At 45.4% G+C, this 72,089-nt stretch overlaps 1 protein-coding gene across 4 annotated transcripts; it reads left to right on the top strand.

Annotated features, from left to right (window-relative positions):
- Window positions 1-16,953: 16,953 nt before the first annotated feature.
- Cdc7 (cell division cycle 7) lies at window positions 16,954-41,240 on the top strand. 4 transcript variants are annotated; one of them, XM_075943286.1, is made up of 12 exons: window positions 16,954-17,033; window positions 17,545-17,726; window positions 23,198-23,281; window positions 23,514-23,649; window positions 29,654-29,747; window positions 29,832-29,974; window positions 31,679-31,928; window positions 32,453-32,548; window positions 33,316-33,491; window positions 34,326-34,408; window positions 36,207-36,356; window positions 39,886-41,240. In XM_075943286.1, the coding sequence occupies exons 2-12, from the start codon at window positions 17,630-17,632 to the stop codon at window positions 40,251-40,253; spliced, it is 1,677 nt and encodes a 558-aa protein (XP_075799401.1). In that variant the 5' UTR covers window positions 16,954-17,033; window positions 17,545-17,629; the 3' UTR covers window positions 40,254-41,240. The 4 variants fall into 4 exon arrangements, with proteins under 4 accessions (XP_075799401.1, XP_075799403.1, XP_075799402.1 ...); XM_075943288.1 differs by having other exon boundaries at window positions 16,975-17,033; window positions 23,514-23,608; XM_075943287.1 differs by lacking the exon at window positions 16,954-17,033 and adding an exon at window positions 17,187-17,452.
- Window positions 41,241-72,089: the final 30,849 nt, after the last annotated feature.

Below are 72,089 nucleotides of genomic sequence, written 5' to 3'. Positions count from 1 at the left end.
ATGAAGCTCCTGCTTCTCTGACCTTGTTCTTGAGTCCTGAGCAAGCTGAGTTTTTATAAGCAAAAGAGAGTAGACTGGTGTTTAAGATGACTAGGCCAATATGCCTCTGTTGTAGATGCCGTTGAGAAAATAAGTAAAACCTCCGCATGTCTATCACCCAGTGAGTTAGAGTCTTGGCTACGTGCTTATGTTTCTGTCCCCACAGAGTAACCAGTGTTTAACACTTATTTTGATCAATTAATAAATCTTGGTTAGTTGGAATTATATCTTTCAGTTGAAATGTTTAAGTCAAAAATTTAAATCTGTTACACTAAAACTTAACCATTATCAAGCAACTTGCATGCTTTAAAATTTAGTTTGGCCAAAGAAACTCTAATGTAGTGTACTATATAAAACTGCTCTGTGTGTGTGTGTGTGTGTGTGTGTGTGTGTGTGTGTGTGTGTGCTAACCAAGCACTCACTGTTGAGCAATAGCCCAGACACTTACTTTTACTGGGTGTGTGACAGGGTCTTCCTGAGTTAGACTTAGGCTAGAGTAGAAATTACTCTCAGTCACTTTTTGTTATCTCTATCTTTAAAAATATTTATTATTTTTATACATGAATGAAATGTGAATTTGTGTCTTTGTGAGTGGAGTTGTGCATATGAGTGAAGATGTCTATGGAGATCAGAAAAAGGCATCGGATCCCCTACAGATGGTGTTAAAGGAGGCTGTGAGCCACTGGATTTGGAAGATACAGACTGCTTTGGGTCCTCTGAAAGAGCAGTATGTGGTCTTAACCACTGAGATATCTCTCTAGACCCGAGACATTTTTATCTGTATTCTAACCTTAATTCCATACCTCCTTGTCCCAACCCATGGATGGCATAGCATAGTAGTTTGGATGTAACTGCCCTCCGTAAACTCAGGGAATGGCATTACTGGGTACTGTGGCTTTGCTGGAGTATGCACTATGGGGGGGGGGCAGGTTATGAGGTCTCCTATGCTCAAGATACCACCTAGCATCTCAGACCACTTCCGGTTGCCTACAAGTCAAGATGTAAGGTACTTGGCTCCTTCTCCAGCACCATGTCTGCCTGCACATGTCCATGTTGCACCGTAATGACAATGGACTAACCCTCTGAAACTGTAAGCCAGTCCAATTAAATGTTTTCCTTTATAAGAGTTGCTGTAGTCATGGTATCTCCTCACAGCAACATAAGCCCTAACTTAGATGAATAGTATCCCTGATTTTGCTTCCTTCCCTAGCACCCATCTTAGCATCCTTCAAGACACAGTTCCTAAGACTTCAGCAAAAATAAGACATATCTAAACCATCTACTTTTCTCCCAAAGCTTCCCTGTTTCCTATCTACATAGGCAATACAGCCTCTAAATTAGTACCGCCTCCATTTACAGGGAGATTTCAAACATATTAGATATCTCAATTCAAATTCCAAATTTTCAAACATGTAACTGGCTCAGTGTAGACCAGAAATTTCTACCTGATCCAGCTGACTATGTACAAGGCAGATTCAAGAGACAAACACAGTGACCTAGGAGATATGGTCAGGGGCCCTGAATGGTGCTTCCCACACAATATCTGGTCATTCTTCATTTCCTTTCCATGTTACCACCGCGTGGCCTGCTAGGTGGATAGACCCTTTCCGTTTTCACTTCCAATCCCACCTCAGACTTCTGTCGTTCAGTGTCACTTCCTGGAGGATTCATTCTTGCTTCTATGTGTGCCCTGGCTGCTTCCTAATTTATCACTTTTGACCACTTCCCCCACACATTGAACTCAACTCGCCAATGCTCTGCACAGGAATGCATCGTGGGCCCACCTACCCCATCTACAGTCCCCAGGGTTCTGCATAGAATTGCACTGTGGGCCCACCTACCCCATCCACAGTCCCCAGGGTTCTGCACAGAATTGCATTGTGGGCCCATCTACCCCATCCACAGTCCCCAGGGTTCTGCACAGAAATGCATTGTGGGCCCACCTACCCCATCCACAGTCCCCAGGGTTCTGCACAGAATTGCATTGTGGGCCCATCTACCCCATCCACAGTCCCCAGGGTTCTGCACAGAAATGCATTGTGGGCCCACCTACCCCATCCACAGTCCCCAGGGTTCTGCACAGAATTGCATTGTGGGCCCATCTACCCCATCCACAGTCCCCAGGGTTCTGCACAGAAATGCATTGTGGGCCCACCTACCCCATCCACAGTCCCCAGGGTTCTGCACAGAATTGCATTGTGGGCCCATCTACCCCATCCACAGTCCCCAGGGTTCTGCACAGAAATGCATTGTGGGCCCACCTACCCCATCCACAGTCCCCAGGATTCTGCACAGAATTGCATTGTGGGCCCATCTACCCCATCCACAGTGCCCAATGCTCTTCACAGAATTGCATTGTGGGCCTATAACAATGGCTCAACATGCACATGTTGTTGGTAATACTAAATGCATGATGAAGCTTGGTTTGGTTAACTTGATTGATGTAGCCCTGTACAGTTTCCACTGTGTGTTATATGGAATACGTGAGAAATCACACCAAACTGGTTCTGACCCCATTCATACCCTGGTTTTAATTTTAAAGCAAAATACGAGCAACAGTGAATTTTTTATTTGTTTCCTTTCCTAATAGTAGAGTCCAGACGAGGAAGGAAAACATCCTACCTATTTTGCATGAGCTGACTGTTTGAATTCCAATAAAAACAAAATTTACTGTATCCCCAAATCCAGCCTTTCTTAGGTGCCAATAACTTGAGCTGAACTGTGAAGCCAACTGTAATGTTTTGACTCTAGGATCTTTTGTCCTCTGGACAGAGCTGTTGCTAAGATAGAACATGTTTTATATGCCGTAGGCACTCATATCACTTTCTGTCAGAGATACAAAGTATTTGGACCTTTATTCTTCGATATCTGCCTTTTGGAAGTCATAATGAATTATAAACATTAAAAAAAACCCTAAGCATAAAGATTTTGTCAGTGTGTGAAGTACGCTATTGCCAAATAAATATGATTTTGGTGTTTATATGTACACATTTGTATGTGTACGTCTTCTTCAATTGCACTCACCTGCTTGTTGAGGGTCTCTCACTGAACTGGAGCTCTTTGTTCTGCAGGACGGACTGGCCAGGGAGCCTTTAGGATCCTCCTGTCAGTACTTCCCTAGGGCTGGGTCACAGCCTCATGTGGGAATCAGAACTTGGGTTCTCATGCTGTGCAACATGCAAGTAACTGAATGAGCCACCTTCCTGCCCCAAGAAATGCTGCTACTTTTTAAAGACTTATTTTTATCTGTAGTGTGTGTGTGTGTGTGTGTGTGTGTGTGTGTGTGTGTGTGCGCGCGCGCGCGCGCACCTGAGCGCCAGGGCCTGCAAAAGCCAGATGAGAGCATCAGGTCCCCAGGAGCTAGAGCTGTAGGTGGCTATGAGCCCCAACATGGGTATCTTGAAGAGCAACCAACGTTCTTCACCACTGAGCTGTCTCCCTACCCATAATAAATGTTAATCAAACTTTAGTGTTATTAATAAATACTCATTAAATGAGTATATTATAAAGTAGAAGCTAAGAAGATTACATATTTCTGGTCAGTGCCACCTATTTTAGTGCATTTAGAGTCTGATAAATTAATTTTTAAATAATTAATAAAAATAAAATATTTGGTAGAGTTAATTAAATTTATTCTGTTATTCATTCTATTACTGTTCTTCTCTTCATTGAAGATCAAAATTACATTCCAAAAATTTTGATTTTAATAATTTTCACTATATTATCATATAATTTTTAAAGCTTATTTACTCCTAGATCCTAAAATCTCTGATCATAGATTATTGATCACTATTATATACAACTCTATAATCGTCATGCTCACAAAGTAGGGCTGAGTAGCATGCAAATCTTTAAAACTGATATTGCATCAATTGTCGGTAGCGCTCACTCAGGTCTTGCAGTGGTGGAAGCTGTCTTCTCAACCTTCTAAACCTCAATTCTTATCTTCTCAGACACCAGGACCAAACTCTATAAAGATCCTTCAGATTTTATAGTTGAGGTTTATTGATGCTGCCTATGATCCCACTAAAACAGCCACGAATGAGACAAAGCAAAAGGAAAGCGTATTAGCAAGACTGGGCACATTCGCGGTGGTGTGGCCACAGGCCAAGGCAGTGGATCACAGACAGCCCTGACAGACAGGCTGGCGAGCTGGCGCAGCAGGTGTGGGAGCTTGCCACCAGCCCGGTAACTCGGTTTCTTTTTTATTAATCTATTTTATTTTTATTTGTGTATGTACTATGTCCAAGGGTGCACATGCCGCGTGTGTGTGGGTGCCTGCGGTGGGTACACAGAGGGCACTGGATTCTCTGGAGCTGTGGTTACAGGCAGCTGTGAGATGCTGGGCGACGGGTGCTGGGACCTGAGGTCAGGTCCTCTGGAAGAGCAGCGGGTGTTTAGCTGAGGAGTCATCTCTCCAGGCCCAAGACAACTTAATTTTTACCCTCAGACCCACATGGTGGAAGAAGAACACCAGCTCCCACAGCTTGTCCCCTGACCTCATACGCCAGGTACACACCTGTAAAGCCAGCACCAAGGAGGCAAAGACAGGAAGGGTTGTAAGTTCAGGGGCCGCCTGGTCTACATAGCGAGCTCTGGCTACCCTAGACTACTGCCAAGACCCTCCCATGCTAATTTCCACCTCTCAGAAAGGTATTTTGTAGTACTCTTAGCTCCCCACGACACTCTTCAGTAACACATATTTGGCGCTCCGTCTCTCTGAAGCGCACGCATACACACCCACTTCTTTGCTCGACACAAGCCTGGGCTTCTCAGCTTCCTCGGTCTCACCCTCATCCACCCGTCACTACTGCTGATACTACTTGCAGGTCCCCAGCAGCAGGCTTCTCTTTCTGCTTCTGCTCTTCTGTTGCTAATCCTGCTAAATTCCTCATCTGTACATAGAGGGTAGATGCACTGTGGTGCAGAGGACTTTCCCAAGTCTCCTAGAAGTCCTTAAGAGGAGGCTTGTGAGTTCGGGGGCAACACTGTCTGGTCTGTAGCAGTGTCCGGTATGCTAAATCCGAGACACTTTATTCCTGGCAGCATTGGGTGTTGATTTGTACTCAGAACTTACATCCACTCAAAACGCCCACACGCTTTGTGTAAATAGTCTCAGACCTTGGTTTCCATGGAAGCGGATTTGTTGGCTACTCTTCCCAGTCTTTTACATCTGCTTCTCATTTTCCTCCCAACAGTTAAGCTTTGGTGAGCTAGAATCCCGCCCTGGGCCTTCTACTCCTTGTTCTCTGTGCAGTCCCCTGAGAAAAACATCAGGGGCTCCTATGTCAACTCCTATGACTTCAGTTGTATATCTGCTGGCAAACCCCAAATCTTTGTCTCTGGCACAGCTCCCAACTCTGAGTAACAGGTCTGCACAGAGAATGGCCTCCACCAGAGTTCAATCCGGAAATATCAAAGGCATCCCTGTATCACTCTGCATCCAAACCTGAACGCACCATCTTCTCTACATAAATAAAACGGCTCTATCGTGCATCCACGTATTTGAGTCATCAAGCAACTGGGAGCGGGGTCTCTAATTCCTAATTCTACCTCAATCCCCAGACCCAATCACTGAGCCAACTTCTTAGCTATGACTTATTACTGTCATCATTCAAGAGAGAGAGTACCCTTGGACACAAATGCAAGAGCCTTGTCCCTGGAATGGATAAATCTCTATTATAGATGATCCATTGCCAAATACCGAACTGAAGCAAGACCATCACTTCTTCAAGGAACCCAGCAGAGAGGGTAGTTTGCTGCCAGCTTCCCTGGCAATGCTATCAGCTGAAGGCTGTGTGCAGTTCCTCCCTCCATGGATGTTATAACACAGACCCTCCTTACTCCGATCTTGGCTGAATGTGATGTTCCGTCAAGCATTCCAGTCTATGAGACAACTACTAATATATAGATATATTGGCTTTTTCTATCTGTCTTTGTGAGCTGATTAATGTGTACCAGTGATGACAAATAGATCTGTTATGTTGATAAAATCCAGTTTCTAAAGTCTAAATCTATAGGCTGAGAACCAGGATATGGGCTGCGATAAATCCACCAAGATAATTCATCTTGTGGAGTCTCTTGGAAAGCAGCCAAGCAGTCTTGCCCGGTCACTCATGTGCTTTCCATTTGAAATATTTCTGAGGGATTAAAAAAAAACTTCTTGACTTAAATAAAAACCATGCACAGGCTTACTGCAGTTGATAGAGATTATTAACAAAGATATGTGGAACTCTGGAGTATCAGAGGGAACCTGGCTTTGGTGCTCCTCATGTACTGGTAGATGTAGTGTCTGCATGAGGAATCAATGGTGTTGTATTTGCCATGCTAGCCAAAGGCAAATAAGCCATTCTCCTAATGCTTCAGCCTTTCCTAAAAGAAGACTAGCCACAGTGGGGTCAGGTGAATGACAAACTCTCTGAGGTGGCTGAACCAATGGCATCTGGTCCAGCCAACTGTGACTGTGGCACTGAGATGCACTCACGGAATTCCTCCTACGATGACCGTAGGGTGCACAGAAAGAAAAAGAAGTTGGCAAGCATTTTAATGCTTCAGATGTTCCTCTTGCAGCTCACTCAGCAGAGGCCACCAACCGCCTTAGAGGCCATGAACCGCCTTAGGAAGCAACAGGAGCAATAAGAAAACAAGAAGAGAAGGAAGAAGGGACAAACTTTGATTAGAAGGGGAGAATAGACCAAAAAGGTAGGCCATGAAGACAAAGGCAGGCTTTGATGAGATTAGCTGACAGAGGTCATTTGGTACAGAACAGGTCAGTTAGGAAACAGTTTAAAGGAAGACTTAGAAAACCAATTCATAAAAGGATCAGTGCTGGACTTATGGAGGATCTTGCTAACCAGAAAGAGGAGTTTAACTTTGCTATGGTCACAAAGAAGATTTATATAGAAGATCAGTTAAAGAATGGAGACCAGGAATCAGGAAGACTTAATGAGGCAGCCATTGTCATAACCCGTGCCTGAGAATGGGAACTAAATTGGTTGTGTATGAAAGAGACATTCTGGCTGCAGGAAACCATATGGGATAAATAAACATGAAAATCAGAAGATCACCTGAAAGAGAATTTGGAATACACTTGGTTTCAGGAGTGTAGCGAGGTGAGTCTCAAGGTCCAGAGCAGGAGACTCAGCTACTCCGTGCCACAGAACCAGACCTGCTTCCGGGAGCTTTCACAAGCAATGAAGCCTTTCTTACCCTTCCTTCGCCTTCAAGGAATGTTTCTCTTAAAACCTAAAGCAAAAGACCAGGCTTCTTCTCCCATCTGATGGACTGTCGTGACTACGGGCTGGGCCCCTTCAGGTCCACTGTGGCTGAAGTCTTGGTTCTTGGGGTGGCATTACTGAAAAGCGGTAGCACCTTGAAGAGGTCGACCATGGAATGGGAGAGTCGGGTCGTCTCATGTGGCTCCTTTGGTCCCTCTCGGAAAGGCTTGTGGTAAGAGGAGCAAGCGTGGCCTCGTCTCCTCTCTAGCCTTATTGCTATTCAGAGTATAATGACTCAGTTCTATAAAAGAACATTTCAAAGAGAAAGGGAATCCAACAATACAGCTGGAAATAGCATTCTCTATACAAAACTAAGATTTTTAACAAGGTCAGCGGAGTCTTCCAAACTCATGCTGAAACTTAATCTCAAATGTAACAGCACTAAGAGCTGGTTTCTTCAGACGATTAAAACAAGGGGGATCCTTCCTCAGGGACGAGACTAAGATCCTCATCTTGTCTTTGTCTTCACCATGTGCCCATGTGTCACCCTGTGAGGGCACAGCATTTGTCTCCCCCAAAAATACGGCAGTGGGGTACACTTCGGAGTCAGGGAGCTGGACCGTCAGAGCCTGCAGCGTACATGCGTGCACGTGAACAAACCCAAGAATGCAGACATAAATCTGATCACTTCGCTAGTGCAAGATCAGTTTCCTTCACACAGCAAGTTCTAGGTCAGTCAGGGCTACATCGTGAGACCCTGTCTCAAATAAAGAAAAAAAAAGATAACGATGTAAAAGAGAAAGGGCTAAATATACTTCTGTTTATATGGAAAATCTTATTTTATCATTGATTTATAGAAATATCTTCTTTAACTCAGGTCTCTCATTTATCTCACTACATGTGGGGAAAAATATTAGTAATCAAGACTCTCCAACAAAGGTGTTTTCCTCATTTCCTCTCCACCTTATTTCCTGAGATACTGCCCCACTCTGAATCTGGCGCTGGCTGGGCTGGCTGGGCAGTGCGCTCCCGGGATCCGCCTGCCTCTGACTCACAGGGATGGGTAACCCCCAGAACTGGGGTACCTCCCAGGGCTGGGGTACAGACACACCAGCTTGCACCGCACTTCACAAGGGTGCTGGAGATCTGACTTCATCTGCTGTCTGCTCTCTGGTCCCATCCCCTAGGCAGACTTCCCTGACAGTTACTCCCTCCTGTATATGAGAGGATATAATGGACATACCTGCCCCCCCACCCCGATCTCTCTCCATCTCTTTTCCCAATTACTATTCCTCCTTTTTAAGAACTATCTTGTCCTAAAATATGTGACATTAAATTCTAGATAAAAATAATCTGATCAGTGTTTTTTTAAAGCCGTTTTCTCTATGCTGTGGAGCATCCTAACATTGTGCTTTTTGAAACAGAACATCCTCCAAATACCAAGTCTGTCTGTCAGCATAGACTTTCAAACTCAGCTCACCCAGCCATATTGTAAGACAGGAGGCCCATTCCAGTTCAAAGACAAGGAAGGAAAACTTCAACTGAAGTACCACAAATAGAATGAAACCACGTGGCAACACGATGTTTGAGAATGAACAATGCCAGCGTGGTGGCACAGGCAGAGGCAGCAGAATCACGATGTGTTCATAGTGAGAATCTACCTAAAATAAATAAACAAACAAAAACCAATCAACAACTAACAAAAAGGCAAGACAAGCCAGTCCCAAGCCTCTCGTACTGAACATGGTAAGCCAGTATTTGGTGATCCTTACAGGCTAGCGGTACGCGCTGGAGGTTACTGGTGTCTCCTACCAAACGTCTCTGCCGGCCCAGACACATGCAGCTGCTCTGAACCGGACATGAATGGATTCTCTTCTTTCCCTCAGCCACAGCTCCTTCCTTCCATGTTCACGCTAACCCTTGGAGTAGCCCCTTAGTTCCCATGAGGACCCCACTTTTCACTGTTGTGAGAAGAGGCAGAGCTTCCCTCTGGGGACTTGCTGACCCTATCTTAGAGAATACACATTCTTACACTTTCCTGGCATTTGAGAGGAATTTCCTCCCTGGCCTCCGGATCTCCATGCCCGCTTTTGTCATTTGGGAGTTGATGGTTTGCAGTCTTGCCTTAGCCCAGTCAAGCTAGCACAGCTCTCGAGGACTGTGAGGACCAGGTGGCTCTTTTCAGATGTGCCAAGCAAGACTCCCTCCGCGCTCTTTAGGGTGGGGACATTTAAAGCAACCCTCCTTTGGTGGGGGTGGGACTGTTTTTCACAATGCCACTGCCCACTGTACCCAGATCTGAGTGTAATGACCCTCCCAGAATTTACAACTTCTTGGGGATTTGGGAGAGAAGGAAAGGACCAGAGGAAATCAGAGTAGAGAAAAGGCCAGGATGAGAGCCCAGACAAGTGCATCCTCATAACAGAAGGTCGGAGCAGTGGTTCTCAAGCTTCCCAATGCTGCAACCCTTTAATACAGTTCCTCATGTTGCAGTGACCCCCAATCACAAAACTATATCCTTGCTACTTCGTAACTGTAATTTTGCTGCTGATGTGAATCATAATGCTAATAGCTGATGTGCGGATATCTGACCTATGACCCCGCAAAGGGGTCATGACCACAGGTTGAGAACCAATGGTCTAGGTGATGTCTTAGAGGAGCATGTGTGGGCATGCATTTGTTCACCTTGTTCCTCACAGTGACCTTGTTAGGTGGTTAGGGAGACGGAATAATGCCTCACACAGTATTCCATCTCCCAATCCCCCAAACTATGACAGATAGGTTTGCTATCTTACGGATCAAACTATGACAGGTTTGCTATCTTATGGATCAAAGGAAAGTCCTCACATAGAAGCTAAGACGTCTGAGACGCGGAAATTAGCCCAGAGTCTCCAGGTTAGGAGCAATTAGGAGCAGGAGAGTTGAGCAAGAGGGAGACATGTGACTCAACACAGAAGCAGAGTGCGTAGGTGCATAGTTAGAAGAGAAGGGTGCCCACAGAATGCAGGTATAATGTCTTGGCCCCCTTGGATAAGGCTGAGTGTAGAATATGAAAAAATAAAACCAGCCGATTCTATCACCCCTCAGGACTCTGACTTCTAGGACTGTACAGCAATAGATTTGGTCTGTGTAAATCACTGTGATGCTTTAAAATCACAGCAATAGCAGTGTGCACAGGGTGGAGGGGAGGCCTGAGGTATGGCAGGACAAGGCACTGTGTTTATAAGTCAGTCATGAAGCCAACCCTGCACGCTGAAGACGAATGAATGGCCGTCCAGAGATCTTAAGAAGCCGACTAGGAGATCACTAAATGATGATTAAATTACACATGAGGACTAAGTTTACCTCCCTGGACGCCACATGCCAGCTGAGGATCCTATGACCCCCAGGACTTTGATAGTAATGAATAAACGTGAACCTCAGGGGTGGAGTCCCTGGTTCTACCTTGTTCCCTTCTCACATGGCAAAGGGGCTTCTTGGACTGCATGGGTGGGCCCTCATGGGCCTGACCTGCCTTACAGATTGTTGCCCTCCACTTCACGATCTGCTGAGGAGGCCTGTGAGAGTATCACAGGGAGAAGAGGGAACTAAAGCCCGCTTGACTCATAACAGGCAGAGTTAACTTGGTGAGCGTCTGATCGGTTACTGATGCGTCCATTCTGCGACCCAGGGGTCTAATGACAACAGCCTGGGATTCTGGGAATGGGACGTTTGCAGGATGTCCACAACTGAATAGCACTTCTGTTACTTTTGCTCAAAGACTTCCTAATCTCATGCTGTAGAAGAGCAAATATAAAATGATAACCAGAAAAAATGGCGTGGAAGAGGGCAGATCACGGGAACACATTTGCTAAAAGAAAAGATAAACAACTTGCAATGTTCATTGTTAGAATCTCATTTCCCACCTCTCCCCAAGCACAACCTGGCATTTATGGGAACTTACCCTCCTGTCTAATATTCATGGTGACTATTCAGGGGGAAAGACGGTGGACGAGTGACAGAAGGAGGGCCTTGGCCAGAGGTGCCGCTACAAGGAGTTATCCTGTAAAGTTAACCTGCTCTGACAGGGTCCAGATGTGATTCATGTGAGCAGAAGAAAGTCTGAGATAGCGAAACCCAACACCGTCCCAGAGACGTGATCTCTGCTTGAGAGGTGAGTGTTTAGACAACCGTTGCCTCTTTCTAGGGCCGAAAACCAGAATGCATATTGGTTTCTAATTTTAATTTTAAGGGTGATATTTGAGATGTTCTGCTTTATAGATTGTCTGAAAGAAGGTACTAGTAACTCTCACTTGCGGGCTGTGTTCCCCTCCGACTTTGGTCCCCACAGGCAGCCACTTTCTTGGCTATGTTATGATGACTGTAAGAGGTGGTAGACTTTATACTCTTGAAGTGTGTAGCTTGGGCTGGAGAGGTGGCTCAATTGGTGAAGCCCTTGTCCTCCGAGAGGGAGAACCTGAATTGGGTCCCAAGAACCCATATTTAAAAAGTGAGAGCTTGTGTCGTGAGATGGGTGGACTCCGCAGGCCTGGCTCTCGCCCAAACAAAGCGTGGACGGCACCAGCGCAATGCTGAGCCCTGGGGACGTCCTCTAGCCTTCACTCACGTGCATACGAACATGCACCCTCCCACACATGTGCAGACGCTCACATATGAAGTGTATCACTCGAGATCCTGAGGAGAGCTTCTCCCACCGGCTCCTTTCTATATGGCCTTCTCTGAGCTCAAAGGCCCTGTCTCGGAGGAACAGTCAGTCACAAGGAAGTATTTCTAGCGCGGAAGGCTAATCGTAGCTTGGGAGAAGCCAGAGCAGCTTCCAGGGTTGTAAACGGGCATCACACATACTTAAGCTCCAGTTTTCAGATCATGTGACATCCCAGTTTCCACATAACGAGGTGGGGGTGGGGGGTGAGAATGTATCAGAAGGGATCAGCAACAGAGCTGGAGAGATGGCTCAGTGGTTAATGGCATCTGTTGTTCTCACAGGGAACTCGGGTTTGACTCCCAGAACTCACAGCCATCTGAGTTCCAGGGGTTTGACTCCCTCTTCTGGCCTCCATGGGAAGTGAACAGCTGCATGTATGACAAATACACCTTCAGGGGAAACACTCACATGCATAAAGCAAACAAACATCCACAAAAGAAAAGTAACCGTGTAGGATTTGAATTGTTAAGGTTTCCAATCACTGGTATTGAGACAGCTTTGGGCATTAGCAGTTTCTTCCCAGCTACACAAGCAGCAGCAAGGAAAGGTTCAGTGTGTCTTTGCCTTGGCTTCAGATGGGGCACTGAATCCACACATGCTGGTACTGTCTGTGACACTTGGGACAGAGAACACAGGAGGTTCGGGAGTTCAAGGTTATCCTCAGCTATTTGGCGAGTTTCAGGAAAGCCTGAGTTACGTGAGGCCCCAAGTCTTAGCTACTTCTCCATCGATGTGATAAAACATCATGGCCAAGGTGACTTATAGAAAGGAGGGGCTAGATTTACAGTTCCAGTGTGCTGAGACTCCATTACCCTCACAGACCAGGCATGGCAGCAGGGAACGCCTAGAGCTCGCTTCTTGATCCCAGGTGGTAAGCAGAGAACAAACTGGGACTGGCAGGTGGCTTTGAATCCCCAAAGTACACCTCCTAAAACTACCTACAGTGCTGCCAACTGGGATGGGATATTCAAAATCAAAGTATTCTGGGTATACGGGGGATATTCTCATGCAAATCACCACACTGTCTCAAAAAAAAAAAAGACCACAAAAGAAAGAAAAAGAGAGAGAGAAGAAGAAGAAAGGGAGGGAGGGAGGAAACGAACTATCAGAAAACACTAATCATAATTAAGTAAGATAAAAACTTGTGACCTTCCTCCCCATTAACTGATTTAACACATGGTAATTATATGACTACACTCCTTAGTAACGTTCCTTTACTATGTGTGTCCTTACACACATGTACACACCTGCACGCTGTGCACACACAGACTGTAACATGAAAGCTGCAACTGTGATATTCCAGGAGCCAGCAAAACTTTTCCATTGATGCTTGAGTTCTCGGCCCTAGGAGTACCCTGGAGCCCAGCCCTCATCTTCCCATGTTTACATTTGAGCACTTAAATGTCAATTTGATCACATTTCTAAACTTTAGTAATGAAAAGGTAATTTTTCCAGGGCCTGAGACATGTTGGGGGCGTTCTATTTTTAGTTTGTGAGCTGCGGGCTCCTTCAATGCAGTCACATTATTGCTTCCTTCTTTCCTTTTCTCTGCACTGCTACATTTCAAGAAGTTTCTCTCAGAACTCCCCAGCCTTCATGTTTTTAATTTTTGAAACTGGGTCGCGTTTACCCACAGATGCCACATAAAAGGACGGATAAACAAACAAGGTAGACAGATAATTTTTATAATAAGCAGACTTCTCTCTAAGAAGTTGTTTCAAACTTAATCCTGAGATTTGAATCTCTTTCAACTATGCTATAAAATAATAAGACAAAAATGAGTATCCTCTTCTAACTATAGAGAATGAAGTCACTTGGATATTTAAATGGAATTTAAGATAAGCATTTTTTTGATACCTACCTATGTTAAAAAAAACAAAAATATTGGTGAGTGTACTAGTAAAACTGAGTATATACAACAAAAGAATAGCATTTTTTTTTAAAAAAAGAACAAGATTAGACCCTTATCTAACACCATGTGTAAAAATTTACCCTAGAGCTGTGGAAAGACTCAGTGATTAAGAACACTTGCTGTGTTCCCAGTGCCCACACATACATTCACAACTACTTAGAACTCCAGTTGTAGGGGATCCAACGCCCCTTCTGACCTCCCTGGACAGTAGACATGCACGTGATGAATATACATGTACCCAGGCAAACAAAACCCCATATCTATAAAATAAAAAGTCATTTTGGCTGTTTGATGATTTTTAACCGAGCTATTTTCTCTTCTTATCTAGATGGGCATCCCACTGCACCACTGCTGTCATAGGCGAGGTCACGAGGGTGGCGGCCACCACATTGCTGCCTATAAACCGTGCAGGTGTACCCAGTGTCTCCGTAACCGTTCTAGAAACTTCTGTGGCTAAAGACCAGTACTGCATCTGTTAGGTGTTTAATGTTTTCCTGTTTCTTTCTGTGTCTTGTGGCTCCATGAGGGCTTTGATGGTTAGGGCAGAGGTAGAAGGGACCACCTCATCGGGACCTGTCTGTCCTGAACTGTGCTTTCCTCTGTCATCCCTCAGACCTTTCCAATCACAGGTTGCTTTGGCGATGTCATCACCAACCTTTTTTGGGGATTCTGGAGGCCAAGGAGGATGTGGTGCCAGCTCGCCTCCGGTGGGTGCATCGGAGGTACACAACTTTGATCTTGATGAAATCTAACTCGGGCAACATGGTGGGGGTGTCTGGTGTTGAATAAACTTAGATTTGGAACTACTAAAGAAAGTGTCTCTAAAGCTGAAAGCAACGTACACGCACAGTGCAGTGGTCTGACTAGGAATGGCCCCAGGGACTCAGATATTTGAAAGCTTAGTCACCAGGGAGTGACACTGTGTGGAGGTGGGGCCTCGCTGGAGCAGGCGTGGCCTCGCTGGAGCAGGCGTGGCCTCCCTGGAGCAGGCGTGGCCTCGCTGGAGCAGGCGTGGCCTCGCTGGAGCAGGCGTGGCCTCCCTGGAGTAGGAGTGGCCTCGCTGGAGTAGGTGTGGCCTCGCTGGAGTAGGTGTGGCCTCGCTGGAGCAGGCGTGGCCTCCCTGGAGTAGGAGTGGCCTCCCTGGAGTAGGAGTGGCCTCGCTGGAGTAGGAGTGGCCTCGCTGGAGTAGGAGTGGCCTCGCTGGAGCAGGCGTGGCCTCCCTGGAGTAGGAGTGGCCTCCCTGGAGTAGGAGTGGCCTCGCTGGAGTAGGCAGATTTTGCCCTCACCCAGTATCTGCAGGGCACAGCTCAGAGTGAGGGGTAGCTAGTTTTCCCTCCTGCTCTCTCCCTCCTTCACTGCACGATGCCCAGGCTTTGGGACATAAGGACCAGGGCTGCAGCAGGGGGAGAGAACTCGTCTCGAAGCACAAAGCACTGTCTTGTATTCACACTGCAGAACACTAAGGATGTACAAACCAACAGCAAAAAGCCTGGCTGGAATTAAATCCGCGCCTATTTACTGTCGTGCGTACTGGTCGGGCAGTTTTGTTTCTCCTGAGAGGACTCATTTCTGCATTCACTTGAACCAAATTTAATTCACCTTTGAGTCACCATCCTGCAGCTATATTAAAAATTAATTTCCAGCAGCCCCTCTGACCTTTCCTAGGATTATAGAAAGGTTGAGGGAAGATCCTTTCTTCTTAAATCAGACTTTACCATACCATCTTTCTGCCTCACTTTTGGCCACAGGTTCGATCTTTTTCTTTTGTTTTGAGACAGGGTTTCTCTTTGTAACTTTGGAACCTGTCCTGGAATTCACTCTGTAAACCAGGCTGGCCTGCCTCTACCTCCCAAGTGCTGGGATTAAGGCATGTGCCAGCACTGCCAGGTGCCAAGGGGTCTAAATCTGTTTCTTCAGTTTCCATGTAGCAATTGCTACCCGCTGGTCACTCCTCTGTAACTGTAAAACTTTCTTCCTTGATTTCTGATTCTTTTAATCTCTTAGGGCCACCCTTTCGCAGTCTCTCTCTCTCTCTCTCTCTCTCTCTCTCTCTCTCTCTCTCTCTCTCTCTCTCTCTCGTCTCCTCCCTCCCCCCCCCCTCTCCTCCACACGAAAACTGAGCAGTCAGAACTCAGTCATCAATATCTATAATATATGCTTAGATAATATCTTGCCCAACAGCTGTCCTTAGATGCGGAACTGGTCAAAGTCCTGAGAATAAGAGACCAAGGGATCAGCCCTAAAGGGGACGTCTGTATCAACACCCCTCTGACGAAGGGCCAGGGAGCTTCTTGAAAGACGCAGGGGTAAGAATGCAGGGGCTAGGCTGGTCTAGTGGAGGTGGGCGTCATCCGAGCACGCCAGAGCCAGGGGTGGTGAGGAGCGCTGTGGAATGCTCTCGTTTGGGTAAGGCAAGGCGCTGGGGAGCTGCGGTTACCTGCACAAGATCAGCCAAAACGCCAGCGTAGAGTGGGTGGGTGATTTCCGGGCCCGCCCCTGACCGAGCTCTCGGCAGTGGGTCGTGGCCAGGTCAGTAAGAATCACTGAGGATGCAACGGGTGGTAGGAATCCCAGGCATGTTCGCCCCACGCCCACGCACGTAGGCACTTCACTGGTTATTTTAAAAAAGATTCGAGATTGGGATGGCTTTTGACTGCCGTGTTCAGCGCCGTTATTAGCTCAAACCCTAAAAACTGGCTTGTCATGGCTAAATGAACCATATACACGGTCGGGCACTGCCCACCTCTACTGCCACAACAAACCAGCAATTACACTTTTTGTTTTCAGTGGAGAAAAGTAAAATGGACTCAGCTAAGGGCCTTTTGACCCGAGAAGTGCCAGTGTCTGGACGGCCACAGTGTGTGTGTGGCTGGGACAGAGCCAAGGACGGACCCTTGCCCGGCCTTCCTTCTCCAACCTCGATCTTTCCAGGGTTCGACGGAGCTCTCGCTCCTGGAGCAACCCCAGCAGACCCGCCGGGCCGGCCTTAGACCACACCTCTTCCGCCAGCGGCCCCCGGCGAGCCTTTTGCAGCCGAGCGCTTCGGAGCGCGCATGACAATTCAAAGCAGCGCGGGAAAACTCGCGCAGGCGCATTGGTGCATTGCCTCGGTGGGCGCTCCTGGCGGTCGCGACCGTCCAAGTCCGGGCTCTCCTAAACCGTGAGTTTCTGACAGGCTGCTCCCCAGCTCTACACTGTGAGGGATCCGGGGCGAGTTCCCCTCTGACTTAGGTTTGGTCGCCCTGCGAGCATCCCTCCTTTGAGCTCCCGCGGCGGGAAGGGGTGCATGCGCCTGCGCACTGAGCTCCCCGTTGGTGTGGGGGTGCTCGCCCTCCGCTCTCCCCTTCATTCATTCCGCTGCGGTCCGACCCGGCGCTCGGTTGGCACCCGGTTAGAGCGGGGCCGTGGGCCAACCTCCTGGCGAGCGCTCTGCTCCCGGGTCTTCTCGGGTCAAACCACCGTTCCTCCCCCACAGCCCGCGGCGGGCGGGCGGGTGTCCAGGCCGGCCTGAGCCGGCTCCACCCCAGCCCGCAGGAGTCCCCGCTCATCCCGCCCTCCAGGCTGGGAGGTGGACTGACGGTGTGTTTTTTAATGTTAGTTCCGTTGAGGGCAGTTGGCGCGGTGTGCCTGGTCCAGGGTTCTGCTTTCTTACAGTGTTCTGTTTTTCACAGCTGCTGCTCTCCCCTGTGGCCATGTCTCCGTAGTTGGCATTTGGCATTCCAGTTGTGTGTGGTGGGAGCCTCACTGGGTGCTCAGATGGAGGAGCCGGTGGCGTTTTCTGCTCGGCAGGGCTGTGACAGGAGCCCCTCTGATGACTCATTAAAAAAATATGAGCAGAATGTTAAACTTTCAGGTATGTGTTTAATGCCCCAATTCAGACAATGCACACCCAGCCGGCCCTTCTGCATTTTCTAATTCGTTGAACTGTAATTGAATTACAGTCTCGGAAATACAAACAAACAAACAAAAATCCACAAACACCTGACTCATAAACTGAGTCGTGTGTTTATGTAGAATTTCACGTGTTGTTGCATAAATTCATAAAATCTAGACTTGGGATTGGGTTGCATTTTGAGAGGATTGGAATCCAACTTTGTCCTTTTAGATAACAAATATTTAGTCCAGACATTAAGTACTCTCTAGGGAAACGTGTTTGTTGAAGCCTAAACTGGCACTTCCCTTCCAGACCCGCCTTACCTGGGAAAGCTTGGTTTTAGAAATTGTCGGGGAAGGAATCTTAAGTATTCAGAAACAGAATTCACAGATAGAAATGAATGGAATGATTTGTAGCTCACCACTCAAGATGATGATTGAAAATATGGTATCTTACCAGCTAAAACGTGCCCCTTCAGCTGGCCGTGGGGGTCCACAGCCATAAGCTCAGGCGCAGGTGGAGGCCTGAGGATCGGGGGTTCAAGGCCAGCCCGGGCTACTTGACACCCAGTCTCAGGGCCACCCACAGAAGTAGTATCTCTTCATACACACTGTGCCTGCTGCCCATGTGGTCCAAAATGCAGCCATCGTCTTTGTCCCAAGGAGATTTAGTCTTGTCCAAAAAGATACTAATTTTGACTTTTAATTTATGGCATGCACTTTATTTGCTGTGGGGGTGTCCTGTTTATTGTGGAATAATCAAAGATGGAGGGTCACTCCAGGTGGATTTCAGGCTCTCTCACAGCAGGGAGAACAGCCATGCAAAGGTGTCTTTATTGATTGTTAACACAAGTTCCTCATACCAAAGCCCCGATCTAATCTTCATGTTTTCTGAAGGAAGCATCACACCCCTGCAGCTTATTCCTTCCTGTGCACTGTTTGCAGTACCCAATAAGGCAAGGTGTTCCGGGTGTGCCAGGAGGGTCTTGTGACCAGAGTCATGCCAAGACCATAGAGCTCCTTCAGAAACACAGCTCTGTAGACAACAGCAAACAATCACTGTTTTCCACAGTGCCTTCTTCAAGGTCTAAGTAAAACATCCTTACAGTGGGTACGAGATGCCCGGGTGCGTGCCTTACAGTGGGTACGGGATACCCGCGTGCGTGCCTTACAGTGGGTATGGGATACCCGGGTGCTTGCCTTACAATGGGTACGGGATACCCGCGTGCGTGCTCTACAGTGGGTACAGGATACCCGCGTGCGTGCCCTACAGTGGGTACGGGATGTCCGAGTGCGTGCCCAACAGTGGGTACGGGATACCGCGTGCGTGCCCTACAGTGGGTACGGGATACCCGCGTGCGTGTCCTACAGTGGGTACGGGATACCCGCGTGCGTGCCCTACAGTGGGTACGGGATACCCGCGTGCGTGCCCTACAGTGGGTACGGGATACCCGGGTGCGTGCCTTACAGTGGGTACGAGATGCCCGGGTGCTTGCCTTACAATGGGTACGGGATACCCGCGTGCGTGCTCTACAGTGGGTACAGGATACCCGGGTGCGTGCCCTACAGTGGGTACGGGATGTCCGAGTGCGTGCCCAACAGTGGGTACGGGATACCGCGTGCGTGCCCTACAGTGGGTACGGGATACCCGCGTGCGTGCCCAACAGTGGGTACGGGATACCCGGGTACGTGCCCTACAGTGGGTACGGGATACCCGGGTGCGTGCCCTACAGTGGGTACGGGATACCCGCGTGCGTGCCCTACAGTGGGTACGGGATACCCGGGTGCGTGCCCTACAGTGGGTACGGGATACCCGCGTGCGTGCCCTATAGTGGGTACGGGATACCCGCGTGCGTGTCCTACAGTGGGTACGGGATACCCGGGTGCGTGCCCTACAGTGGGTACGGGATACCTGGGTGCGTGCCTTACAGTGGGTACGGGATACCCGCGTGCGTGCCCTACAGTGGGTACGGGATACCCGCGTGCGTGCCCTACAGTGGGTACGGGATACCCGGGTGCGTGCCCTACAGTGGGTACGGGATACCGCGTGCGTGCCCTACAGTGGGTACGGGATACCCGGGTGCGTGCCCTACAGTGGGTACGGGATACCGCGTGCGTGCCCTACAGTGGGTACGGGATACCCGGGTGCGTGCCCTACAGTGGGTACGGGATGTCCGAGTGCGTGCCCTACAGTGGGTACGGGATACCCGCGTGCGTGCCCTACAGTGGGTACGGGATACCCGGGTGCGTGCCCTACAGTGGGTACGGGATACCGCGTGCGTGCCCTACAGTGGGTACGGGATACCCGGGTGCGTGCCCTACAGTGGGTACGGGATACCCGCGTGCGTGCCCTACAGTGGGTACGGGATACCCGCGTGCGTGCCCTACAGTGGGTACGGGATACCCGCGTGCGTGCCCTACAGTGGGTACGGGATACCCGGGTGCGTGCCTTACAGTGGGTACGAGATGCCCGGGTGCGTGCCTTACAATGGGTACGGGATACCCGGGTGCGTGCCCTACAGTGGGTACGGGATACCCGCGTGCGTGCCCTACAGTGGGTACGGGATACCCGCGTGCGTGTCCTACAGTGGGTACGGGATACCCGCGTGCGTGCCCTACAGTGGGTATGGGATACCGCGTGCGTGCCTTACAGTGGATACGGGATGTCCGAGTGCATGCTTGCAGTGGTTGCAGGTATTGGTTTGGTCTCTTTTTATTTAAAATTTATTTCAGCTTGTATTAAACTACATGATCCCCTAAGTATAGGAAATTGAGTCAGTACTCCATACTGTTGCTCTATGGTGAGACTGAGAACATGTCTAAGTGATGGATACTTACTATATATTCATATGCAGGCGCTTTTCTAGATGTTAGCGATAAATCAGTGATTGATGTTTCTCAAGCTCCTATAGCTGGTAGTGGCGGCATAGCCTTTCACCCACTTGGGATGCAGAGACTGGAGGATCTCTGAGTTTGAGGCCAGCTTTGTCTACATAATGCCCAAATGACACTGATACTATTAGAACCTTCTTATCCCAAGTTTTATATTCTCCTGTAGATGATAAAGCACCAGCTGGTGATGCAGCCCAGCGGTAGAGCGCTGCGCTATTGTGCACAAGGTTTGGTCCTCAGCATTCTGTAACCATAGTGATGATGATGATGATGTATGTAGGCCTATAGATAGGAAACTTAGATTATTCACAGAGATGAACTCTGTGCTCAAGACAGACCCTACTCTCCCCATCTCCAGGGTTGTTACACTGCCTCCTGTGTTGAAATTGTGTGGAGTCTCCTCTGTCTGATGCAGCTTAAGTTGTTGCCTCCTCTTGGACTCTGGTCTCTGGCGCTTGTTCCTCTTCCCCTTTAATCTGTCTTCTCCTTGTCGTTTCTCTGCTTTGAACTCTGTAGCCTTCGTTTCGGCTTTGCCCCAATCTTTCTTTCCTTTCTCAGTGTCTCTGCGTACATAGTTCTGTCTTCTTCAAATGTCCTTTCATTTTCCACCCTAGGACACAACCCATCTAGGCTGGGCAGTGGCAGCGCACGCCTTTAATCCCAGCCACCGCTACAGAGAAACCCTGTCTTAGGAAAAGAACAACAAAAAAGAGTCTGTCTCTTCTACTAGACTAAAATTCCTGGAGAAGCTCAGTTGCTTGAGTTTGTTCATTTTAAGAGTATACACGTTGTCGAACATTTTTAAAGGTAGTGATTGTGAGTTAGTGTAAGCGTCATGGTGCCTCCCTGATACTGAGCAAAGGATGTAACCTCTCTGCCTTGATTTCTGAATCTGATTTAGACAGGGTCTCTCTCTGTGCACACCCTAGCTAGCTGCGTCAAACTTCCTGTGTAGAACAGGCTGCTGGGAACTCATGCAGGGAGATGCCTGCCTCTTGCCTCCTGAGTGAGGGACTAAAGTTGTGTGCCGCTGTGCCTGGCAAGATAGTCAGTGTGCCAACATCACGGTGCTGTTAGGAAAATCTGAGGGCCAAGCAGTGGCGTGTGCCTGGAGTCCCAGCATTCAGGAAGAAAGGATTGCAAGCTTGGGACCAGCCTGAGCTATGTAGTGAGGCTGCGTCAGAAACCAGGTGATCTGTGCACTAGCTAGTGAGCCCTGAGCTCTGGCCACACCCCTGCAGGGAGAAGAACCACGGAGAAAGTGATGCATGGGAAAGCACTTTGAAAATGCCATACACTTTGAGTATAATTTTGAGAAACTAGCTCGTGCTCATTTGACGATTCTTATGGGGTTCTTTTTGTGTCAATGGTTTACTAGATTTTATGTTACTGCTTCCACTTTATCTATACTTTTGTGTTTAGTTAAAATTAGCCTGGGGTCAAAGACAGAGAATGCTGTTAACTTTGGGGACACATTAAATGAGTTTCTCCCCGCCCCATACTAGAGGACCTTCGAAGGCCGTCTGCCTAAGAACGGACTGACCAATCTGTGCATGACACTTTGACAGCCTGGGAGATTTTGGGTCTTGGTGAAGGAAATTGTTTTCAAGACTATTGCGTTGTGCCCTTAGTGTGCCACCTAGTGATCACAGCACGCACTGCATGTTTGTTTGTATTTTATTTCATATATTTTGGGTGTTTGAGACAGTCTGGCCTCAAATTCACTGTGTGTTTGAGGCTGGCCTTGAACTCCTGACCCTCTCATTTCCACGTCCCGGGCTCTGGAAGTGCCAGCACGTATTATCACACCCTCTCCTGGGGCTCCAGTGCTCTTCTTGCCTTAGGGTCCTGAGGAGCTGGATCTGCTGTGTGGGCCACCTTGCCCAGCTTTAGGTCTCTTTGCTTTAAACTTGGCATTTTCATCTTAAAGGTCAGCTATGTACTGGCTGTGTATCTCTTAGTCTGTAGAAATTCGCCATGTTTGCTTTTGAGGCTGTCTTTTTTATTTTCCTGCTGGTAACTTTTGTAGCTTGCAACTTTTTAGCAACTCTATGGGATTTTAATGTTTATCATTTTGTGGTTAATTACTTGCTTTAAAATGTATTTCATTGATTTATCTTTTTTGGTTTTTCGAGACAGGGTTTCTCTGTGTAGCTGTCCTGGAACTTGCTCTGTTGGCCATGCTGGCCTTGAACTCAGAGATCCGCCTGCCTCTGCTGCCCAAGTGCTGGGATTAAAGGCGTGCGCCACCACACCCGACTTGATTTCTCTTTCACCTAAGGAGTTGTAGAAGCTGAGCAGTGATGGCAGATTCTTGTAATGGTACTTGAGAGTCAGAGGGGAGATTCACAGACCCTGTCCAAGCCTGGTGGCAGTGGTGGTGCACATCTTTTATCCCAGCTCTCTGTGAGTTCAAGGCCAGCCTGTTCTACAGAGTGACTTCCAGGACATCTGGGGGTGGGGGTGTGCCTGGCCCTGTCCCAAACCAAAATGAGCAACAACAAAACCCTTAAAATACCTCTAATTGATTCTAACTATAAATTCTTACTTCCCTCATAGGCATTAAAAAAGATATTGAGAAGCTTTGTGAAGCTGTTCCACAGCTTGTCAGTCTGTTCAAAATCAAGGACAAAATCGGAGAAGGTAATTTAAGGGTATATCTTATATTGTGAAACTGTTGAAATCATGATAATGTTAGTAGCTATGGTGACAGATTTTCTCCCCCTTGGAAAGAATGAAAGTGATAAATATTTAGGGTAAAACAGACAGTCATAATTGGTCTTTTATCCCATTGAGACATTTATTAATCTTATAACATTGTTTACCTTAACATTTTTAAAGCCTAATACTGAAAAATCTACTGAATTGCTTCTAGGCACCTTCAGCTCTGTTTATTTGGCCACGGCACAGTTGCAAGTAGGACACGAAGAGAAAATTGCGCTGAAACACTTAATCCCAACAAGCCATCCTGTAAGAATTGCTGCAGAGCTTCAGTGTCTGACCGTTGCGGGGTAGGCGACTGGCGGGCATTTCACGGAACTGGCTGTGGTTTGCAGGAATGATGAGATTGTGCCTGAAGTTCCCGCCACCTCTTTGCTCTTGGCTAGTGCTTTGCCCACACCTGGCGTGGTTAAATTTCCGTTAATCCTTTTAGAGGGGATTTCTCCTGAGCTCCAGCATGGCTTCCTGTTTTTATCCCATATCTCTTTGTAACCTTCCTTCCTGGCAAATACCGGCTTTGGCTTATGGTCCGCGCTTGTTCTTAGTGGGAAGAACTGTCTCCCTCTCCAGGACTGACAGCCTTTCCTCCTGTTGTTTCCTGTCTTTCCCCTCGGCGTCTAGACTCAGCGTGGTTAGTCCTGTTGACACACGATGTGGTGACCAGTGTCCACTCGCTCTGAGTTGTCCTTCGTCATCAGGTTGCCCTGCTGCCCCTTAGCTCTCCTTAACGGCCAGTTTCTCAGAAGTTATTTACACGCACCATTTCTGCCTACACTCTTGTGCCTACACATTTGTGCCTACATTCTTCTGCCTACACACTTGTGACTACACACTTGTGACTACACACTGTGCCTACACACTGTGCCTACACACTTGTGACTACACACTTGTGACTACACACTTGTGACTACACACTTGTGACTACACACTTGTGACTACACACTGTGACTACACACTGTGCCTACACACTGTGCCTACACACTGTGCCTACACACTTGTGACTACACACTTGTGACTACACACTGTGCCTACACACTGTGACTACACACTTGTGACTACACACTGTGACTACACACTGTGACTACACACTGTGACTACACACTGTGACTACACACTTGTGACTACACACTGTGACTACACACTGTGACTACACACTGTGACTACACACTGTGACTACACACTTGTGACTACACACTTGTGACTACACACTGTGACTACACACTGTGCCTACACACTGTGACTACACACTGTGACTACACACTTGTGACTACACACTTGTGACTACACACTTGTGACTACACACTTGTGACTACACACTTGTGACTACACACTGTGACTACACACTGTGCCTACACACTTGTGACTACACACTTGTGACTACACACTGTGCCTACACACTTGTGACTACACACTGTGCCTACACACTGTGCCTACACACTGTGACTACACACTGTGACTACACACTGTGCCTACACACTTGTGACTACACACTTGTGACTACACACTGTGCCTACACACTGTGCCTACACACTGTGACTACACACTGTGACTACACACTTGTGACTACACACTGTGCCTACACACTGTGACTACACACTGTGACTACACACTGTGACTACACACTGTGACTACACACTGTGACTACACACTTGTGACTACACACTTGTGACTACACACTGTGCCTACACACTGTGACTACACACTGTGACTACACACTGTGACTACACACTTGTGACTACACACTGTGCCTACACACTGTGCCTACACACTTGTGACTACACACTTGTGACTACACACTGTGCCTACACACTGTGCCTACACACTTGTGACTACACACTTGTGACTACACACTTGTGACTACACACTGTGACTACACACTTGTGACTACACACTGTGACTACACACTGTGACTACACACTTGTGACTACACACTGTGACTACACACTGTGACTACACACTGTGACTACACACTGTGACTACACACTGTGACTACACACTGTGACTACACACTTGTGACTACACACTTGTGACTACACACTGTGCCTACACACTGTGACTACACACTGTGACTACACACTGTGACTACACACTTGTGACTACACACTGTGCCTACACACTGTGCCTACACACTTGTGACTACACACTTGTGACTACACACTTGTGACTACACACTTGTGACTACACACTTGTGACTACACACTGTGACTACACACTGTGCCTACACACTTGTGACTACACACTTGTGACTACACACTGTGACTACACACTGTGACTACACACTTGTGACTACACACTTGTGACTACACACTGTGCCTACACACTGTGACTACACACTGTGACTACACACTGTGACTACACACTTGTGACTACACACTGTGCCTACACACTGTGCCTACACACTTGTGACTACACACTTGTGACTACACACTGTGCCTACACACTTGTGACTACACACTTGTGACTACACACTGTGCCTACACACTGTGACTACACACTGTGACTACACACTTGTGACTACACACTGTGCCTACACACTTGTGACTACACACTGTGACTACACACTTGTGACTACACACTTGTGACTACACACTGTGACTACACACTGTGACTACACACTTGTGACTACACACTTGTGACTACACACTGTGACTACACACTTGTGACTACACACTGTGCCTACACACTTGTGACTACACACTGTGACTACACACTTGTGACTACACACTTGTGACTACACACTTGTGACTACACACTTGTGACTACACACTGTGACTACACACTGTGACTACACACTTGTGACTACACACTTGTGACTACACACTTGTGACTACACACTTGTGACTACACACTGTGACTACACACTGTGCCTACACACTTGTGACTACACACTTGTGACTACACACTGTGCCTACACACTTGTGACTACACACTGTGCCTACACACTGTGCCTACACACTGTGACTACACACTGTGACTACACACTGTGACTACACACTGTGACTACACACTTGTGACTACACACTTGTGACTACACACTGTGCCTACACACTGTGACTACACACTGTGACTACACACTGTGACTACACACTTGTGACTACACACTGTGCCTACACACTGTGCCTACACACTTGTGACTACACACTTGTGACTACACACTGTGCCTACACACTTGTGACTACACACTTGTGACTACACACTGTGCCTACACACTGTGACTACACACTGTGACTACACACTTGTGACTACACACTGTGCCTACACACTGTGACTACACACTGTGACTACACACTTGTGACTACACACTTGTGACTACACACTGTGACTACACACTGTGACTACACACTGTGACTACACACTGTGACTACACACTTGTGACTACACACTTGTGACTACACACTTGTGACTACACACTGTGCCTACACACTGTGACTACACACTGTGACTACACACTTGTGACTACACACTGTGCCTACACACTGTGCCTACACACTTGTGACTACACACTTGTGACTACACACTGTGCCTACACACTTGTGACTACACACTTGTGACTACACACTGTGCCTACACACTGTGACTACACACTGTGACTACACACTTGTGACTACACACTGTGCCTACACACTGTGACTACACACTGTGACTACACACTTGTGACTACACACTTGTGACTACACACTGTGACTACACACTGTGACTACACACTTGTGACTACACACTTGTGACTACACACTGTGCCTACACACTTGTGACTACACACTCAGTTGTTGTTCTCTTTGTTGAACATAATTGACTTTTTTAACAGACACAAAATAATTGCACATTTATAGAGCATGATATAATAATTTTATATAAGCAAAATCAGGTGCAGTAATAATTCTGTCTCTTTAAAGGTTTATCTTTTTTTTTTAATTTTTTTTTAAAGGTTTATCTTGCTTTGTATTTCAGACCTCGGATGAAATGTATAAATAAATTGCACTGAACTATAGTCACCCTACTGTGCTGCACAACACCAGGCCTTATTGCTGGCAGCCAGATGTGTTTTGATAACCATTATCACTAACCTTGAGTCCCTAGTGATCCTGTTTTGCTTCCTACTCTGTGAGATCCACTCTATTGGCTTCCATGTATGAACAAGATGATGTATTAATTTGTCTGTGTATTGGATGTGCGCATACACCCCTAAAGTTTAATCTGTCTTGCCTAGCCAGAAAATAACCAGTCCAGCAATTGTTCTCCTCTGCCTGTGTGTAAAAGACACTACATCTGCCTGCTCAGTTGTTCAAGCCAGACACGTAGATACCATCCTCAGCTTCTTCATTTTACTCCTGAACTGGCATTGCCCAAGTCGGGCGATGCCTATAATCTCAGCAGTGCTAAGGCAGAAGGATCTCTGTGAGGTTTTAGACCAGACTGAACTATAATGTGAGAACCTGAGCTAAAAAAGGTGTCTTTTCTGCCAGTGTGTTCTCAGTCCCTTGCTTGGCTTCCCATTGGGAAGGTGTGGTTTTAATGCCTTGTTGACTGGGTTTTAGATGCTTCCATCTCTTGTGTTCCTAATTTACTGCTAACTACTGATAACTTCCTTCTAACGTCCCCTTCTAGCTCAGAGAGTAGGAGTCTCTACTCCAGAGGAAACTGCCTGGGTTCAGTAAGACCTCCACGACTTAACTCCTTTCGTGACTTTGGGGACGTTCTCCTTTGCCTTGTTCCCTCATTTGTGAGAAGGGGGGAGGATAACCTTTTTCATGAGGTGTTGGCAGACTGAAGTTGGGGTTTTGTTTTAACTGAAGAACTTTTCATACAATATATTCTCATCATGGTTTCCTTTTCCCCCAGTTGCTTTTAGGGCCTTCCCATCCACCCACACTTTCTCTGTGTGGAAAGTGAACAAACAGGCAAACAGAAAACAGACTGAAGCTAGGTGCGGTGGTGCGTACCTTCTCTTAGGAGCTGGGAGGCCAGGTGCGGTGGTGCGCACCTTCTCTCTTAGGAGCTGGGAGGCTAGGTGCGGTGGTGCGCACCTTCTCTTAGGAGCTGGGAGGCCAGGTGCGGTGGTGCGCACCTTCTCTTAGGAGCTGGGAGGCCAGGTGCGGTGGTGCGCACCTTCTCTTAGGAGCTGGGAGGCTAGGTGCGGTGGTGCGCACCTTCTCTTAGGAGCTGGGAGGCCAGGTGCGGTGGTGCACACCTTCTCTCTTAGGAGCTGGGAGGCCAGGTGCGGTGGTGCGCACCTTCTCTCTTAGGAGCTGGGAGGCCAGGTGCGGTGGTGCGCACCTTCTCTTAGGAGCTGGGAGGCCAGGTGCGGTGGTGCGCACCTTCTCTCTTAGGAGCTGGGAGGCCAGGTGCGGTGGTGCGCACCTTCTCTCTTAGGAGCTGGGAGGCCAGGTGCGGTGGTGCGCACCTTCTCTCTTAGGAGCTGGGAGGCCAGGTGCGGTAGTGCACACCTTCTCTTAGGAGCTGGGAGGCCAGGTGCGGTGGTGCGCACCTTCTCTTAGGAGCTGGGAGGCCAGGTGCGGTGGTGCGCACCTTCTCTCTTAGGAGCTGGGAGGCCAGGTGCGGTGGTGCGCACCTTCTCTCTTAGGAGCTGGGAGGCCAGGTGCGGTGGTGCGCACCTTCTCTCTTAGGAGCTGGGAGGCTAGGTGCGGTGGTGCACACCTTCTCTCTTAGGAGCTGGGAGGCCAGGTGCGGTGGTGCGCACCTTCTCTTAGGAGCTGGGAGGCCAGGTGCGGTGGTGCGCACCTTCTCTCTTAGGAGCTGGGAGGCCAGGTGCGGTGGTGCGCACCTTCTCTCTTAGGAATTGGGAGGCAGGAGGATCTCTGAATGGATGAAATGAAAGAGAAAAGAGAAACACATATACATACCCAAACAAAACCCATAAAAACACAAGGTCAGAAACCACAATATATAGACAAAATACTAGTAAGACAGAAAAAATAAAATAAAAGCCAATAATAAAAATAAAAGGACACTGTTTCCTTGGAGGCCTCTGTCCCCTCTGGCTCTTACATTCCTTCTGACCCCTCTTATCTGTCTTGTTGTCTGCCCATGTCCTCACTTAAAACTCGGGATTTCTCATCTTTGGATTGTCATAGTAACCTTATAACTGGTGCTATTTTTGTTTGAAAAATTTACCTTTTATATGTCAGTTAAATGATTGTATTCCTTAATGTGATTTTGTTGCATATTCCAGTAGTAAGTACATGTGCGTTGCTGAACTAATTCAGTTTTTAAGGGATAAAGCTGCAGCGCTCTGACCTTCCCTCTAAAATGCATTGTGCGTTCGTTTCCCACCAGGGGACAGGACAATGTCATGGGAGTTAAGTACTGCTTCAGGAAGGATGACCATGTGGTTATTGCCATGCCGTATCTGGAGCATGAGTCGTTTCTGGTAGGTCTCAATAGTTTTATGGCTTTGCTTAGCTAAATGTTTAGCTGAAGTAGTTTTGTGACTTGGTTCATAACTCTATTTTAGGACATTTTGAATTCTCTTTCCTTTGAAGAAGTGCGGGAATATATGTTTAATCTCTTCATTGCTTTGAAACGGATTCATCAGTTTGGTATTGTTCACCGTGATGTGAAGCCCAGCAACTTTTTATATAATAGACGCCTGAAAAAGTAAGTAGGAAGAATCCCAGAAAACATGAGAGTTGAATTTGCACTGTGGAGTTCATCTCTTAGACATACAATGTAAACAACCACGGTGCTCAAGTTGTCTCTTAGATAGACATACAACATAGACAACCACAGTGCTCACGTTGTCTCTTAGATAGACATACAATATAAACAACCACGGTGCTCACGTTGTCTCTTAGATAGACATACAACATAGACAACCACAGTGCTCACGGTGTCTCTTAGACATACAATATAAACAACCACGGTGCTCACGGTGTCTCTTAGATAGACATACAACATAGACAACCACAGTGCTCACGTTGTCTCTTAGATAGACATACAATATAAACAACCACGGTGCTCACGTTGTCTCTTAGATAGACATACAATATAAACAACCACGGTGCTCACGGTGTCTATCAGACATACAACATAGACAACCACGGTGCTCACGTTGTCTCTTAGACATACAATATAAACAACCACAGTGCTCACGTTGTCTCTTAGATAGACATACAATATAAACAACCACAGTGCTCACGTTGTCTCTTAGATAGACATACAATATAAACAACCACGGTGCTCACGGTGTCTATTAGACATACAATATAAACAACCACGGTGCTCACGTTGTCTCTTAGACATACAATATAAACAACCACGGTGTTCACGGTGTCTATTAGACATACAACATAGACAACCACGGTGCTCACGTTGTCTCTTAGATAGACATACAATATAAACAACCACGGTGCTCACGTTGTCTCTTAGACATACAACATAGACAACCACGGTGCTCACGTTGTCTCTTAGATAGACATACAATATAAACAACCACGGTGCTCACGGTGTCTCTTAGATAGACATACAACATAAACAACCACGGTGCTCACGTTGTCTCTTAGACATACAACATAAACAACCACGGTGCTCACGTTGTCTCTTAGACATACAATATAAACAACCACGGTGCTCACGTTGTTTCTGTTCACGTTTTTATTGTGATTGGGGAGAGGAGATGCAACGAGGAAGATAAAATTATCTTCATAACACATGGACATCATGACATACGCACTTAGATGAGGCAAACTTAGAATCTAGCCCCTTTTGACCTTAGAGCCCTTTTAACCCCAAAGTTGTTATGTGCATTTTGATTAAATGTGGAAGAGATGTTACAAGCTGAAAATAGTATTTATGCTGTATATCATACTTAGTATGATCAGGAAACTAAGACCAATTCTGCAGCCTGTGTTTTTCTGTAATTTCTTTGTACTTGTTTCAGTGGAAGTTGCCCACTGTAAGCCCCTCCCACCTCCCACTCCTGAAAGGCCACGGGTGTCGCCTTGTGTTTCTGTCACTCTCTCTCCTCTGCCTTGTCTCCGCACAGGCCAGAAGCAGAGAGAGGGTGCTTAACTGACTGGTCGCTTAAAGGATTCATCCTTTCTGATATTCAGATCCCCTGGAACTGCAATTACAGACCGTTTTAGTGGTCATATGGGTACTGGGAATTGAATCTGGGTCCTTTGGAAGATCAGGCAGTATTCCTTACTGCTGAGCCATCTCTTAGCCGCACCCCCCATCATAAATTCTTAATCGTTCTGGAGTGAATTGCAGTTTCTGATATGGTTTGGATGGATGTTATTAAGGTTACTAAGGTTATTAAATTGCTATACTAAGGTGATAATACTGAACTCTGCTTCTTAGGTATGCCTTGGTGGACTTTGGTTTGGCCCAAGGAACCCATGACACAAAAATTGAGCTTCTCAAGTTTGTCCAGTCTGAGGCCCAGCAGGAAGGTTGTTCACGAAACAAGTACCACGGAGTCACTGGACACAAGGGATCACTGAGTCGCCCAGCACCTAAAAATGTGGATCAGCAGTATGCCCCAAAAACGTCCGTCAAAAGATCCTACGCAAACACGCAGATTCACATTAAGCCAGGAAAAGACGGAAAGGTTCTGCCTTTTACATTTTCAAATACGAACATTTAGAGTGTTCTCCATCAACCGTCAGAGGGGGATAGAAGGCTAGGCCTTTAAAGGTCACACGTTTCAGTTGGTGAGCCTCGTCACTAGGGTTGTTACTCCATTCAGGCTAAAGGTTCCTGCTCTATCAGCCTGCAGTCTCTGCAGTTATAGAGTGCATTATATAATAAAATGGGGGGGATTCCCTGTGTGTTACAAAATGTAGATGTCCTTTTTAAAAAGCATTATGGGGGAAAATGTCAAGTGTCTGTCTCCATTTTAGCTGCTCAGGAACGTGAAGCATCTGTGCAAGTGGCTTTAGAGACTTCGGTGGGGGGGGACTGTGTGTGTGTGTGTGTGGACTGGTGACATGGTGTGGGTATTACAAGTTGCCTAGCTATTTCTCCTTCATGTCTTGGGTGCAGCTGTCTTGTTCTGAAACTCGAGCAGAGTACCGCTGGCAGAAAGTGTTACAGATGTAATCCTTGTTTTCCCTGTTTCCCTTGGTATTATAGGAGGGATCTGTAGGCCTTTCTGTCCAGCGCTCTGTTTTTGGAGAAAGAGATTTCAATATACACAGCTCCATTTCACATGAGAGCCCTGCAGAGAAAGTAAGTAATGTAGCTTCGCAGCCCAACTGCCCGCCGAGCTCAGGGAATCCACCAGAGTTAGCGCTAGAGTAGAGTTTGGCTTTGGCAGAAGGTAGTTTTACTCAAAAGTCGATCTTTAATTTTTTTCTGAAGTTTTTTGATGGAGTTTTTAATTCTGGTTAGCTGTTGCTCTTCTTTCTCTAGAGGAACATTTAGAACAGGACTAGACTCCACCTGAGCTCGCAGCACCTCGGTCCCCACACAGTAGGTTAAATAGACCTGCAATGTGCCTTCAGGATAGGTGATGTTAAATTGACTTAGGGACTCTGGCGGCAAGCGCTCTGACAACAGATGGACCCAGTGTAACTGTGTGTTACAGTTGTGAAGTGGAGTCAGACCTTGGTAATTAGCAACTGTAGGTGCTGTTAGGTGCTTCTCTAGTGTGTCAGGACATGTTCTAATACAGCGTCATATCTGCCCGCTAACTAGTGAGTCTTAATGTTAGTAGACAGAAAGCCAAACTTTTTTGAGGCAGGATTTTACTACCCAGCCTAGGCTGGCATCAAACTTGGAATCCTGCCTCAGCCTTCCCAGTTCAGCTATTACTAACGTATAGGACCCTGCCCAGCGGCCTTAACGCATTTTAGTAGACAGCTGCTGATTGCAGTCTGTAGCTCCTTCAGCAGTTTTGAGTGAAGTTCATGCTTCTGATAATGCTTTTTACCGTGCCAGCATTTGAAAGTGTCTGTTAAATACCACAAAAATAGAAAATACAACTTTTTTTGTAGCTCATAAAGCAATCAAAGACTGTGGACGTAATCTCAAGAAAGCTAGCAACAAAAAAGGCAGCCGTTTCTACCAAAGCTGTGACTAGCGTGGTGAGGAAAACTGCCAGTTCCTGCCCGGCCGTGCCGACCTGCGACTGTTACGGAACAGACAGAGTGTGCAGCATTTGCCTGGCGAGGTGAGCCAGACACTCTTAGACTGGGAAGGACTGGTGGGATCTTGGTTTAGTGGGTGCAGGGAGTAAACATGGGCCCCATACACAGCCGCATGCTGGTAAATTACAGTTGTCGCGTATTCGTGTGATGAGAACTCTTTCTCTGGAAAGCACATTTGCCCTCACACGCGGCTACGGGTGGGTGGGGAGGCGCTGGGAGACATGCTGGCAGAAGTCATTGTTTCTGTTGACTCTACTGCTCCCGCCTGTTGAGTGACCAGAACCAAATAAGGCTTTGTACGCTTCTCTGCCTGGAAAGTTTTTCCTTTAGGCTTGGTTTTTATAGGTTCTTCCCGATTAACTCAAATCTACACGTGACTGAGTATATCAGTAACTCAAGGTCCCCAACCAAAGGGTTTTTATATGAGTTCCTGTTGTATTCTGTTTTTCTATCACACTTTTTATTGCCTACCGTCTGTTTTTATACTTGAAAACTGTGTTGAAATCCATCTGGGCTAGCGCCAGTGTGTGGGGTTGGCAGAGGAGAATGAAAGTCAGTTGAGAATGTTTATCACAGGGAGTGTTCAGTGCTTATACGAATTTTATTTCTGCTGACACCAGGGCAGAATTCATGTGAACTAATTTGGTAGCTTATATAGTGGTATATTATTTGTGTTCTAATAAATAAAGCTTGTCCTGGAGCTCTGTCTGTGTAGACCAGGCTGTCCTGGAACTGTTACCTGTGTAGACCAGGCTAGCTTCTGTCTCTCAAGCTAGGATGGATTAAGGCATGTATCCCCCATGCCCCACTAATAGCTCAATTTTAACGTAACTAGGTGTCTTCTTTTTCCTTACAAGGCGGCAGCAGGTTGCCCCTCGGGCAGGCACACCAGGATTCAGGGCACCGGAGGTCCTGACTAAGTGTCCTAACCAAACTACAGGTGCGTATCTTGAGGTGCGGAGTCATCCGGAGCGCTTATCCCCATGCCTGAGGTTGAGGTCCTGGCAGCTGCAGCAGCTCCTCTTTCTGATTGTGCTGCTGCTTTTTCCTAAGGATACCTGTATGGGGGGGGGGGGGGCGCTGTCCAGTGTTCCTGTTAGCGTCAGGGCCGCAGCACTCACCCTGTATGGGGGGGCGCTGTCCAGTGTTCCTGTTAGCGTCAGGGCCGCAGCATTTACCCTGTATGGGGGGGGGGGGGCGCTGTCCAGTGTTCCTGTTAGCGTCAGGGCTGCAGCACTTTCCTGTTCTCTTCCACCTCAGAAATTTCTGCACAATGCTTTCTGTGGCACAGACATATTTTTTTAATATTTTGTTACCATGAAAATAATGCAATAACAGTTAACAGACTTTGAAAAGGAGAAAAGATTTCTAGAATCCAGGAAGTCGTAGAGCCTTGAAGACCCTGTCCGAAGTGCAGGAGCCTCCTTTTGCGGAGGTTGGGCCTGGAGACGCCATGTTAGATGGACGAGATGATGCCCACTGCTCACGTGGATCATGGGCCTCGGAGAAGTCGTTTGTTATGAACCTGTCCTGCGACACGAGTGGCGTGTAAATGAGCATGACTGCCTCGTTCCATTCCAGTTAGGACGCGTGGTCACAAGACACTGAGGGCAGTGAAGGGGGCCTCGAGATGGCTGGAGAGGAAATACTGTAGAGGTGGGGACTGGCAGTGAGCAAGACCCGAGACTCTGCAGAAAGAGCACGGTCAGCAGTAGAGGAAGCCGTGAGTCTAGTGTTGCTTGGTGTAAAATAGAAATGAGGACATGATTGGAGGTACACAGGAAAGACACGGATGGCGCTTGTTAAACCTTGGACTGTGGGCCATAGATGCCATCAAGGACAGACAGTAGGAATTGTATTGTAGGAGACTGCAGAAGGAATAGCTTCTGAGTGTCCTACAGAGGTCCAGCTGAGGGGAGGAGTACATGAATGAGTGAATTGGTAACAGGGTGAAGGTAAGGGATCGACCAGCACAGCTAGTAGGTGTTGGTTGGGGTACTGGAGGGAAACGGCATCCAGTGTGTTTATATTGCTAGCCTGAGGGGTGTGGGCATGTCCAGAAACAAGACCGAGAATGAAGGAGAGAAAGATCTAACTGGACTGAGCCGTAGCCGGGTTGAGATTCATGGCACGTCCAAATAGAATGTCCTGCAGGGTAAGAGTCCTAAGCTCAGGGCAGGAGCTGGGATGGAGTCACGGTTGAGCATCAGGATATAAATGGTGGAGCTGGGAAATATGCAGGGAAGAGATTGGAATTCTGAGGAACCTCAGCACAGGGTGGAGGAGCAGTGGTGAGCGACCGGGGACAGCAACAAGGAGGCTCGAGTCAGGTTGGCTGTTTTTTTCTCCTGGTCCTGGGGCTCAGACCCAGGGTTGCACTGCGCTGGTGTTAATGCCCGGTGTCTCACTACCAAGGTGCATTCCTGAAGAGTATCCAGGTTTCTGCCCATGTAGCTGTTGTTGAATTTCCTCTGATTATATTGTGATGTACATTTACTCACAGTGATGAAATGTTTCTAATCCCAGTGTGTTGAAGAGAGAAAAGTACTTTGCGGGAAGTGTTGAACTGGAGCTGTGGTCATACATTAAAGTTTCTCCTCAGAAACTTAGGTAGCCATTCCAGAGCTATTTGGTGGGACTCTGTTGGTGTCAGTTCACAGGAAAGGTCCGCAGCCCCCAGTCAGATGGCCGCACGCTCACAGCGGAGGCTGGGTTCTAACGTTGGTTTCCTGTCACAGCGATCGACATGTGGTCAGCAGGCGTCATCCTGCTCTCTATGCTCAGCGGGCGATACCCATTCTACAAGGCCAGCGACGACTTAACTGCTCTGGCTCAGATCATGACAGTCCGAGGGTCCAGGGAAACTGTCCAGGCTGCTAAAGCTTTCGGTGAGTTTCATGTCCTAGAGCAAGACAGATGCTTTTCATTATCGCCTATAAATTGCTAAATAAATTCTTACAAAATTCTTGCAAATATCTTTCTTGGTATTCATAGTCCTTGACTCCTAGGAAATTGTCTCTTGCCTGAAAACGGTTGTTTACAACATGAAACCATTTGCTGGACCACAGCACTAATGGCTCTGGTACCAGAAGCCGGGCTCTGCGTTTCTTTGTCAGCCAGCTAGAAGTCAGCATTGTAATCTTAACTCTTTGGTGGTAATTGGACTTTTACTATATAAATGTTTTTAATAGTAAAATTTAATGCGTTGTTTATTAAGCGTCAGGTTCTTGGCGCGGAAGGAAGGACCGCCCTAGGGAAGGTAATGGAAATGTGTGGTTTCCTGGGGTCAGGGAGGCAGAGAGGTAAGACTACCCGACCTTCGTTCACTGCACATTGTCACACACACGTGTAATTTCTTTACTTTTTGAGGCAGGGTCTCGTATACTTATGGCTGGCCTGGCACTTACTACATACCAGGCCAGCGTGGAACTCACAGGTCCTCCTGCCTGTGCCTCCTGAGTGCTTGTGTTACAGATGTGTGATAGCACACCCAGCTCGTGAGCTTAAATATTAGCAATGTAAGTTCAGACTGAGAAGATGCGTTCCACGGGGTCCTGAGAATGACCTCAGCCTTGCTCTAGTGGCCCAGACTCAGATCCCACCGTGTGTCTCTTCTCCAAGCAGTAGTACAACTGCTGCTCCCCAGCTCGTCAGTGGGTGCCGTGGACAGACTCAGGTGGCCTGCTCCACAGCAACTAAGCTGCTGTGTGCCCAGCCCCAGTACCAGGGGATTGTAGACAGAAATACATATCAGAATTGACTGACAAACTTTAAGAACTACATACTTTTGCCCCCACCCTGCCTACATGGAAAATACAATTTAGAAAAATGGAATACTTATTAGGACTCCGTCACAGAGACTAGCACATGCTTATATGGTAGGAGTGACATCTGTCCTGAAATTAGGACTCCGTCCCAGAGACTAGAACGTGCTCACAATTGCTCTCAACTGCGTGAAACTTTCTACCTCCCATTAAACAGCTTTAAAAGAAGGCTGGGGATCTGCAGCCTGTCAGCCAGTACCAAAACATTTTGCTGAAAAGCTTGAATTTCCCTCATTGATAGTTATTATAATGAAGGCCAGGGATGGAATTCCTTCAGTCAGATCTTATAAACCTGAGCTGGGCGCTAAAGACTCGGTGCCCAGAGACACGCTGCTTCATGGCGGAGCCTGTCCCGCTGTAGGTGGCGGTGGTGAATAGATTCAAAGAAAACTGAACAGAAACAAATGCCTGACAAGCATATCCTGGCTGAATGTGTTCGTTAGGGTGTTTCCCTCAGTTCTTTATTTAAATGTACCCTGGCCACGTGCTAACATTTGTGCACACACAGCCCAGGATGCCATGTGATGTTTTTTTACTTGTTTGGCTCTTTTGAGGGGACCCCCACCCAGCTCCCAAATAAATCACATACGAGGGTGATTCTTACCTAGCCCGGCCTTAGACTGACTGGTTTCTAGCCAGCTTTTCTTAACTTAAATTATCCCATCTACTATTTGCCTCTGGACTTTCTCCTTTTCTTACTTCTGTGAGCCTTACTTTCACTCTGACTCCATGGCCACTGTGTGGGGTGCCTGGCCCTGATGTCCTCTCCTCCTCCGATCCTTTTCTCCCATATTTATTATATGTGTGCTCTCTGCTCCTAGCCCGTTGGCCGTTCAGCTCTTTATTACCCTCAGGTGTTTTAGACAGGCAAAGTAACAGCTTCACAGAGTTAAATAAATGCAACATAAAGAAAAGAAACAAACCTTAAAATAATATTCCCTGACACTAGAACATGCTGGACTTTATCTTATGTCAGAGCAAGCTAATAAATTAGGAATAAAACTGTATGGCTTGCTTCCTCTGGTCGAATTTCCTGTCAAAAGTAGAAGTGAGTTTTAAAAGTAAAAATGGGCTCACATGTTAAATTCTCACAAGCTTAGTCTGTGTTCATTTGCTTCCTTGGCTTTCTCCATTCCTGCCCACCCCGTCCTCTTTCCTGTCCAGTAATTATATTAGAATATGTAAAGGAGGCTTTTTACTACCAAGATTGCTTTGTTGGCAAGCTGTATGCTCCATCAAGGGACCTGTGTGTGCGCCTCATTGTTAACAGCTGCATCTCTGTCTGATGCGGAAGTGTACAGCTGACGGTGACCTGTTTCTGTCTGATGTGGAGTATACAGTTGACGATGACCTGTTTCTGTTCTTACTTTTGCCCATTCTAGCAACAGACTGTTGGCAGGTTATTTTACAGGCATTTACATTTTTAAACGTGTGTGTGTGTGTGTGTGTGCGCGCGTGCGCGTGTGCGCTTGTGGAGGCCTGAAGTGGACACAGGAGCCCTCCTCTTGCTCGCCTTACTCACGGAGGCACAGATTGATGATACGGCTATTCTTACAAGCTAGTTTGCCCTGAGAGGTCTCCCATCTCTGCCTACTGAGCACTAGAATTAAAGGTGTGCTGTCACACTTACTAGGCATTTGGGTGGATTGTGGGAACGAGAACGTGAGTCCTCACACTGAACGCAGCAAGTGCTGTATCCACTGATTACCTCCCCACCTGACCCTTATAGTTTTGAAAAAACTGAGATCTGGTTTGTTCATGAGCATGCCTGGGGTGGGTACCAGGCACTTTATTGTGAGCTGAAGTCCTAGTCGAAGACAACGTTTACTACAGATGGTAGAGTGGAGAGGGCGTGGCTACTGTGTAGGACAGGTTCATCTAGACCAGCACAGCAGACATTGACAGTGTCTCGTGTGCACCAGGGATGCATAGGTTTGAGGAGATCCAAACATCTGAATCTTGAAGGAGCTCAAAGTCTGTAGGTGAGACAGACATGGTTCATTCGTTACCATAGTAACAACCCTCCACAGATTAACAGAAGCTTAACAAGGCCCTTTCTGAATACAGACCTCACACATATGATTCTTGAGCTAAGCCCAAATGTGTTTACCAGAACATCCTAACATACCTGCGGTATGCAGAGAAGTTGGCAGTCAGCTCAGGAAATCCCTGCTTTCTGTTTTCTGTTCCCTACTTTGTAACCTGGCTTTCAGCTGTGTAGGTTGAATACGTTCGTGAGGCACATGACTGGTCTTACATGTTTCTCATAAGTTGCTGTACCACGAGTTCTAATAGGTCTTTTTAAAAGCCCGGAGTCAAATATTGGGGGGGGGGGAATGCTGAGGGATCAGAGAGATGAAGAAGCAAAACCAGCCTTACCTACTCAACTTCCCAGCCAAAAGAAGACTGAGTTCTTGTCTCCCCCACCCCATCACTTCCTCTCTCTACCCAGCCATGTAACTCCCTGTCTGTGCAGACAGGGTGAGCTAGTGGCAAGCTCCACCTGCTGATCTTGAGGCAAGCTTTATTTGTACAAACAAGATATCACCATGAGTTGCTTCTGATAAATTCAGGTACTTGTTTTTTCTTTTAGGCAAATCAATTTTGTGTAGCAAAGAAGTTCCAGCACAAGACCTAAGAAAACTCTGTGAGAGTCTAAGGGGTCTGGACTCTAACACCCCCAAGTTAGCAGCTGGTCCACCAGGGTGTGCTTCTCCAGAGAACACGTCTTCCCCCGTACAAATACGTCCACCACAGCACTCGAAGGATTCCGTGTATCGAGGGGACAGTAGTGGCTGTGAGACTCATCCCATGGAGTGTACTACCAACTTGGAAGGCTGGGACGCAGTGCCTGATGAGGCCTATGATCTGCTTGATAAACTTCTGGATCTAAACCCAGCTTCACGAATAACAGCAGAAGCAGCCTTATTGCATCCATTCTTTAAAGATATGAGCTCCTGATACAGTTTCTCCGTTCACTGTCTCTGCTGTGTCTGAGGTGGGGCAGATAACCACAGGTTCTTGTTTGCATCCAAGTCCAGGGAGGATGAATAACTTATTTTAAAATTACAGTATTTGCTCTGATGTTAGACTGCAAACAGATGTCCTGGCGTGACCTTTGAGTTAAACCACCAAGTAGAGTCCGATCTTTAGTTCCCTGGTTTTCTCTGCTTCTAGAGCAGCCTTAGTCTAATTCACGGGTTCAAGGAACAGGTCATAAAATTCACAGGTATGACAGGGCCTAAATGAACGACAAAGATTGCTTCCAGATCTGTGCAGTCTACGCTGTGTACATGGGGTGTATAGGAGAGATAGAGATCTTTCCTGTAGGTGTGCGTATAAACACAGGTAGTTACCGCAGAGATGTAAGGAGGTTACACAGTGCTTGCTGCAGTCTGGTGCGTTACCGAGTGTAGCCCATGTTTATATCGACAGCCTAATGATGTGCGTGCTGTTGATAAGGCGGAAATGCTTTTTTTTCCTCATACAACCATTTTTTTCACACTGTCTTAGTTTATTATTTAATTAGGTATCTGCCACAAGGAAAGGTGAGTGTACATCTGGGAACATTGTGGGGGGTTTTGTCTGCTGCGAGCATCCAGATCTCTGTGTTCCTGTTCTAAGTTGACCTTGCTCAGAGAAAAATAGTTACTGGAGTCTCAGGTGGATTGGGAAGAAAGATAATGAAGTAAACAAAGCAGCTAAGGACTTGCACAGCAATTTGTGCGTTTTTTACATTATAAACTGCTCTGGCTTCCCAGGGGTTGGAAGGGTAGACTTGCTGAGGAGTCCCCTTGGATAACGACAGGTTCTAGGGACCTGTCACTCAGAAAACTCATCCTGTTTTGAGCACTGATCAGCATGTATATACATTTTGTCTTGTGTGTATTTAAAATGTGAATGTTTTGGGAATATGTATTTAATAATAAACATTTTCTTTTAAATATTTTTGTCAGACTGCTCCTTTAAAGAATGGTAACTTAACTAGGCATATGTGGTAAGTGTCTACAGTCTACCCAGGTTACTTGAGCCAGACACATGTGGTGTGTGCTATAGTCTGCCCAGGTTACAGGTTACTTGAGCTGGACGCATGTGGTGTGTGCTATAGTCTGCCCAGGTTACAGGTTACTTGAGCTGGACACATGTGGTGTGTCCTATAGTCTGCCCAGGTTACAGGTTACTTGAGCTGGACTCATGTGGTGTGTGCTATAGTCTGTCCAGGTAACTTGAGTTGGACGCATGTGGTGTGTGCTATAGTCTGTCCGGGTAATTTGAGTTGGACGCATGTGATGTGTGCTATAGTCTTCCCAGGTTGCTTGGGCCATGGAGAGAGCCAAAGAAGAATAGGGAGGAGGGGAGATAAAAAGGAACAGCTTTTACATTTTTATTTTCTCAGCCAGATATAGTGGTACACACCTTTAATCCCAGCACTCAGCAGGCAAAGGCAGACAGATCTCTAAGTTCAAAGCCAGCCTCATTTGGATATTAAATTCCAGTCTGTCAAGGGATGTATAGTGAGATCTTGTGAAGAAGGACACTTAAAAGAAATCCCACACTAGCTCAGAATTGAGTATAATAGAGGGTTATATGTTTAGGGGAAGACTCACAGATCATAATCGTCTGCTGGGATGGAGAACAGCAACGAATCCCAGAGCCGGAAAAGAGGCCAGATGTACATTTTACACACATATATGTATAAGAGACCACACCCAAGTGTATGTGATACTTAAAGGCTACTGGCAGTAGAAATTCCTATAGCATTTCCCCCCTTTTTTAAAATAAGTTCTAAGCCTAACACAAAGTTATATACAATAAGAACAAATAACAGGTATGAAAATTAGAATTACAACCAGTACAAGCAATATCAAGCAAGAAACATGTAATAAATGTTTCAATAATTATCCTATCCTAATGAGTTTAAGTCTTGTATAACAAATAACTCAGCCAAGTCATGAGAGGAAAGTAACTACAACTATCTAGTCTTTAACCCCAATGAAGACCCGAGAAGGGAAATAATATTACTTTGTAGCGGCGTAAATGAATGCAGACAGATTGTAAAAATATATACAGAACCACCGTTCCCGCGGAGACCAGGAAAGCAGAAGAGAGCGAGGAGGGAAGACTCTGCTTTTTTAAAGAGAGAGACCACTGCAGGTAGTGGTGTTTGGTTATAGAAAGAGCAAGTAGTGCATTTCTTTATAATCTCAGCTTGTTTCCGTGTAATAGAAAACTCTTCAAGCCTTTGCTATTGACATGATGTTTTTTATGAAATTCTGAGGCCTACAACACACTTCCAATCAATAATTAATCAATTTCTGCAGTACCTTGGCAGACCTGTGTGGGATCTGATGTGTGTTATGTATATATGACAAAGCCTATTCGTGATTATATCCTGAACCTGTATGATTAATGAAGTCAATTCTATATTATATGGTATAAATTCAGCAGTTTCAATATGTAAAACAACTCTTTCTGCCTATTGTGAATCAGTAACTATATTGAGAGGTTCTTTAAAATCCCTTAGCACCATGAGAATAGCATATAATTCTGCCTTTTGAACAGAATTATAAGGGCTTTATTCCACCTTACTTAATCTTCTGATTTGTAACCTGCCTTTCCTGTTTTATTTGCATCAGTATAAAATATACGGGCTTTAATCCCAGCACTCGGGAGGCAGAGGCAGGCGGATCTCTGTGAGTTCGAGGCCAGCCTGGTCTACAAGAGCTAGTGCCAGGACAGGCTCCAAAGCCACAGAGAAACCCTGTCTCGAAAAACCAAAATAAATAAATAAATAAATAAATAAATAAATAAATAAATAAATAAAATAAAATATACGGGCTTCAGTTATTGGAGCATCATGTACAATTAAGGGAAGAATCCAAGAAGTTCTCTTTATAAGGTTAAATCTATCGCTTTTGGGATAATTGCTATTAATTTCTCCAAAAAAAATAGCACAAGTTTTTTACCATGGTTCATTGTGTTCCCATAACTTTATTTCATCAGTAGTGAAAGGCACTATAATCTCTGTTGGGTCTATACCTGCTAATTGGTGAAGTCTCAATTTACCATTTATAATTAATTCAGAGACTTTTTCCACATAAGTTTTTAATTTTTTACTTGGTTTATGTGGTAAAAAGATCCATTCTAAGATAATATTGTCCCTCTGTATTAAAATTTCTGTAGGAGAAACTCTGGAAGGCAATATGACTAGAGTACATAAGATTTGGATTCACCCTACCTACATGTGCCTCCTGTAATTTCTCCTAAACAATTGTCAATTCCTTTTCCACTTCAGTTAATTCTCTGGGACTATTCACCTTTATCACCATCTAAGGTTTTGTTTAAATGAGTTATTGGATCAGGTGTTATCCCAACAGCTGGTCGTAGACTGGAAATGTCTCGTAACAATCTTTGAAAAGTCATTAAGAGTCCACAACCGATCTCTCCTAGGTAATTGACAGACTCTACTCTCCGTATTTTTTCAGGAGCAATTTGTAACTCCCATTTTGGCAACACTTTCTTTACTTCTTCAAACATTCTTTCTAAAGTATCTATGTTTGAATCAGATAGCAAAATGTCATCTATGTAATGGTAGATTATAGACTGAGGAAATTGCTTGGGTATTATTTCCAATGGCTGGCTGACAAAGTATTGGCACAGAGTGGGACTATTTGAGCATTCCCTATGGGAGCATGGTCCATTGATATCTTCTAGTAGCCTGAGAATTATTATAAGTAGGCACTGTGAAGGCAAATTTTTCTCTATCCTTTTCTTGTAAAGGTATAGTGAAGAAACAATCCTTTAAATCAATAGCTATAAGAGGCCATCCTTTTGGTAACAGAGAAGGCAGAGGAATTACAGACTGTAGAGGGACCATAGGTTGAATTACCTTATTGACATCTCTTAGATATGTCTCTTTTCTCCATTTACCAGATTTCTTTTAAACAACAAATACAGGAGAATTCCAAGGGCTGGTTGATTCTTCAATATGGCATCTAGTTGCTCTTGTACCAGCTGTTCTAAAGCTGTCAACTTTTCTTCAGCTAGAGGCCATGTAACCCATATTGTTTTCTCAGTTAACCATTTTAAAGGTAGGGCTGTTGGTACCTCTAAAGGTTTGCTAGTTGCTTTGTGTTCTTGTACAGCCTGAATGGCTGGTGACCTTTGTGTATAGTACCGTGTAATATCCTCCCCAGAATTATGAGTTTCTGGGACTACAGGAATGTTAATCTGTGTATTTCATTGCTGTAGCAGGTCATGACCCCATAACTTCACTGCAATATTAGGCACATATGGCCACAGCCTTCCTCTCTGTCCTTCTGTCCCTGTTCATTCAACGCATCTCATGCTTTGTTTCACTTGAGATAGGGTTCCAATTCCTAGTAACTGAATATCTGCCTCTTGAAGAGGCCAATTTGGATGCCAAGATTCTGGACTGATGATACTCACATCTGCACCTGTGCCTATCAAACCCACAATTACAATGCCATTTATATACTTAGCGTTGGTCTTTGATGATTTATAGAAGTCTGTCAGAATATACATTTCCTATTGGAATTTTTGATTTATCCTCCATGTTTATTTCATCGTGTATAACAGTATGGTTTTTTGCAGAAGGCTCTAGATATTCTAATATTCCTGGTGAGACATGTCCTCCACAGAGACTGGGAATGACTGGGCCACTTTTGACTTGGGGGCCTGAGTTTCCCAATGGTATCGGGTTGGCTTGTCTGTCTTGTTGATCTGCATTCATTGGTCCAATGTTGGCCTTTGCCACACCTTTTACATATACCTGAAGGCTGAGTCCTCCTATTCTTATAATTCCCAGAGGAGACATTATTCCTAGGAATTCATTGTCTACAGTCCCTTCTCAGATGTCCTATTCTACCACAATTAAAACATTTGGCATTTTTGATGTCTCCTCATAGCTTTGGAAATTGCTTCTCCTACCCAAGATTCAGTATTATAGTCAAATGTCTTAATGTTCATTGTATGCAGGATCCATTCATCCACTGGTGCTGATCTAACCTTTAAATGCCCAAATATATTTTTGCATTCTAAGTTGACATTTTCAAAAGCCAGAGATTTAATAAGTAGTCATCTAGCATCCGGGTCTGTTACTCCTATTTGTACAGCCTTTGTAAAGAGTTACTAAAAGGTTCTCTCTGGCCCTGTTTAACCCTGGTATATGATTCAATTTGTTTTCCTAGTTCTTGAATTCTGTTCCAAGCATTTAAGCCTGTTTTGTGGCATGGGGACAAGATTTGTTCATCGTAAAGAACTTGAGCCTGTGGGTCAGCATAAGTGCCCTCACGAAGAATTTGATCTTGGGATGTCTCAAATCCTTTTGATTTTCCCTGTTGTTCTAAAATTTCAGCCTCTTCTCTGAAATAGCATTAAACATCAGTTGAGACCTGTCATCTAGGACTGCTGGAGCTAACTGAAGTCAGTCGTGTGGCAAAGCTTTAATGCTAGAAGCCCATGTCTTCACCATCTCCTCAACAAATGCAGAATGCAAGCCATAAATTACAATTCCTTGCTTAATTTCTTTTAGATCATTCATTCCTATAGGTATCCATCTACTTTCTTTGGATCCTTTTGGTCCTTTAGAACTTGATGCTTTGTCAGAGTAGATTACAGGGTAGGAAGCTAAAACCCTGGGTGAGTCATCTCTGGTGATGTTGAATCCTGTCTTTGTACCTTCTTTCCCTGCTCATCAGCTCCAATAATTTCCTCAATCGTTTCAAATCTCTTTACTACTGTCTTTTGTAAATCCCGAATCTCCTTGCCTGTATATATTTCTAGTGATTTCATTGAGGCACCTAGCCTCTGGTCCTCATTCTGCGCATGTGATTCCAAGGCCTGAAGTTTCTTCTTTAAAGATAACATCTCATCCTTGGACACTATTTGGACAGCATGCAGATTTCTGTCCTGGAGAGATACTCTGTCTGCTAACCTATCATAAATTTTTAACAAATTTTGATTGTCAAATTCAACAGTATGAATTCTTTCAGATAATTTCTCAGTGTCCTTTGACATGGATTCAATTTTGTCTGTCAAATTAATGTTACCCTTTTCAGTAGTGTTTGTTTTTTCAGGTAACTTCTGATTTTCGATGGTATCAATCCTGTCAGCTAGCTGTTCATTATTAGTCTGTAACTGTATCATTCCTAAAAGTGCCTCATTCTTGGCTCTGTTATCAAGCCATTTTCTTTTTTCTTTTTTTTTTTATTTATTTATTATGTATACAATATTCTGTCTGCGTGTATGCCTGCAGGCCAGAAGAGGGCACCAGATCTCATTACAGATGGTTGTGAGCCACCATGTGGTTGCTGGGAATTGAACTCAGGACCTTTGGAAGAGCAGGCAATGCTCCCAACCACTGAGCCATCTCTCCAGCCCCAAGCCATTTTCTTAAATATATAATATGAAGAAAAAACTGAGTCCCAATATCCAATAAATGGAATTATCACCATAACCATATAAGCCTTGCAGAATACAATCTGTAGTATTAGTAAAAAGGTTACTAAAAGTTTCAATGGTAATGTTGTTTGCCATTATATAACTTTTGTGTTTATTCATTTATTAATTACCTGTTATGAAATCTGGTAAATTGTTTTAGGTGTAATAATCTTTATTTTCCAAAAGGTGTCATGGTTGCAGAGTCACGACTAGAGGCACAACCTGGAGCCATAAACAGTCCTGAGCGGCTTTGCTTTCCCCACCTTGGTGCTGGTTAAATACTGAGAAATATGCTTTGCTTTACAAATTAAAAGCAATTAAATCAATTTTGTACACGGAGCAAGAAGCCCAGAACTCAGGAGCCTGGAGTACAAACCAGAAGCTGTGCAAGTTGCCACACGGCAGGGAATGCAGCAGTTGGGGTGGGGTGTGTGTGTGCGCACACTTGGGAAATTTCCAAGTTGCTGCAACAGTTAGCTCCACTGTTTTGGGAGTTTTACAAAAAACGCTTAGTAGGTAAAAGCAAGTCAAGCGGGTGGGGGTGGGAGACTTTTCTGGGCTGTGGACTGTTTAGTCCTTTAAGCTGGTCCACCCAGTAGGTATGGAGTTTGGATCCATGGGGGGTGCCAGATGAAGAAGGACACTTAAAGGAAATCACATACTAGCTCAGAGCTGAGTATAATAAAGGGTTATTTAACTAGGGGTAGACTCACAGATCACGGTCCTCTGCTGGAACAGGGAACAGAAATCAAATCCTGCAGCCGGGAAAGAGGCTGAATGCACTTTACATGGGCATATATAGTATAAGAGGCCACACCCACAGGGTGGGTAACTTAAAAGGCTACTAGTTGTAGGAATTTCTTGTCTTTAAATAAAATTTTTTTTGCTCCTGAGATTAATGTGCAATCCTCCTCCACTACATAGAGGAGAATAGATGTACAAACACTGGCCTCACTGAGTGAGGCTGGAAAAGATGGCAGTGTCTGTAGCAATATGCTCTTTGGTCTAAATGTAAAACAGTGTCTCAATAATCAGACTGAAGTCTAACCCAGCTACAATGTTGACGCAAGCTGACTATCAGGAGCATCAGAGGATAAAAGAATTTGCCAAAAGAGAGGGATCAACAGTCTCGGAAAATTTAGAATCGACGGCTGTTGTAACTTCTTAAGATAGCCAGTATTGCACGTTAGTTTCCAGGGAATCTGGAGGCTGTTGCATCCATTTTGCAGGAACATCCCCACCACATTTATCAAAATTAGTGAGGAATCTGTATGTGTGGTGATGTGTGTGTGTGTGAATGAGGGAGAGAGAGAGAGAGAGAGTGTGTGTGTGTGTTGGGGTGTTGCCATCAGATGTCTTCCTCAGGGGAGAGAGAGAGGTTGCCATCAGATGTCTTCCTCAGTAGAAGACCTTATGTTTTGTGACAGGGGCACTCAACTAACCTTGAGCTCACCAATATAGTGGGGCTAAGTCACTGACAAGCCCCAGGGATCTGCCCATGTGCTGGGATTACAGATGCTTACTACTGACCACTTGTATGTGGGTTCTGGGGATCCGAACTCAGGTCCTCATCCTTAAGTGGCAAACACGTTACTGACTGAGTCGTTTCAGCTCCTTGTGGTTAACACCATCATTTCTAAGGAAAGGGCATGGTGGTATGGGCCTGCCTCGAAGTGAGTGAATGTTTTGCTATTAAAAAGTTCCTGGACTATTTGACTACTCTTATGGCTAGCTTTTTAAAAATTCTTGCTGCTTGAACTTCAGGTTGTTGAGGTTGTTTTTGTTTAATAGGCCTTTAGACATTTAGAACTATTAACATAAGCTACAAGTGCTGGTTTTTGAAACAGGCTGTACCCCAAGCTTTCCTAATGAAACTTTGCCTAATAAGGAGATGATTGTGTTTTTCTTAATGGCCCAAATTAAGAAGAGAGAAAAAGTGGCTCAAGGATTGTTGTTCCAAAGAATCCAACTGTGTTTGTTTCAGAATCGAAACAAAAGTCATCAAGTAATGTTGATCCCTTATCCAACTGTGTTTGTTTCAGAATCTGAACAAAAGTCATCAAGTAATGTTGATCCCTTAGTTTCTGGCATCAGTATCGTAGAAACAAATTTGCGTGACAGATGTCAGAATATTGATTGCATAAGGTCTTGAAACACACAAAACTTGTAGGCTTAGGCCCTAGTACTTTCTACTGTTTATGTAATTGCGGCCCAGCACGTCATTGTAAAGTTATTTATCTCTTTTTGGTGAATAGTCCCGCCTGCCAGCGCCTGCAGATGTGTTGTTTCTGCCCACGTCTGTGCATGTCATCCGTGGTCTTTAAAGAGCACAATCTGCAGACAGTCGTGTCAAGTCTTACTTCAGAATATTTTTCCATCTTGTTGAAATTGGTGTGGTCGTTCCCTGTTTCTGCAGTGTGTCTGAACTGCCATCTGTCTTTGAAAGTTCCAGATGAGCAATCAGAAGTAGTTGATGCGCCACATCTCACATGAAGTTTTCATCAGAATAACCAGAGTCACCGCCTCCAACGGTGTTCTGGATCGCAAACGAGAAGGTGCGGTCTTCCGCGCAGCTGCGGATTGGGTGAGGACGAGGCGAAAGTGAAGGTGGGAAGGGAGCTTTAAACCCTGCAGTGGGAGTGTTAGCTTGACGTGGCCTGCTTGTTTTCTCAGTGGAAGAAAATGAACTCAAAACATAAAATTGTCCTCGAACTTATTTTTTTTAGTGCTTTAGAAACTGGCACTTGATGGAAAAGGACGCAGAAACGTGTTTCCTAACCCTTTGTAAGGCCAGAACATGACTGAGAGACGTGTGAATGGTTCTGCATGTTTTAAAAGCATTTCCTGTGAGCAGAATATCCTTTTGATGGTGACACACTGAGCAGATTCTTCCTCGGACTCTACCGAAGCAGGGCTTTAAGAAAAGAAACAGCTGGAGAGATGGCACCACGGTTAAGAACATTTCTTGTTCATACAGAGGACCCAGGGTCAATTCCCAGCACCTCCATGGGATCTAACACCATCTTCTGACTTCAGTGGACACCAGAGACACATGCTATTCACTTATAGGGAGGCAAACCTTTCACGCATGAAAATAAAACAAAAATGTTTAAAGGAAACTAGTAGGTACTGGACTAGGCCCTAGACATTTAATCCTAACACGTGAGAGAAGATTGACAATGAACACTCTCCCTCATCAAGTCAGTACCGCTATCGGGGGACCAGAAAGATGGAACATCCTAAAACCCGAAGAGTAAAAGCAGATGCGATCTGCGGCAGGGGAGAAGCAGTTAGGTGACAGTACTGCCATGCGGTTTACTTCTCACCATTGGGGGCGCACACGCTCCCTCTGCTTGGAAGTCACCATCATGTGCTTTCACGTGTATTTAATTATGTATTTGCCCTGTGTGTAGATTCCTTCTGTAGCGTTGCCGCAGACGATAGCATATGCCGTAGGCATCACTCCCAACTGGGAGAAGCCCACAAAAGTGAACTGAAAGCTGTCATGTGGTTCCGTAGCCTCACGGTGTTTATCTCAGTCTCCATGAACAGGGGCAGCGTCTAGGGAGCCCAGCTGCCACCACGTGTCTCTAGACACCCTGAGTAATGCTTCTTAGAGAATAGCAGTTTCTCTGTTTCTCATGGTTTTTGCTGTTTCCTTTCTCCTACTCAAATGCTCTGATTAAAAACAAAACTAGCCACACTGTCTATGAGGTATGTGAGTAGGTTTTCTGAAAGTCTCACCAACGTTTCCTTAACATACACTTTCCCCTAAGGTGGTGAAATAGATGCCTGGGGTGTGTGTGTGTGTGATTTTAAAAAGTATGTATATGCTTTTTCTGAGACAGGGTTTCTCTGTAGACCAGACTAGCCTCGAACTCACAGAGATTTCCTGTGCCTTTGCCTCCCCGGTGCTGGAATTAAAGGTATGTGCCATCACAACCAACCTCTATGTGTGCTTTGTATGTGCGTGAGTTGAGTGCCTGCCGAGGTCATTGGAACTCCTGTAGCTGGAATGGCAGGCAGTTAACAAGCCCTCCTGACAAGGTTGCCAGGAACTGAACCCAGGCAGTATCCACTCTTAATCACTGAACAGTCTTTCTGGTGCATATCTTTAAAAAATTAATTATTGTGTTTATTTATTTAAATGGCTCATGAGAACAGTCTTCAGTAGTTGGGTCGGGATTGAATACCAGGCTTGGAAGCAAATGGTTTAACCCCTGAGCCACTTCACTAGCCCTCAGCACCTTTCGTCTTGACGTACTTTAAAATCCTGTAAATATTCATATCCAATGCTTATTTATAGAAAGGAAGCACAATCAGTTCATGTTAGAAGCACCCTGGCATTCTGTACCCTCTGTGTGTCTTTTGAGAAGCATCTCTTCATCGTCCCAACACTGAGAAGCCAAGTGCTCCCAGGTTGGCCTTTAGTTCCTGTGTAACCAAGGATGCCCTTGCTCTTCCAAGTGCTGGTGTCACGGGCATGTTCAGTCGCATGCCTGTTGTTTGATTGATGTGTTTATCTTTGTGTGCGTTCCCTCTGTAGCTTGTCTAGAAACCAGCATATAATTACAGTAGACAAGGAAGCTAGAGGGAGAGAGAAGTGAAATCGCTTGCCCCCTGTGTATTTTTCCAGTAGTCTTCCCTTCCTTGTAAAAGTGTAACTTCAGTTCAGAATAAACCAAAGGGGACTTTGGACTTTGTAGCTGCCATTACCTGGAATGTCTTCCCTTCAGTCCGTGTATCCCAAATGCATTGCTCGTATCGGTCATCAGCAGCCCCACCTTTCTCTATACAAAGCCTACCGGGGTCACTCAGCCCAAATAGTGATTTCCTTGAAGACTATAGTGAGGTATAAGCCGCCTGAAGATAGAGACCCCATTTAACATTCCTTCACGCTGCTTACCACTAGAGTTGCCTGGGAACTTGACCCCAGGCGGGTGTTTGCGAGCCCCGTCATAGCAGCCCCCGTCTAAAGATAGCCCTTTAATTCTTAGACAGCCAAAGGGTGATACTGTTTGCCTGTGCTGAACTAGCTGCCCTGTGACTTCCCAGCTCCCCCATCGTCCATCCATCTCAATACTAATTCCTCTCTTCTCCAAGTTGCTGGTACTTGTTCCCAGAACACTGACCTCAGCGGAGGAGAAACAGCTGGTGGAAATCCTATCTTCAGTAACCCTCCCCAGCCTCGTGTTAGACCAGTCAGCAAAAGTTTCCTAATTCTCCATTTTTAACTCTTGCTCATGGGTCAAACGCCATAACAATAAAAAATTCAAGTGTGTATGAAATCCCATGGGAAAGTGTGATGTTCACACTTGATTATGCCCCGCTACATGAATCATACTTCGGGATTATTCATTCTTCTGATTATTCTAGACTTTTCCTAAGATAGTTTCGATTCTAAAAGAATCATGCCAATTCCAAAAACTTGTTCTGAGAAACCCAACATTTCTGCATCACATTTATAAGGCTGTCTTCCTCAACTGGGAGTAATAAAAAGTTGTTGGAAATGCATGCCAACTTTTTGACTTTTTTTTTTTTTGGTTTTTTGAGACAGGGTTCCTCTGTAGCTTTGATGCCTGTCCTGAAACTAGCTCTTGTAGACCAGGCTGGCCTCGAACTCCCAGAGATCCGCCTGCCTCTGCCTCCCGAGTGCTGGGATTAAAGGCGTGGGCTACCACCGCCCGGCCAACTTTTTGACTTTGAAAAGTATGTCCCTTGCACTATGGGTGTCTGTGCCATCTGTGCGGGGGAACTGACGGATGGACGTGTGTCCTTGAGGGTCTTCTGGGCACTGAATGGGGCCTGGAGTATTCTAATTTCATATTCACATTTAAGTGCAAATGGCACAACCGGGAAATGTTTTAATGCCTCCTTGTTTACCCTTTATTGATTGACAAAGAAACCCTGACAGGAGGAGCGTGAAGCCAAGGCTGAAAGCAGTCTGGACTGCAAAGTGGGGCTCATGTGCAGAGTTTGGAGGAGTGCCGGCGATCCCTGTGTACAGCATTAGCATTTTCTCCCCCTCCTTCACGTTGTCTTTCATACAGGAGAGCATTTTCCTTAACTTTTTAAAAAAATACTTCTGAGGAGCTAGAGGGATGGCTCAGGAGTTAAGAGCAATTACTGTTTTTGCAGAGGGTCCAAGTTCAGTTCTGAGCTCCCATGTTGGGCACCTCCATGTGCACCCAAATTCACATGCACACACCCACATACATAATTAAACATAAATCTTTACCAACATGATAACAGGAATAAAGAACATCAAGGTATTTTAGATTTTTAAATGTTATGAATATGAATATTTTTCTGTCTGTATGTATAGCACAGCTGTGCCTGGTTCACACCGGTCACAAGAGGCTGTCAGACCCCTGGAACTGGAGCTAAGGATGCTTGAGCTATCGTGTGGGTACTAATCCACTCTCCATCGCCATTACAGAAGCCCGTGTGAACAAGGCTGGCCTCGAACTCCTGATCCTCTGCCTCCCTGGTGCTCCATCTGACTGCTTAGCTCACTGAGTAATATCATCCTGGATGCTGTGACCTGGAGCGATGCACTGTGATGTCGTCTCTGTCCACCAGGTGGCAGGAATTCCTTTGGCATGTTCTGCAGGCTGTCCAGAAGACTAGGATGGGTGTATCAGTAAGACTTGGAAGACATAAACACGAAACATGAACATTCACACAACACTTAAGTTTTCAGGCAAACACCTAGTGCTGGTTTAACTACTTCTCACGTCTCTTCCTTCTCTGGACGTCCCCAGACCTCAGCCTCCTGCTCCTGGCTCACTGCAGGTGCAGGCTCTGCGCCCTACTCCATCCTTCAGGCATCACTGATAAGGAGACTCTCTGGATCTCACACCCTTTCCTGTCCAGTCCTCCAGTCCTGTCCTGCTTGTGAGCACAACGCTGGTCATTCAGTACTCTGCTCAAATGCTGCCTTCTCAAACATCTTGGTTCAGTTAGTTAACAGCTTTTCCTTGGCACAGTAAACAGAACCCGCATGGTAAGGAACGGCTTTGTTCCCACGGCACAGGGTAGCCTCCGGCCCTTCCTGTTGGACACTTACAGGGCTGTATTACCATCCTTCCTGTCTATCACTAAGACTGTGGTCCCAATAGCAAGGATGTAACATCTTATTCGTGTATCTTTGTAGCTCTATTGCTTGAAACAATCAGGTCTCAACAAATACTTGACAAATGAGCATAAGTTCTATCTCATCGGCTGCAGTGAGGTATGTTTTTGTGATTTGTTCTTTGAGGTCAGTGAAGCAGAGGTGAAATGGCCCAGAAACCTGGCCTTTCTTGATGACCACAGCATCTATGGCCTCTCAAGCAAGATACAATAGCGGTTTTCTATCAGACTTTGTGCTGGCTTATGCTTTCGGTAACTAAATAAAGGATTTGTCATAGATTTTGTAGGAAGTTATACATGGCTTGCAAAGCTCAAATTTAAGGAGGCCATAGGTGTTTGTGGGTGATGGAGAATTCATGTTGATCTAGACAGCTATGAGCAATAAGCCTGCATGCAACAGTGAGAAAGAACCAGACTTGACCGTGAAAAATTCTTCCAAAGTTACATTTTAGGCCGGGCAATGGTGGTGCACACCTTTAATCCCAGCACTTGGAGGCAGAGGCAGGCGGATCTCTGTGAGTTCAAAGCCAGCCTGGTCTACAAGAGCTAGTTTCAAGACAGGCTCCAAAGCTACACAGAGAAACCCTGTTTAGAAAAAACAAAACAAATACATTCCGATAGCTCTTCAATCTAATACAGTCCACTGAGAGATGAATATATGAAGTATATTTGATGCCCTCTTCTTAGTGATGGTAAGGACCTGGCCAAGCGAGCCCTGCCTGGCATTTTCTTTGGGCTGCCAACCAGCTCCCAAATAAAGACACAGACTTATTATTAGTTATGAATGTTTGGCCCTTGTCCCAATAGCTCTTATTATGTACTTTAATCTGTTTTTATTCATCTACATTTCTGCCTCAGGACTTTTTACCTTTCTTTTATTCTGTATGTTCAACATTCCTGCTTTCTCCGTATCTGGCTGGCTAGCCTCTGGCGGCTCCCTTTCTTATTCCCCTGAGCCGAAATGCTTTCTCCTCCTTCCTTTCCCTACCAGCAAGTCCCACCTATATCTCCTCCCATGCTATTAGCCATTCAGATTTTTAAAAATTGATTTTATTAAGCTATACATTTTTCTCTGCTCCCCTCCCTTTCTCTCCCCTTCAAACCTCTCCCATGCTCCCAATTTACTCCTTGTATCCATGCTCTCTCCAAGACCTTTATGATGAAGGGATGTTGTATTTTGTCAAAGGATTTTTCAGAATCTAATGAGATGATCATATGGTTTTTGTTTTTCAGTTTGTTTATATGGTGGATTACATTGACAGATTTTTGTATGTTGAACCATCCCTGTATCTCTGGGATGAAGCCGACTTGATCATGGTGGATAATTTTTCTGGTGTGTTCTTGGATTTGATTTACCAGTATTTTATTGAGTATTTTTGCATCAATGTTCATGAGTGAGATTGGTCTATAATTCTCTTTCTTAGTAATGTCTTTATGTGATTTGGGTATCAGAGTAATTGTAGCCTCATAAAAAGAGTTTGGCAATGTTTCTTCTGTTTCTATTGTGTGGAACAATTTGAAGAGTATTGGTATTAGTTCTTTGAAAATCTTATAGAATTCTGAGCTGAAACCATTTGGTCCTCGGTTTTTTTGTTTGTTTGTTTTTTGTTTTGTTTTTGGTTGGGAGACTTTTTTTTCTTGATTTTTCGAGACAGGGTTTCTCCGTAGCTTTTGGTTCCTGTCCTGGAACTAGCTCTTGTAGACCAGGCTGGCCTCGAACTCCCAGAGATCCGCCTGCCTCTGCCTCCCAAGTGTTGGGATTAAAGGCGTGTGCCACCACCGCCCGCTGGTTGGGAGACTTTTGATGACTGTTTCTATTTCTTTAGGAGTTATAGGTCTATTTAACTTGTTTATTTAGTCTTGATTTAATTTTGGTAAGTAGTATTTATCCAGAAAGTTGTCCATTTCCTTTAAGTTTTCCAATTTTGTGGAGTACAGGTTTTTGAAATATGACCTAAAGATTCTCTGGATTTCCTCCTTGTCTGTTGTTATGTATCCCTTTTCATTTCTGATTTTGTTAATTTGGGTATTTTCTCTCTGCCTTTTAGTTAGGTTGGATAAAGATTTGACTATTTTGTTGATTTTCTCGAAGAACCAACTCTTTTTCTCATTGATTCTTTGTATCTTTATTTGTTTCTATTTTGTTGATTTCAGCTCTCAGTTTGATTTTTTTTCCTGCTGTCCAGTTCTCTTAGGTGAGTTTGATTCTTTTTGTTCTAAAGTTTTCAAATGTTCTGTTAATTCACTAATGTGGGATTTTCCAGCTTCTTTATGTAGGCGTTTAGTGCTATGAAATTTCCTCTTAACACTGCTTTCATTGTGTCCCATAAATTTGGGTATGTTGTGTGGTCACTTTTATTGAATTTTAGGAAGTCTTTAATTTCTTCCTTTATTTCTTCCTTGACCCATTGATGCCTCAGGTGAGTGTTGTTTAATTTCCATGTGTTTGTGTGCTTTCTGAAGTTAGTGTTGCTGTTGAATTCTAATTTTAAGCTATGGTGATCCAGTAAGATACATGGGGCTATTCCAATGTTTTTGTATCTGTTGAGGTTTGTTTTGTTACATAGTATGTGGTCAATTTTTGAGAAGGTTCCCTGAGGTGCTAGAAGAAGGTATATTCTTTTATGTTTGGATGGAATGTTCTATATATGTCTGCTAAGTCCATTTGAGTCATAACATCTGTTAGTTCCCTTATTTCTCTTGTTAATTTTTTATCTGACAGACCTGTCCAGTGGTGAGAGTGGAGTGTTGAAGTCGCCCACTATTAGTGTGTGGGGTTTAATATGTGATTTGAGCTTTAGAAGTGTTTCTTTTGTTTTTTTGTTTGTTTGTTTGTTTGTTTGTTTTTCGAGACAGGGTTTCTCTGTGGCTTTGGAGCCTGTCCTGGAACTAGCTCTGTAGACCAGGCTGGTCTCGAACTCACAGAGATCCGCCTACCTCTGCCTCCCGAGTGCTGGGATTAAAGGCGTGCGCCACCATCACCCGGCTAGAAGTGTTTCTTTTACATATGAAGGTGCCCTTGTATTTGGGGCATAGATGTTCAGTATTGAGATTTCGTCTTGATGGATTTTTCCTGTGCCTAGTATGAAATATCCTTCTTTGTCTCTTTTGATTAATTTTAGTTTGAAGTCTATTTTGTTAGCTTGTTTCTTAGGTCCATTTGATTGGAAAATTTTTTTCCCAACCCTTTACTCTGAGGTGATGTCTTTGAGGTTGAGGCGTGTTTCTTGTATGCAGCAGAAAGATTGATTCTGTTTTCGTATCCAATCTGTTAGCCTCTGTCTCTTTATAGATGAGTTGAGTCCATTTATATTAAGAAATATTAATGACCAGTGATTGCTATCTCCTGTTAACTTAGTTTTCATTGTTGGTCATGTTATTTTGTGTGTTTTCCCCTTCTTTGGGAATTGTTGCTGTGGATCATCTATTGTCTGTGTTTTTGTGGATGTAGTCAACTTCCTTGGGTTGGAGTTTTCCTTCTAGTACTTTGTGTAGGGCTGGGTTTGTGGCTAGGTATTGGTTATATCTGGTTCTGTCATGGGATATCTTGTTTTGTCCTTCTATAGTGATTGAAAGTTTTGCTGGGTATAGTAGTCTGGGCTGGCATCCATGGTCTCTGCATAACGCTTGACTAGGACCTTCTGGCTTTCACTGTTTCCATTGAGAAGTCAGGTGTAATTCTGATATGTTTGCTTTTATATGTTACTTGGCCTTTTTCCTTTGCAGCTCTTAATAATTTTTCTTTATTCTGTATGTTTAGTGTTTTGATTATTATGTGACTAAGGGACTTTTATTTTGAGCCAGTCTATTTGGTGTTCTGTAAGCTTCCTATATCTTCATATGCATATCTTTCTTTAGGTTGGGAAAGTTTTCTTCTATGATTTTGTAAAATATATTTTCTGTGCTTTTGGGTTGGAATTCTTCTTTTTCTGTACCTATTATTCTTTTTTTTAAAAGATTTATTTATTTATTATGTATACAATATTGCTTCCATGTATGCTTGCATGCCAGAAGAGGGCACCAGATCTCATTATGGATGGCTGTGAGCCACCATGTGGTTGCTGGGAATTGAACTCATGACCTCTGGAAGAGTAGTCAGTGCTCTTAACCTCTGAGCCATCTCTCCAGCTCCCTATATCTACTATTCTTATGTTTGGTCTTTTCATGGTATCCCATATTTCCTGGATATTTTGGGTTATGCTTTTGTTAGATTTAATGTTTTCTTTAACTGATGAGTTTATTTCCTCTATTGTATCTTCAGCGCTTGAGATTCTCTCTTTCATCTCTTGTTCTGCTGTTTATGCTTGCATTTGTGGTTTCTGGTAGTTTTCTCATGATTTCTGTTTCTATAATTCCTCAGCTTGTGTTTTATTTATTGTCTCTATTTCAGTTCTCAAGTCTTGAATAGTTTCTTTCATATGTTTCATTGCCTTTTTTTTTTTTTGTTTTCTTTAAGGGATTTGCTGATTTCTTCCAATTTTTTGTTTGTCTTTCCTACATTTCTTTAAGGGAATTTTTAATTTCCTCTTTTAGGGCCTTAAACATTCTACTAAAGTTATTTTTAGGTCATTTTCTTCTGCTTCATCTATATTTGGTTGTACAAGTCTTGCTGTTGTGGGGTCACTAGTTTTTACTGGTGTTGTGTTGCTCTTTGTGGTGTTGCTTGTTGCTTGTGTTCTTACCTTGTCTACTCATCTTTTCCTCTGATTGGTGTAGTTGGGGCTGTCTGTGACTCTGGTGATCTATCTTCCAGGCGCCAGTGGATCCAAGGCTCAGATGGTTGCTCCTAGTGGTGCAGTCAGGGCAACAGTTCCAGTCACCCCATTGGTCACTCCATTTTCATGGAGGTGACTCAGCACTCCCAGAGTTGTTCTGCATTACCATGGGTCTTTCAGGCAGGCCTGCTCCCATGGAGATCGCTTGCTTGCTTGGGGCTCTTTCTGCTGAGGTTGCTGCCTTGGACCTGCTCTGGCAGAGGTCCTGGCTCAGGCCTCCTCCCTCAGAGGTCCCAGACTCAAGTCTCCCATTCAGCTTTTTATTAGACCAATCAGATGCCTTAGGCAGACAAAGTAAAATAGCAATAGATCTTTCCATAGTTAAACAAATGCAACACCTCTCTGTATAGTTAAATAAATATTTCGCAACAGTCCACCTCAACTCCAGTGTTCACAGTAGCTTCAGGATTGAGGGCTTATTGTGTTCCTGAGTGCGTGCATACTCTCAACCTCTAAATAGAGGGCCCTAAGCTCTCTGCCCCAGCAGTGGAGGCCAGACTATAAGAAAGCTGACTTCTAGGGACAGAGCTGTGTGTTGTATAAGTCCTTGAGTGGCTCCTGAAGCTTGGCGGGTTCATTTTCTCCTCACCCTTCTGCCTGTGATCAGAGAGCCTAGTTAACTTGCACTATTTCCACACCAGGACATCCAAGAGAGAGCTCTTTCCTCTCTCCAATCTACCTTTTTCCTGATTTCCTTTTCAGCCTCCCCTTTCTGGGCATCTTTGCCCCTACCTCTATCCCAACCTCCGCGCAGCAAGGGGAGAAAACAGTGCACTCTCTTCCTCCGCATCGAATCCTAACCTGCCTTTTGCCCTTGACAAGTCATGAGATACACCTTGGTGCTCTCAATAAAGAGGAACTGTTTTGATAATCCAAATAAAGCTAAGAATGTTTAAATTTCCTCCCACTCTCTCGCCACCACAATAGGCGACGAGTCCAGCTATGTTGTAAGAGCGCGGCCTCGGCCTGCACTCTGGAGTTATGAAATATTGCAGCCAACTCTCCTTGTATAGCGATATTATCAGCCAAGAACTCCAGCCTTAGCACTGCCATTGAGAAATCTGGAGTACTTTCTCCCGTGCACACAGACTTTCAGAAACTTCTGCTGAACGGACATCTGTAATATTCGTAAGAATATATGTGGTGACGTAAGGCTCCCCTGGTGATTTCTTTCCTCTCTCCAGAGACTATTTAAACAGTCGGTCCAAGCAGGGGCTTAGCGATTCTGTTTGAGTCCTCGAGCCTGATGCTTCATTGCACATTTAAGGGATGGCAGATGTTAGAACTGGCAGCTGGGATGCTTGCAGTCGGTGGAAATGAGAACACTGTGTTCCTTTCCTTGTGCAAGAATATATATATTCCAGCATATGATGGGGTTGGAGTAAGGAGAAAAATATGGCCTTAAGCCTTGTAGTTTTCTCTGGGTATAAACTTTAGAGAATTCCCCTTTCCCTTTTCTTTCTTTGTGCACATACGTGTGTACATGTGTAATGAGAAGCCAGGACAATCTCCGGGCTCAGGTGACACACACACCCTTTTTGAGGCATGGTCTTTCATTGGTCTGGAGCTGGCTGAGTAGGCTAGGATGATTGCCAAGGGATCTGCTGGTCTCGGCTCCCCACTGGTGAGATTACAAGGCACCCACCAATTTATTTACTTATTTGTTATTTTTGAGATAGTGTCTCACTGCGGAGTGTTGGCTGTCCCAGAACTCACTCTGGAGACCAGACTGGTCTTGAACACTGAAGCCCACCTGCCTCCAAGTGCTGGGAGTAACAGCATGCATCACCCCACCTGGTAAATTGGAATGTATTTACTGATTGTGGGGAAGGAGAACAGGGCTTTACTGTGTAGCACTGGTTGGGCTAGACTTCCCTATGTAGACCGGCTGACCTCAAGCTCACAGAGGTCTGTGTGTTTCCGTCTCCTGAATGCTGGAGCTAAAGGTCTGCTCTACCACACCTGGTTACACTCAGCTTTTCTTCTGTGGGTTCCGGGGAATCAATCCATGTCTCTTTGCTTGAGACTGAGCTGTTTTCCCAGCCTTTTTTTTCACTGAGGTTTCAGGCATGCTACACCATTCCCAGCTAAATTTTTGAATGCCAGAAAGCCTCAGTACTTTGTACCCTTGAGGAACATGGCTTTCTTTATCTTGCCTCAGAGCAGCAGCATGGTTTATGTGCCCATCATCCTTGAATAACTGACAGGTAGCGTTAATTCTCAGATCTCAAATTCCTCCCTTTGCCCACCTAGTATCTAGCGTAGTTTTTCTAGAGCTGGCATTCAGTGACTATTTGTTGGAGTGATACTTGCTTTGCTTTGGAGCTGCTTCATGCAACCTTCCCAATATCCAGTTTTCTTCCAGGACCTTAAGTCTTTGACTCATTACAGTAGAAGGGATGGGCACGAGAGAAGATGGGCAGGGAAGAAGGAATGGGTGCAAGACTGGCAAGGCTGAATAATTGCAGCTCAAAGGCCTGTGAATTCACAACTGGCTCACCTGTTAAAATGAGTGAGTTTGAATCTAAGATTCAGGTACAATAGGGTGGCTGCTTATCTGCCTCTGGGTGAGATCAGGACCTCTGTGGAGTGCTCTTGTTCACATATGTGTGCGTGAGTGGTCCATGAAGAAGAAAATATGCTTACGAGATACAGAATGTCACGATGAGGAAAGGAACACCCGAAAGAAAGAAAAGAGAAGGGCCTTAGGGCCCTTCTCTCGCAGGCTCCTTGGGTCCTCTTCTTAACCACTGACTCCATGCCTTGAGCTTCTCTGTTGACATTGCCAACCTTGTCACCATCCTTCCAATGTCTCTCCTCAGTTCTGAGAGCACATGATCCATGAAAACTATGTCTATCTTGTTCACATCTCTTGGTTCTTCACAGGTTTCCAGACCACCGGGCCCACAGCACATACATGATGCATAAATACATTTAATCTCAACAGTGCTGAAAAGTGGTAGTCTTTCCATTTCATGGGAGAAACTGATACTCAGAAGGAGTTTGTGACTCATCTGTATTCATGTAGGAATCTAAAGCTCAACGGCGCATAGCTAGAGGTGGTGCATGCCGTGGAAAGGTTACAGCTTCATTCCACGTCTGTTCTGTGTAACAGAATGGACCACAGTCCCCTTTAGCTGAACAGCTTCACAGACTAGTATCCAGAGGTCTTCCAAGAAGCCAGAGGAAAGCGGAGTCCAGCGTTAGAAATAAAGGTAGAGTGGAGGCCTGGGAGTCGGATCTCCCACAAGGGTATCTTAGTTCTTGCCTGTGATTTAGCCTTATTTGGAGTTCCAGAGAGGACTTAATTGACCAGAGGAGGGCAGTATTCCTGTATTGACTAAGACAGTGTACATACTGGGCAAGAGGAAACTCCCACACACACAATTCAAGTGAGGTTACAGGAAAAAGTAGAAGTGTATACTGGGAATCCAAAATAAATAGCAAGTGTCCTCTACAAGCAATTACACGGAAGGCTCACTGCCAGGATCCTGAGCCAGGAATGAGTTGCCCTCACAAAGCTACCCCCAACTCCAGGATGTGTGAAGAATCTACCACAATGCCATCTTTGAATGTGTGCTGGGCGCCCCTGTCCCCCAGTTACTTCTGTTGTTCACACCTTCCTGTGGGATTATTTCAAATCCCTATTTCCTGATGACCCAACATCCTCCTGCAATCAACCAGCAGGGGTGAAGCCTGCCAACACCTCAGGTAGCAGCCTTACGCTGCCCACACTGTTTTCAGCAGCTTCCTGTGTTCATAGCTTTCTAGCTCATGCCAATTTTAGTTTGTGAAAATTTCCATGGCCTCCTGCTAGGCTGCTCTTCATGTGTTCCAGCACCCAGACTCAGTGCAGACTGTGTCCCTTTTGTGCTGGTCTCCAGCCCCCACCCTGTGCTCTGTGCCATTATCACCCTACTACACGGGACACTTGTGACTCCTGCTAACCCCACTGTGAAGGGTCTATCTTGAGAACCCAGACAAGGTTAGGAGCTGTGGTATACGCACACGCAGCCATCCTGGTGGTCTATGGACAGTAGTGTCAGCCTTGGCCGTTAATAAAGCTGCTAAATCAGGCCAGTGAGTGTCTCAGAATCTCCTACAATATACCTGGAGGGCCCACAAGTCTGTGGTTTGAACAAAGCCTTGAGGTTTTTTGTTTTAATTTTTTTTTTTTTTTAGAAGAAATCAGTTCAGACCTTTCCCTCGGCAAGCACCTTGTATGGTGTCAGGATCTGAGCTTAGGGCTTCACACATGACTCTAGGGTACACAAAAGGCAGAACAGGCTCGAGAGGTAATTCTCCAGCTCACACAGTTAGCATACGGTAGAATCAAATTCAGGCCAGCAAAGTGTCTGTGCTTTCCCACCGCACTCAGGTTCAAACCCATCTCCCATGGGTGCTTTCTCTCCTGTGAGCAAGCACATGTGCACACACGCTCGTGCGCGTGCACGCGCACGTGCACACACACACACACACACACACACACACACACACACACCAACCATTGTCTCCCAAAGGCCTCTAGATTCTTCTGCTCTGTTTCAGTACCTCTATGGAAGTATAATTTAGTATCAAGTTCACCGATTATAAGGATATACTTGCACTTAAGTGAATTTATACAGCTGTACAGTCCGTATAATAGTAATATCCAAGTTCAGAACACGGACCAGCCACAAGGTGTCCCCTACTCCTGCCGTCAATCACTGCTGATGCCCTTGATCTTCTGAGTTCTTCTTTTTCCACACCTCTGCCACGTCCAGAGGCAGCAAATTAGTGCAATCAAACCTTGACCTGTGACATGATGGTCTTGCGTGTTGTTGCGTGTGTCAGTGGTGTTCATGTATATACAGGTTGATAAGTCCTCTAAATAATTTACAGTGTGAACTATTATAGTGTGGCTATGAACTTTTGCATGTTAAACTTCATATCCCTATGTAGATACTGAGGCGTGGAATTTCTGGGTCATACAGCAAATATGTTTAACATCTTAAGAAGCTGCTGAACTATTATCTAGATTAAATGCACCATCTTATGGTTCCGGTTTCTTCAGACTTTTGCCCAGACTTGAAAACATCAACCTTTGGCTGCTGAAGCTCTAGTGGTGGATAGTGGCGGCATAAATTCGCATTTCCTTGGTAAACAATGATGCCAATCGTCTTTCCAGCTCTGCTTTGCTGTGATGGCCATTTCAATCCTGGTCATTTTGGTTTCTATCAACTCCAGTTGAATTGTTAGACTTCCTTTTTATACACGCATGCACACGCATATATAATTTAAAATCTAGTTTCTCCTTTCAAGAGAAAACACCCAGTATTTGTCTTTCTGAGTCTTGTTTTTTCGTTGATCATAACGATCTCCAGTTACATCCATTTCCCCGAAAGTGTTATGGTTTCGTTTTTCATGTTAGAATTCTTCATATATTCTGGTCATACATCTGTTACAGATATATGATCTTCAAATACTTTCCCAGCTTTTGACTTATTTTTTCTCTAAAAAGCAAAGCTTTTAATTTTGATGATGTTGAATTTACCAATATTTTCCATTTAAAGAAAACATGGTTTTGGGTCTCATGTTTAAGAAATCTTTAGGCAAAGAACACAAACATGTTCTTCTGTGTTTTCTTCTAGATTTTTATGGTTTTAGCTCATACATTTGGATCCATGATTCATTTTTAATTTTTGCATTGGGCTTGTGTGAGATGAAAAATGCTACTTATTTATATATTTTTATATTGGTATCCAGGTATCCTAGCATCCTTTACTGAAAAGACAATCTTTTAAAAATATAAGACTATATTCTAAAATAGACTAAAAAGATTTGTCTTAGCATTGCTGTCAAGTCAGTTGGCCGTGAGTGTGTTTGAAGTCCACCCGTTTTGTAGATCTGTGTTGCTGCAACTTTATTAAAAATCTTCCGCACTTCTGATCATAATTCTTTCCTTTAGGTCCTTTGCACTTCCACATAAAGGACAAGCTTATCAAAACAAACACAAGCAAATGCTTTCTGGGGGTTGTTACAAGTTAAATAGGGCAGCAGGTGGGCTCTGTTCTCCCCATCACCGGGGAATGAAGCCAGAGCCGGGCGGGTGTTCTGCCACTGAGTTGTGTTGTTTGTTCTTGGTTAGTTTGTTTCCTGAGATGGTGCCGGCCTGGACTTGAGCTTACTCCTCTTGCCTCAGACTGGAATCACAGGCCTGCTCCTCTAGGCCTGGCAACAATTGCTACCTTAACACTTTTGCATCCTGCAATCTGCGAATTCAGCGGCTCATTCCATTTGCTCAGACCTGTGATTTCTTTCTTCTTCTTTTTTTTTTTCCTCAGCAATGTTTTGAAGTTCTCAGCATCCACATCGTGGCTCCCACATCTGTCACTGCAGTTTTAGGAGGATCTGATGCTCCCTTCTGACCTCTGCAGACACTACATGCATGCGATGTTTGTCCAGACAGGCTAAACAAATAAATATTGGTCCTATTTTATTCTTTTTATGCTAGTATGAAAGAAACGTCTTTCTTGATTTTATTTTCCTGCTTATTATCATTATCATTATAGTTTTATTGAGACAGGGTCTTTCTCTTATATAGCTCTAGACATCCTGGAACTTGCTATGTAGTCCAGGCTGGCCTTGAACTCACAGAGACCCACCTGCCTCTCTGCCTTTAGTGCTGGGACTAAAGGTGTGTGCTGTTGTTTATTGGTGGAGTATCCTGTGGCCTTTTAACTTTGCTTACTGGCTCTGGTAGACATCTGTGGATTCCTTAGGCTTTTCTGCAGATAAAACCGTGGTATGGAAATAGTTTTACTTCTTCCCTTCTGATTTGCACATCTTTGATTACTTCCTTGCCCATAGCATCAATTAGGATATCTGTATAAAGAGGAACAGAGGCAGCAAGAGCAAACATTCTTGCCTTTCAGCAGGTCCTAGATTCTGTCATTCCAAAGAGAACCTGGTGGTCTCCCAGCAAAGGTGAAGCCTCTTTGCTTCATCCCCTGCCGTCTTGCCCAAGAGACCCAAACTTGTGTTTTGCATAAAAGATGAGTTATTCTCATATTTCTCACAAGGGTAAAGCACAGGTTTTCCCAGTGTCAGCATTTTAGTACCTCAGAGGAGTCGCTGCTGCTCTTGACAGCGCCCTGCCGTGGGGATTCAGTGAGTGAGAAGAGAAAATCAGCCCAAACCTGCTGGGAACCCCGATGAAAGGTCTTCATAACAGAGGACCCAGGATGAACCTCAAGACCCTGAAAGCGAGCATACTCCTAAGCACCGTGGTGTCCTGCCCACAGACAACTGTACCCCAGTTGTCTCTCCAAGCACCCGCCAAACCTCGAACAGGCTGATCACCCCGAAAGCCCTAAACCCACCCTGTTCACAGTCTTTGACTGTGTTACCCATCCCCGTTTTCCTCTGCTCCACATCCTGCCCATATGCCAGCACCGACCCCATTCTGGGCCCCGGAGATCTCCATCTCGGCACAGCTGTATTCCCTCGACACCTAATTTAGTACATGACCACAGCAGGGTGCTGCCAGGTGGTTAGTAAGGGTTTTCTCTGATGACTTGGAGATAAAAGGTGTGCCTACCAATGCTGATAAGAAATCCATTGTCAACCAACAAGACTCCACCTTCTCTTTGAGGCTCTTATAGCACCTGTGGGTGCGGATCTTTAATATTCTGTATCAGTTAAAGGCAGTGGGAGCCAAGGGTCAGCTGTGCTGAGCGGAGGGTGTTGTGTAAATTCATTCAGCCAATAGCATTTGGGGCGCTCAGGTCTGAGGTACTACTGGGGACTAAGATAGAAGGGTGCTCGCTCACTTGCTCTGGCTCTTGCTTGACATCAGGGGAGACCCAGAACGGCAGAGAGACAGTGTGGGGTCAGCGGCGGCTTCAACCTTTATCTGTACCCTGTTAGTTTGTCCCTGGCATTGCGTCTCCTTAATAAAGCGGTTTTATTTACCGCTGTGTGTTCACGCATTGAGTGCACCGCCCATGAAATCCTGTCTACCAACTGATTCAGCCTTTGTACCTCTCCTCGGACAACAGCCATATCCTGGAGGCCCTCCATGTCTTCTGGACATCTTCCGAGGTACCATGTCCAGGAAGTGGCGGAAGCCCACACTGCCTCCACTGCCAGGAAGCTAGATGCACGTATCCTGAGAAGTATACCCAGGACACTGGGCCGCCGAGTGCTGGAGGGCCCTCTTCTTACTCCTACCGCATCCTGGAAGTCCCTGAGGCTCCGAGCAACCTGTCCACAACCATAGAGCCTCTCATCATCTCACAAGCCACGTTCTTGCTTCCCCGAGAGTGCGCGCCTGCTCAGCTGCTTTGCCAGTGTTTCCATTGCATGCCCGAGGGCCGTGAATTACAAAAGTGGTTTTTCTACAGTCAGTTCAAGCCAGCCTGGCTCTGGTCCCTCATTCTCCTTTGTCAATGAAGCAAAGACAGGGTTGTTCCCCAGCTTTGTGTCTTGCAATGCGGCAACCCTCTCCCTGCCCTTCCCCGCCCCCCCATCTCTCAGAACCCCCAGTTGTGCCTTTCACTTGACCCTGCTCCGAAAGGGGCAGAAAACCAGTTCCAGGCACAACTGGGTATTTGGCTTATTTCCACCTTTGCTTCAGTCTGTATGGAGATGCGGGAGGAGGGAGTGAGTTGGAACACTCCTCAGCAATTCGTAGGTTGAGCAAGAATGACCAAAAGTCACCTTCCTGGGGAATTCCCCTCACCCGCAACCGGGTGTGTTGGGTACCGCCTCGGGCTGGAGGGCAGGATGGGTCTGGTTTCTGCTAGGCGCTGCTGTCTTCCGGGTTCTTGTCAAATAGAGACACTCCTTTCCCATTTTTAAAACCGGATGTCTTTTCAGGAGGCCTCTGTCACGGCTTATTCCTTCTGGTCTAGGGACCTGCTCCCTTCGGTGCCTCCCTCGGCAGCCCCACCCAGATGGCCCATGCTTTCCCAGTGATAGCTCCCCTTCTCTATGTCCATCCTTTTTAGCCCCCACCCCCCACTCCGTTCCCAGCACCGTTTAACAAAGAAATCTTCCGTGGAAAAGGTGGGTGAGCATTAACAAAGAGGACTAAGTCGGTGCAAATTTTCTTCCAAGTCACTGAGGCACACCAGATGTTATCCCTGTTAGTCTGTGATTAATTATTGTTTTAATTAATTGAATTTATTTATTTTAGCCAGGTGATACATTTGTATAAACCTCAGCACCCAAGGAGGCTGAGTCAGGAGGATCATTCTGAGTTCTGGGCCAGTGTCGATACATAATAAGACCCTGCTCACAACCACCGGTAATAAGATCTGGTGCCAACTTCTGTCTGCGAGGACGCATGTAGGCAGACCATTGTATACATAATAAATAAATAAAAATCTAAAAACAAAATGTGGGGGAGCCCAAAAGTCCCATCCCTAGTCCAGGTACAGTTGACACTTGATACCTGCTGTGGGGGGAGTCAGTTTTCTTCAGGGTGTGGGCCCTGAGATGATACTACCCATGTTTTAGGACATGGTCCTACACCCATGCACATACAGGCAGCACCAAGGGTACTCAGTGAGTGTATGCATGTATGTATGCATGCATGCATGTATTAGATAGGTAGGGAGTACATGAAGTTGGAGGGATAAAGTGGGGATGTAGGAGATGAGGAATTGGAAAAAAGGGAATGAGAGCAGATTTGATCCAAACAAATACATATGTATAAATATTAAATAAAAAAATTTTTGTTTGTTTTTTTGAGACAGAATTTCTCTGTGTAACAGCCCTAGCTGTCCTGGAACTAGCTCTTATAAACCAAACTAACCTCAAACTCACAGAGATCCTCCTGCCTCTGCCTCCCGAGTGCTGGTATTAAAGGCTTGCGCCACCACCACCCAACCTAAAAATATTTTTAAAAGATAAAAGAAATGCAGGATGAAAAAATATAGCCCCAAACCCAGAAACACATGGGCTGGGAGCAGAGCACATCCGCAGAACACTGTGCTCAGCATGCTTCAGGGCCTGGGCTCAATCCCTAGCAACCCCTAGTTGCCTCTGAACACGCCAATCGTTTATAGCCGCTGGTCATCTTGCTTCTGTAATGTATAATTAAGAAATACAGATTAATAGATAGTCATATATAATAGTCAAGCTTGTAGTCATGTTAGTTAGGCTTTCTAGATATATAGAGATATATTTAAGTCAGATAGGTAGTCTTTAAATCTTTCAGAGACCTTCAGAATATGGCGTTTAAATGTTTTAAAAATTTAGGACCTTTCATGACAGTGAGACACATCTACTCCTGGCAGCACCAAGCTACTTCAAGAGGATAATGGGCATCATGGTGGCTCCTTAAGGAGTTTGTTAGATGAACTGGACATGCAGGACCCACACAGAATTGATTGCTGAACTTGCCTAAAGGTGAGATGGTCCTTTGGGGTTCCTGCTTCATAAAAGAGTCTGCTAGACATTCTGCAGGATACAAAAGAAAGTGACTGGCAAACTGCCAATATAGGAGGAACTGTCTTTGAAATTTCCTGCTTCATGGAAAAGTCTGCTGGATACTATGGTCCTGTAGGCTGAAGATGGATGCCTCAATGGTAGAAGAAAACTTTGGGTGACTGTCCAGGCAGCAAAATGTATCTGTCAATTCTAGAGTTTTGGAAGTTGCTTACAATGTACTTCTTGTTTACTTAGGTAATATTATACCCTTCCGGAGTCTTTGATGGAGTTGAAGAATTTATAGTTATAGTTTTCCTTATTATTTATGATAAAAGATAAAGTAGATATAAATACTGTAACTGTAATTCTTGTTTGATACCTGTTTTGTTATATGTAATTTTACTATGTTAAAATTAAAACTTTCCTTTTTATTTAAACAGAAAAGGGGAGGTGATGTGGGAGTCCCCTCTCTGAGCTGTGATTACCATTAATGAATAAAGAAACTGCTTTGGACTTATAGCAGGGCAGAATTTAGGTAGGCAGGGAAAGCTAGGCTGAATGCTGGGTTAAAGAAGGGTGGAGTCAGTCAGGTGGTGGTGGCGCATGCCTTTAATCCCAGCACTTGGGAGGCAGAGGCAGGTGGATCTCTGTGAGTTCGACCTGGTCTACAAGAGCTAGTTCCAGGAAAGGCTCCAAAGCTACAGAGAAACCCTGTCTTGAAAACAACAACAACAAAAAACCAAACAAACAAAAAAGAAGGGCGGAATCAGAGAGAGACGCCATGGAGCCACTGCCAGAGTCAGACATGCCTCAACTTTGCCTGCAAGCCACTGCCACATGTGATACACAGATTAATGGAGATGGGTTAAATTAATATGTAAGAGTTAGCCGATAAGAGGTTAGAGCTAATAGACCAAGCAGTGTTTTAAAAAATCCAAAAAAAGAAAAAAAATATAGTTTGTGTGTGATTATTTCTGGTCTAAGCTAGCTGAGCAGCTGGGACCAAACAAGCGGCCTCCTTACTACAGAGAGATGAGCAAAAGCCACCCCCACAGGCCGGAGAGGGGGATGAGTGGTTGTGAGCACCAGATGCTCTTGAAAGCACCAAAGTCTGGTTCCCAGCACCCACAGTAGCTCACGGTGACTCCAGTCCCAGGAGAACAGATGGCCTGTATGTCTCCCACGTAGTACACAGACATACATGAAGGCAAAACACCCATTTATATACAATAAAAACAAAACAGGAAAAGAGCCAACCATCAGCTGCCCATTCCACCATGCGGTTTCACACACGCTGACTCCTGGGCAAATATTTTGTCTTTCTAGAGTAGAAAACAGGCTTCCCTCTTCGTTGTACAAAATCCGAGTTCTAACCACAAATACACAATCAGGAAGACAGTAGAGACCATTCTGCTAACTTGTCTGCCTCCAAACTGCAAGGAAATAAAGGCATTCTTGTGTGAAATTGTATCTCGGGCAATGGGGCAGGCTCCAGGGAGGAGCTAACAGCGTGTCTAGGACTGTCCACTGTTGCTTCCTAGACTGAGAGGCAATGCTACCTTGGTGGGGTAGTGGCAGAAAAACAATCATTGCAGCCTCCACAGGCTGAAGCAAACAGTGGGGACATCATTGGTGAGGAACCCTGACCCCTGGCAGACAAGCCCTTTTCAGGGCCAGTGCGTGTCCTCCAGGCAGTCCTGTGGTCTCTGACTAAGCCTCAGGAAAACCAGAAAGGCTCCTCATCCTCAGACGTGGCTGCTAGCAGCAGCTTGGAGGGAAAGCATCAGCACCAGGCTGGTGAAGATGAGGGAAGCTCTAAGACATTGGAAATGAATTTTAAAAACTGAGCTGTGGGTATGGCTCAGAGAGAGAGTGCTTACCCAGCATTCATGAGGGCCTGGGTTTAACCCCCAGCGCTGGAAAGAAAAGAAAAACAAATCTCCTCTTCTGCTAGGTACGATGGTCCTGCTTGAGGCCTGCAATTCTAGCACTCTGGAGGCTGAGACAGGGGATTGTCACAAATGAACAGAGCAGGGTGTCGCTGTCCTTCTTGTAATCCCAGTGTTTAGAAGCCTGAGGCAAGATGATTGTCAAGATGGGCAAAGGCAATTTAATCTGGGTTTACTGGTGAGTTCCAGACCAGCCTAGGTTGCAGTATGACAACCTAAATCAATAACAGTGACAAAATTAATAATAATAATAATAAGCACCACACCTTATGAGGCAGCTGAGGAAGCAGGCAATCGAGGGAGGAACCCTAGGGTGTAACAGAAATCACCTCCTCATGCACCAACCCCTGCATCAAACATCAGAGCACGAGATGCCACAGTCAGAAGGTGATTCGGTTCCACACACTGACCCTTAGAGCAAGGCTGGAGAGATGGGTCAGTCATAATGAGCTCTGCTTCTCTTCCAAAGGATCTGGGTTCCCATAACCACGTGAAGGTTCACAGCCATCTGTAACTCCAGTCCCAGGGGATCCAACACCTGCTTCCTGACTCTGGCAGCTCCAGGCATGCACACGGTGCATGGACACATATCAAATAAATAATATATATTTTATTGTTTTGGTTTTTTTTTTTTTGGTTTTTTTCGAGACAGGGTTTCTCTGTAGCTTTGGTGCCTGTCCCGGAACTAGCTCTTGTAGACCAGGCTGGCCTCGAACTCCCAGAGATCCGTCTGCCTCTGCCTCCCGAGTGCTGGGATTAAAGGCGTGCGCCACCACTGCCCGGCAATAAATATATATTTTAAAGCTATGAGAAAACCAACCTTCCCTTGAATCATGTCAGTGAGTCGTCACAGTTTCTTTCTCATGCATTATTTCTTTCTCATGCATTATTTCTTTCTCATGCATTATTCTTTTCTAACAGTTATATTAGAAGTTAAAAACAAAATAAAACACAAACTGATGTGGGACTCCACTCCGTATGCTGTGAATACCATTGGTGAATAAAGAAACTGGCTTGGCCAGATAGGGTAGAACAGAGCTAGGCAGGGAAAACTAAACTGA

This window comes from Microtus pennsylvanicus, chromosome 12, assembly GCF_037038515.1.
Source record: "Microtus pennsylvanicus isolate mMicPen1 chromosome 12, mMicPen1.hap1, whole genome shotgun sequence".
NCBI lineage: Eukaryota > Metazoa > Chordata > Mammalia > Rodentia > Cricetidae > Microtus > Microtus pennsylvanicus.
The sequence above is the reverse complement of the archived record's forward strand: the minus strand, read 5'-3'. Positions and strand labels throughout refer to the sequence as shown.

Excerpts from the sequence above, each read along its gene's own strand:
- Cdc7 (XM_075943286.1), top strand. The coding sequence starts at position 17,630 with ATGGAGGAGCCGGTGGCGTTTTCTGCTCGGCAGGGCTGTGACAGGAGC. Across the intron at positions 23,650-29,653 it reads CAGTGTCTGACCGTTGCGGG|GGGACAGGACAATGTCATGG; the intron begins GTAGGCGACTGG and ends GTTTCCCACCAG. Across the intron at positions 34,409-36,206 it reads GTGTCCTAACCAAACTACAG|CGATCGACATGTGGTCAGCA; the intron begins GTGCGTATCTTG and ends TTCCTGTCACAG.